The following is a 72,089-nucleotide window of genomic DNA, read 5'->3' as shown; positions in this document are numbered from 1 at the left end:
AACAAGACTGTTTTTTCAGGAGGGGTGGCCACCAGTGTGGCCGTTCACTGGTGAGGACCGCCCTTTTCATCACCTAGGACTGTAGTAAAACCTGTTAAGTTTTGTGTGGGGCCCTCTATAAATTGTATTGAGTAATTCCATGCCCAGTAGCCACCCTAACTTGAAGAAAGCAAAACTCGGAGAGCATTCTGTTGATTTGCCAAAGTCAGGAGGCTAGATTCTGGGCCAGAAGCGCTTAAGACTCCTGAGGGAGTGGCAAACAGAGCAAACCCTAGCTAGGGTGGGGGGAGAACACAGATCTCCACTAACACCTCTAGAGTCCAGGACCCTGCCACCTCTCAGGGCAGGGGTGGGGACAGACGGGCGTTGATGAGGCCCACCAGGTGTCTGGTAGGAGAGGGCCTTGAGGCAGAGACGGGTTCCGGACCCCTGTGCAAGGACAGTCAGATCCAGAAGGTACACTGGGGATGCAGCCCTCATTGGGAAGAAGAGAAAAGCAGGGAGAAAGTTTCCAGCACTGGACCCTTCTCCAGAACATTCTTTCAGCTCCAAGGGTTGTTGTGGGTAGCTCTGATAGGGCAAAAAGCCCACCTAATTGACGTCAGAAAATTAGTTCCCTATTCAAACTCCATCACTTACTATCTTTTAGACTTCAGCAAATTACTTGACTTCTCTGAGCTTCATTCCCTGTAAAGTTTTTATAACAACTAAATACAAAGGTATACAATATTAATAGGTAACATTTATGAAGCATTTCCTATAAGCCAAGCACAGTGCTAAGGAAATAAATATCCCAGGGTTCAGACGAGAAACAAAGGGAAGCACAGAGAGAAAGTACCTTGCCCAAGGCCACAAAGTTAAAACATAACAGATGCCAAATATGTATGTTGGTTATCATTTCAGAACAATGAGAATTTAGGTGACCACCAAAACACATGAATTTTTTTTAAAATGCTGTGGTAACACTTACTAGTTGTTTGTTGATAGAACACAAAGCTTATAAAAAGGTTCGCCCAGGACAATGACCATTGTGTGATTACGCCAGGAGATGGATTAAACTGGCAGGGGCACTTTGCTGCTGTTTGTTTTGTTTCGCTATTAGTGGCCACAGCCTCTGCGAGCACCTGGAAACCAATGTGGTATCCTCCCATAGCCACCTGTGACCAGCTCTGAGGCTGAGCAAATTGGAGGTGAGAATGGAACACATAGAGATGGCATGCGAACACCCAAGGGCTAAAGACAAATCTTAGAATAATATACCAGCCCTTTACCAAAAATAAATAAATAAAAAAGCCGTTTTCTGCTTTACAAAGGGAAGATTGGCAAGAATTCCAGGCTAGCTGCCCAAAATGGAAGGAGGAACTCTTCAAGCCAGTAAGGTTTCCATGTCCGCAAGTACCTGAGCGGAAGCCAGCAACCAGAGTTAGCAGTTCTGTGGCCGAGAATCCCCTGAGCTGAAATCATGCCTGGGTTCCGCAACCCCAGAGCAGAGGCCTCCTGAGCTTGCTTGAGCCACTCATTCTCAGAGAGCCTCACTTCGATCTCCAAGATGAAGGAAGGGGTGTGAAAAGAAGAGGGAGTTACCTTGAGGTTTCTTTCCGTTCCAAAATTCTGAGATTCTTATTCATGTCGAAGAAGCTACTTTGAACCTACTCTGGGGAAAATAACCAGAAGCCAAAACAATGCTCGCTGTGGGCCAAGCCCAATATTCCCAGCACTTCAGAGCATACACTTTTCGTCTCTTTTCACGGAGGCTTGAAAAGAAGACATTTCAAAATTTCTACATTTTTCTTTTCTCTTCGCCTTCTCCTTCTCCTGCTTCTTCTTCTTTGCCTTCATCACCACCATCTACGTACTTAGGGAGGGTGTTTGTTTAGTCTGTTAGTTTCTACAGAAAGCACCTTACACAAGTCTCGGCTCCCACTCGCCTAGTTGTGGGAAGTAAACCACGCGTCACAGAACGCCACGCACCCTCACCTATGGACTGGGGCTGCGGAAAACGTGCCCACAAACAAAGCCCTGCCCCACACCACTCCAAAAGGCACCCACCAACAGCTCCAAGCTAAGGGGGTCTTGAAGCATGAAACACTATGTTCATATCATGTGACCCTACCTCCAACTCATCTAGCTACAGAAGCCTGACCTAAGAGCAGCCATTCTATGAGTTGGCCTAACACAGAAGTCAGGTCCTGCAAAGGCAGTGGGAATAAATGGGAATAAATGGAACCACTCAGGTTCTCTGTCCTGAAATCTGAGGGAGGAGGAGAGAGAGAGAAAGAGAGAGAGAGAGAGAGATCCATGGGATCCATAAGTTGGAAGGTGGGAAGGAAGCAGAACTGAGAGACATTCAGCAGAAACCTAGGGCAGCAGAAGCCACAGGCAGGAGAAATGAAGGGTTGGCCAGAGCTAAGATAAGCCTAGAGCACCAGAAAGTAGAAACAGAGAAGCAAACCAAAGAGAAGATGAGCCACTTAACAGTGTAGTGACATGAACAGGAGAAAGTCAGAAAATTCCTGCCACTCTTAGGCAACAAGATAGTCCACTTCCCACAGCGCTTTTGATCCTACATGACCTCCCGCTCCCGCCATCCAATCTCCATGGAGATTTGGCTCTGTAATTTCCCACATGGCATGGTACAGATTCCAGACTACACGTATCCTTCAGTGAATGACTCTCCATTTCTTCATTGTAACCTGAGTTGGTCTCTTTCTTATCATTAAAAATGCCTAATAAATATCAAATGCCACATGGACTTGGTAGCTGAACAATAATTTCCAATCTGTTCATGGCTCAACCAACATTGATGTTTCTGTTCTGGAAAGTTCCAGGGTTACTCTTTCATTTCTATTGAATTGATGACTTGGTTGATTTTAAAATGCTCTAAACCTTTTGGCTCCATAATGGCCTTATACCATCTCTAATATACTTCTCACACGGTCTCTAGCCACCCATAACTAAAAGCACTGACGCTGGTACTTCAGCTACCACCTTACACTTACATCTTCTCAGACAGATTTTTCCAAGTACTTTTCCAAGGGAGCTCAAGTATGTTATCTCTTTTGAACCTTGCAATAATAATATCTATTTGTACAGTGCTCTACAATGTACACACGTCCACATCAGTAATCTTATATGATTAGATCCACTTAACAACTCTGTGAGTGTAATACTCTCATTTTCCAGGTGAGGAAACTGAGATTCAAGGATGGCAAAGAACACATTGAAGTTCACACAACACAGAGTGGTTTCTGCTGGGGTTTAGGGCCTCTGCACAGTGTTAAAATGCTGTGTGGTCTGTTTTTTCCACCATGGACACACAGGAGCTAGTCTTCGAGGTGCCCACATGGCTTTACAAGTGCCTGGTTCCTTGTCTGTTTATGAAGTCAAATGCCCCTTAGGTTTCCAATGCACCATCCCATGTAGCTGTGATCTGCCCGCATGGCCCGCCTGCCACTGCTGCAGCAACTCTCAAAGGACGGCTGTTTGGCAGGGACACTCACCTTCCCTTCCACAGGAGCACGTGCACTGTAATCCATCGATCATATCAACTTAGCTCATAGACCTGTTTCTTCCTAGTCACCTCATTCATGTATGTGTCTCATAACTCAGGCTACCTGAGGAAGAGCCCTAACACAAAGGCCTTTAAAAAAACAATAATAACAGGACATTGATACCTTCGGAGTAGGCAATCAAACCAGCTTGCTCTAAATACATTGTACCATTTCAGCTTGTGGGACAGAATGTTGAGATCACTTTGTTTTAAGAGAGAGAGACTCAAACTATAAATTTTTATTCATTTTTATCTATAATAAAGGCAGCTGCTTTAATGATAGCACATGGCACTCACTGTTTTATCATTTCTTAAATCAGACCATGACAGTCCCCCCTTCCTGTCATTTGAACACCAAGGGAGTTTAGATATTGTTTGTCCCGGGAGCACACAGACGGCTGATACAGTGTCTAATGGCAAGTCCGGTGATTAGAGCAGCACTGTGCATGTAATAAAGTAAACAATATGCGAAGCAGCATGAGCTGGATTCTGGAGCACTCCTCCGCAGTGTCTGAACTACTGCCGAGAGAGGCATTTACATAAAAGTCAGCAAATCCATGGCACACAGGCTCCATCCTCTCAATCAGGGCTCTCTCGCTGATGCCAGACACAGACTTAGATTCTTGAAAACATAGTGTTCTAGGTGCCTATTTAGCAATAGATCAGGCCTGATTACAAGATGAATCCTACTTGCCATTTAAAATTTAGATGATTCCTAGCAAACAAGACTGCCCAGGATTGATCTTGGTCCCACAACTATTGGGTCCACCTACGTGGTTTCACTATAGGTGAACTCCATGGCCAGCACTGTGAAGGTGGTAACTCAAAATGTGTCCATCCCCCTATAGATTAAATAAATGTGCGCTGTAAGGCTTACGCCCTGTTCAAATTGGAAACTCCACTTAGAGCTATTCAAGTGCCACACTCCAATTATATAAGACTGTGATTTCCCCCAGCATATTATGTGGTTCACATCTCTGTGCTTTTATATACCCTGTTCCCTGTGCTTGGAATGTCCTTTCCTTGGCAAGTGACTAATAGACTCTGCCTGATCTTTCAGGACCTCAAGATCAAGTATTACCATCAACCATAATTCACCTCTAGATAAAAACCATGGAGAAACATGCACCAGGAAAAACACACAAATGTTCGTAGCAGGGGTGAACAGCCAGTGGGAATGGGTCAATTGTGGTATATTCACACAATGGGATACTGCATAAAAATCAGTACACCACAGACACACTTAACATTCCTGAAGCTTATAAAGAAACTGGAATGAATGAAGCAAAGGCGCAAAATAATATATACTTTATGACTTTTTTCATATGAAGCTCCAAAGAGGCAAAACTGAACTGCAGTGTTTAGGGCTATAGATGTGGTCAAACAATAAAAAAAAAGGACAGCCGTGGTCACCGTGAAAGCCAGAATGGAAAGTGCCCTGAGGGTGGGGGAGAGGCAGACGGGGGCAAGCAGCGTGAGTGCTTCTGGGGCACTAACGGTGCTTCATTTATTGGCGTGGATTATTCTCCCTTGTACTGTTTTGTTTATATTTGATGCACTTTTCTGTATGTATGCTGTATTGAATGATTTTTAAAGAAAACATGAGTATGAAATTGTGCAAACAGAGACTCATGGTTAAGCAATGGCATTGAAAATGCAAGACGTCATCTTCCTGACTAGAGGGTCCACTTTAATGGAAGAAGGACCCCTCATGCAGTCACTCATTAGCAGAGAAGCTTCCTGCATCAATGTACAACCTACCGCTTTAGTGGAAGGGTGAAAAAATATATATCCTTCCTCTGGTATACCATTGACTACTGGCGCATAAAATACATGTTTATGGAAAAAATTGATTTATTATTTTTTGGAGGACCCTAAAGTCTTTCTTAGTCTGGAGCAGAGCCTTCAGAAATGTGGTTCACAGTGTCCACGTTTTCCCTACTGGGGTCACCACTTCCACAGAAGCAAATTTTAAAGCTGTTTTTGGAAGCCATCCTTGGCTGGCATGACGACTGTATATAGTTGTTGTAGTTGTTGTTGTTGTTGTTGTTGTTGTTTAAATCAGAAGGAATTCATAAGCTTCCTAGAAGTTGGGAGGCAAAGAGGTGCATCAAGGGTAATTACATTCTACCTACTCCAGCCCCCTGTGGCTTCAATTGGACAGGGTCCCCTTCTTTGTTTTCCACCCTGAAATGGCATGCACCACTGCTCTATGTATCAAACAGCTGTCGGGCCCCTCTGCAGGCGGCGGCTTCTTGAGACTGTGGGAAATGAGACTGATATCCCTGGCAGCCCAGCACCTCCGCTCTAGAGTCTACAATACACCCCAGTGCACAGGTAGGAATTACATGCTTAGAGCTTGAGATTTGCTTTTGGCTGCTTATATCACAAGCACCAGAGAGCAGCATTTTATGGGGAAGCTCATGTTCTCAGAGGTGGGGTGGAAGGAATATCTAATCAGCTGAGTGGCTTGAAATTTTGCCCATGAGCCAAGGAACCTGAACCAAAGCAGATGGCAGGGGAGGTGTGAGGCAGTACCAGGACTATTCTGCAATCCTGATGAAAAATCTCACCACACAGCCAAGTGCGCTGCTCTGGTTGGAGCTGGCAGGATGCCTGCAATAAGGGAGGGGTGCTGAAAGTAGGGGCAGTGGGGTGAAGTTTTTTTGTTTTGTCTAATTTCTGAGAGATTTTACTTAAGTTATTAGATGTAATGTGAAACTGAGGACAAGGATTTTGGAAAAAGAGAAAGGAATCTGCTGGAAAAACAGAGGTACAATGGGTTATACAGAGAAAAAGAGGGTCAAAGAGACACAGAAAACAACGAAAAACAGAGATGGAGGAGATGCTCGAAGTACAGAGAGGCTGAAAGAGACAGAAGGAGACAGTGGGCAGGACCTTTCCTTCCCTTCATTCATTGTTTGACTGGTGGGTGTGCCGCACTTGAACCCAGTTAACCACTGCGATGAACTGCACGCTTGTTGCCCATAGCCTTGTTCTCATTTGTCCTAACTGTTCATGGGCTGTAAATGTGGCCTTTCTAAAGGAACCAGGTTTGATGTGGATTTGTGTTCACTTCTGTTAATATAATAATAATATAATATAATATATAACATAGAATAAAATAATAATGCAGGGAGATAGGTTAGCTGCCTTCTGCCAGGGACTCACTGACTGCACTGGACTGGACCAGTCTGACTGGACAGAGGCACCGCCCTGACTGTGTGCAAAATCTAGGCTTTCATCATCCAGTGAAGGAGGGCATGTACAGCAGGAGCAGAAAGAGCTCCGGCTATTCTTTGGTGAAGAGTTGGGTCCTAGGGGACTCTTCCAGGTGATGAGCAGCTTCAGCTGGAAATAACTAAACAGCTTTAAAGGAAGGGCTGAGGAGGAGGGGAGCCAATGAGCTCCAAGCAGCGAAAGACAACATAATTAATTCCCAGCCCGTCTCATCAATAGTATAACAGGGCTGCCCAAACCAACCCAGAGCTTCCTCCCCAGCTAGGATTAAAGTTAAATTCAGTGTCAGAAGGCCATTAGAAAGAAAGCCCTGCACAGGACAATGAACTTCACAGAAAAAGGGTGGCCGACCACTCCTTCCTGCACAGTTGGACGAGTGGGTGGATTCTGAGGTATGACTGCTAGACTGTCTGAACCAGACTGAAGGAAGTCTGAGTCTGGGCCCTTTGGGAAACAAAATGATGGAAATATCTGCCCAGTGCCTGGAGAAGCTATCTGTTTTGACTACTGCAGCTGCTATTGTCCTTAAGGTTGGAGCCCACAGGGCTGTGAAAAACCAGCGCCTTGAACCTAGAGCAAGTTTTCTCTCCTTCAGGTGACAGGGGAGTCCTGTGTGCTCGGCCCCCACGTGCCACCGTGCATGATCCGTGCTCAGGACAGGGACACCTATGATCAGTGGCCTCTCCCACCTGTTTCACACCCAGAGAAGGTCATTTTTTAATATCACCTCCTCTCTTCAACAAAATTATTTTCATCCAAATCTTGAAATAAAATTTAAAAATAACATGGCCAGCAAAGGCGGTTAAAATTTCACAAGCAGTGAAAATTTTTCTATATCATACTTTGTGTGTATAATCTTGCTGGAAGGAATGAAGGAAGGAAGAAAGGAAAGGTTAGTTTTATCTACATAAAAAGAAAAAGCCCTATTTATTCAAAAGTCTTATATCGACCTTACAGTGTGAACTTTGATCTTTTCTTTACAACATGCTATAAATATTATTTCATGTAAAGAATTGTCCAGTCATTTCTAAGTAAATTTTAATGAGATCAAAATGTCTGCAAAAATGACATGTCAGATAACTATTAAATGATACAAGCCTGGTAATATTTTATTTACCAGATTTACTCTTGACTTTTAAACAAATAATTAGCTTTTTACATATATTGTTCACATTCAGTAAAATACTTTATGTATGAACTAAAATTTGCACCACAAAAATACTATACCGCACAGGTTTACAGAGTTTCAAATCATAAACACTGAAGTGTTCACACAGAATGACAGAAATGAGGTCACTCAGATTGTGTTTATCTTTTGCAGTCATCGTTTGCCTCAGACCTGGAGTTTAAATGCAGGAGCACGCAGCACGAGGGGACTGGAGAAACGACTACACGTGATGCACGCCCAGACGAACCCAAACCGTACGAGCTGATGCTTGCGTGACATAAAAGCATGTAAGTTATTCCCACACAACCAGGAATTCTCTAAATTAGCTTCCATATAAAATATAATTCTTGTTAAAGGATAAATAATAAAAATAATAAAATGTAATTCTTATTAAAGGATAAATAATAAAAGCATGCTGCTTTGAAGCTTGCTTACAGCATTAAAGCTCAACAATAACCACACTATTGTTAAAATTTAGATCATTCAAAATTTTTTTCAAGGAAGAAATTTTATCATTACATTATTTAGAATCATGATGACAGTGAAAATCAAATCACATTTTAGTCAGTTTCATAACTCTTTTTAAATTCTTTACAGACTTGTGCCCTCTTTTGCTGGCATTGGGAGGCCCTCTCCCACTACCTTGCCCGCACGATGCCTCCACCTGCTGTTCCCTGCCCGCAGCCGCAGCTCCGGGATGGGCAGCACAGGGCACCTCCAGTTATGCCTGACCAGAGTGAGAACGAGGAAAGGTACAGGGCAAAATCCACATTTATTCAGGCGCTGCTCTGTGTCAAGCCCTCTACCAAGCATTTTCATTTACAATTGCTCTTTCATTTTTCCCAACAACTCTTCACAGGAGAGGTTACAACCCCAATATTTGGAAATGAGGAAAAGCGGACTACAAGATGTTAAGTGGTTTACCCAATGGCCCACTGCTTATAAGTGCAGAATGCAGATTAAAACTCAGATAAGGCTAACAACAAGGCTCAGGCTGCCTCCTGAGGATGAGCGCCTGCAGATCCTGTGGCCTTCCCGGGAGATGGCACAGAACTCCCTGGCTCTGTATGAATGCTCAGAAGACACACTGTAGGACCTACCGCTCTGACTAGTACAAACTCACTTCTCGGGGGCTCGTTCCTGAATTCAAGTAGGTCACTCAGTGCTCATCATTGCAGCACTCATCCTGTGTCAACAAAGGGCTTCCATTTAACACAAGGAGGTAGAGAAAGATTGTCAGAGGGTTGCTGGCCTGCCTGCCTTCTTCCTTCCTTCCTTCCTTCCTTCCTTCCTTCCTTCCTTCCTTCCTTCTTTTCCTCTTATTCTCTCTTTCTTTTTTTTAAATTACTTTCTTGCTGAAGCTATCAGATTAAGTTCCAGAGACTTTCTCATTTGGGACTTTGCGTATTACACATAGCTCCAAAGGGCCGATGAATCCTTTTTATTTCCTCTTTATTGCTAAAGCTTAAGAGGAACATCTTATGTCTCTCTTCCTCCTGCTACATTAAAAATATAATAATCTAGCTCTCCATATGTCTAGAGTTTGGCTGAGGTCTTGCTTATTGACTACTACTAATTAGTATTCATTTATAACTGGTATAATATTTTCCCTACAGGGTGCCCATTGCAACTTCCAGAATCAAGCCATGTGGATTTGGATCACACAATAAGTGTAAGATTTGGCAAAAATAAACCTGTAATCATGGTCTTTGTTCTCCTTCCTACTCCTGGGAAGAGCTATTGTGTCTCCATCCATTGTCCAGATAGAACCTGATCTCAGACCACTATGGGAAGAGTTCCTCCCCACTCACCAACAGGGCATGAAGGCCTAGTGGGAGCTGAGGCACACAGCTAAGGTACACAGAGCCCGGGACACCACACAGCCTTCCTTGAGCTTCATCTTCTCTGGGGACATGCCCTTGAGAGCCTTCATAGCAATAGGAGAGGTGAGTGAGGAAGGCAAAGCAAATGAGTGCTTCCTCTCCATCCATAGCTAGCAGAGAGACAGTGTTGTACCATTGTTTTCATCTTTCCTAGTTTATCTATTCAAAACACAATGGAGGACAAATATTTGTATTGAGTAACAAATACGTACCCACCAGGATTACATTCGGCTGTGTATAGCAGTAGCCCAAACAAGTGCCTTGATAACATTCAACTTTATTTTCCCCCACATGAAAGGAGTCCTGAAGTGAGCAGCCCAGGGCTGTAATGGCAGTTCCACCGTCATCAGGAACACAGACACTTTTAATCTCTCTTCTCCTTCAGACTTAGCACATAGCTCACATCTTCAAGGGCACCCCATGGTCTAAGATAGCTGTTGGAATGGCAGCCATCATCTTTACTTTCTGAGAGAGGAAAAGGAGGTAGAGGAAGAGTAAAAATGGACCTCTCCCAGCTGAGGCAGCATTCTTGAAGATTTCTAGAAACCCAACCAACAGCCCCTACTTACAGCAGACCAGGAAATCTATCTCTGTACCTAGGCATATCACTACCCAGGATAAAATCAGAGCTCTGCTAGTGATGAACAGGAGAGGCGCAATACTGAGTAGGCATCCAGAGTCTCTGCTACAAGCCAGGTGCCAGCCCCAGAGCGTAGGACTTGTGAACCTGCAGAAAGAACACACCTACAAAGAAGTGCTCCTGGTAGCTAACTGGGCTAAAATTTTTAACAAACAGAGCCAGCAGCCACTTCTACAGAGGGGCATCTCACTGCACTTCAAGGAGAAGCCTGCACTGAACTGCCTGCCTCTGTACTGAACTGCCTGCCCTCACTGTGTTTCTGCCATTTGAGTCAGCCCTTGCACAGGAGTTTCTGGAATCCTATTTTAGTCAACAGGACTGAGGCTTTCCCCAGCCAATTGGAGCTATGCAGCTATAGCCCCATCAACCTCTTCACCGACCAATCAGAGCAGCTCCATTCTGACCAATCAGTATAGTGCCCTTTGGACCAACCAAACTGCAAAGATTTAGAGTCCTCATTTGCATGAGGACAGACCATTCAGGGACCAGAGACAGGACTTCTGTCTATATAAGCCAGCTCCTCTCTGGCTCTGGGAGCACATTCTCCCTTTCCACTGAAGACTGCATTTCCCTGGCTGAGCTAAAACACCAAAGGTGTCTCTTCAGAGCAGACCAAAGCAGACAAGTGCAGGACAGAGCAGAATGGCACAGAATGGAGGAGATCTGAGCAGAGCGGAGCAATGAGGAGTGAAACAGATCTGTCTAGTTGGAGAGGGGCCTGGCTCCAGGGCCGCCTGGCCCTAGGACTGCCTCACAGCTGAGCTGTTTTGCACTAAATAAAGTTTCTTTCTTCACTGTACCCCACATTGGGGATTCCTGTTCACGTTCATGAATGGCACCAACACCCATTGGTTGACAGACTTTATATATATATTACCCTGCTTCTGCCTCAAAACACCTCTACAAGACTTATGCCATTAGAACAAGAAAGTCTAAGTGATTGTCAATTCAACAACCCAATTTTATTTTAACTAACATTTGAATAGATCTTCAGCATTTATAGAACTTCTCCCAAATATTGTTTATTTCTCAAAAAAGACAATACCCTCCTTGAAGTAAAGAGCTTTTTCCAGAAGAGGAAACAGAATGGTTTAAGTGATTGGTTCAATGTCACACAGCTAATCAGAAGTATAACAGGTACCAGTGTGCAGATCTCCTGATATTAGACCCATATTTTTTGTCTTTCTTAAAAGAATAAAAAAAAGAATTTAAAGATACAGAAACGTTTACAAAATATTACAAATATCTAGCTATGACTCAGAATTAACAAATAATGATTTTTTATCTTTTTGCTTCAGAATATTTTTGTCTTTTAGAGTAAAAAAAATGCCAATCACATTCCCCTTTTCTCCCAGAGATAATCAGTGTCATTAATTTGGGGGGGTATTCTCCTGGTCCATATATCTCTTTTAATCTCTCATATGCATCCATAAACATGTTGCTGTTTTTGCAGCTTTTTTTTCACTCAACATGTTTTTGAATTATATCCAGGTTAATACACATAATTCATTTATTATCATTGCAATGTGATATTTTATTAAATAAATATCCAGTACATTTTATTTCTTCATTTCCATTTTCCTACTATTTATGAATAAGAGGATGTGTGCTAAGAGCTTTTTATGTATTAACTCCCTTAATCTTCAAAACAAATCTGTAAGGAAGGGATTGTTACGATCCTGTTATATATAATGAGGAAACTACAGCAAGAGAGAAGTAGGAATTTGTTTAAGTTTTTATATCTGGTAAGCAATAGAATTCAACCCCAGAGGAGCTGAATCCAGAACCCCTACCCTTGACTTCTATCCATTGCAAATTGTCCCTATGACCCTTACCTTCAGCCCCCATCTCTTGTCATCTGTCCTGTAAAAGTTTTTCATTCAATATGTTTATATTTACAAACCTTTTCCTTTATGAGAAGCATGTTTTTCCACTTTAATAAAAGCCTTCATATCACACTTTAGTTAGTGAAAAAATTCTATATTTTCTTCTAATTGTTTTTTAATTTTGTTTCCTATGTTTATTCTTGCATGTGGCATGAGGAAGGAGACCACCTGAATTTTTTGGTACTTGGAAATTGTTCCAGCATTATTAAGTTAATAAGTTATCTTTTCCCTACTGATTTTTTTAGTGCCACTTCTAGCGTATATGACAAAGTTCCATATATGTACTGATTTGTTTCTCAGTCTTCTATGCTATTTCACTGGTCTATTTTTCTAGTCTCAGTTTTCTTTCTGCTTGATTATCTCGCTTAACAATAATAGCCTAATACACTCTATCTACTTATATAATTCCTACCGTCCTGATGCTGAACACAAGCCTCAAAGTTTAGTAAGTGCTAGACAGTTCTTCAGGAAGATGGGCTGTAAGGCATGTGGTCTCTTTGGCTTCCATGCTGGAGACGCCACTTTCACAGCTGAGGGATCTAGGTGTTGGGAGTGTGGGCCTCTGAAGTAGAAGCAAGAACAAGTTCTAAAGGTAGTGAGTGGGAAGGAATGAATCTGGGGTTCTGTATCCACAGAGATACCCCCACTGCCAACAGCCATTCTCTAACATCTTCCATGTAAATCTCAACGACAGCACATCATTCATAATCATTGTTCTTATTAATGTAGGTTGACCAAATACTGCAAGTTTTGGTAACACACATATATAAAGATGACTGAAAAAAATTTTCAGTTCCAGAGCTTAAAGATGAGACTATTTTATTTTTCATTTTTTATCCTTACCCAAGGACATTTTTTTCATTGCTTTTGGAGAGGAAGGGAGAGAGAGGAAGGGAGAGAGAGGGAGAGGTATAAAGAGAGAGAGAGAAGGTGGGGGGAGAGAGAAAGAGAGACATTGATTGGCTGCCTAAGTATGCACCTTGACCAAGAATCAAACCCATGACTTTTGACCCACAGGATGACACTCACACCAACTGAACCACGTCTGCCAGGGTCAAACACAATTTTAAAATCACATTGCTTTTTATAATTGACTATGTCCACACTACATAATGATCTGCAGTGTATAGTATTTTATAGGGCTCAGCTCTCTGTATATACTTATGGTCTAGCAGGGGTGTCCAACCTGCGGTACACAGGCTGCATGCGGCCCAGGGTGGCTATGAATATAGCCCAACACAAAATCATAAATTTACTTAAACATTTATGATTTTTTTTTTTTGCTCATCAGTTTTCATTAGTGTTTGCGTATTTAATTGGTGGCCCAAGACAACTCTCCTTCCAGTGTGGCCTAGAGATGCCAAAAGGTTGGTAGAGTCTAGCTTGGGAAAAGTCCAGTTACACACGCTATAGGCAGAGACTGTGAAGCAGGCAACACCCAGAAGTAAAGAAGGCTAGAAAAGAAACAGACGCCTCACAGCAATCCTGAGTTTGGCTATAGCAGTCTCTCTTCTCGGCCCAAGAAAGGAGACCCAGGTTAGAGGCAGGGGGTGGGGAGGACAGGGCCGGTCCAGGAACTGGTATTTCATGAAGCCAAGCTTGTGACCATTACCCCCACCCAACTGTCATGGTTAGGAACATGAGCCATGGTCTTATTGCTATTAAGAAGGATATCATAGGCAAGCCTGACCAAAAAAATTTTTTTAACTCAAAACCAGCTGTATTTTTCATATTCTATAAATCATAAAGTAACCGATCTGTAGAATTTTAAAGCTCCAGCAAAAAGATGCCTGCATGGCAACTTTGAGAACATGCCACAGTCCATCAGAAGATTGCTTTCAATATTGGAAGGTATTTTTTGACAGATAATTTGATTTTCCTGAGCTGATAGCAGGTGGGGGTAGGGAAGTGAGAAGGAGCAATTTCTGAAGTCATGCAAACTTTCTGATTCTGCTGGTGAGGTTGCGTAAGAAATGGCAAGATGCTAACTGCTCAAAGCCAGCATTAAATTATATTTTCTGGTCATACTCCCTCTCCCAACCTCCACCCCTGTCTTTTCCCAAAGGAAATTTTACAGAAGTGAACAAAGATTATTTTTAATTATCCAAGAAAATTTGAAGATATTTCTGACCCATAGCTTCTAACCTTTATAATGAATATGTCATATTGCTCAGATTAAATCTGAATTAAAAGGCAATCAGCTATACACCTATGGACTCTTACCTTTAAAATTTTTTTTCTCTTCTGTCTTAGAGCTGACATGAATTTTCTGATCTTCACCAAATATAAGAATTGCTTTTTAAAAGGAGAATAATCCAGGCTACCCATTTGTTCAAAGCAAGAAGTTGAACAGAGAATGAAATGAGAACCCCACCTCTTTCTTACAACCATAGTGGACCCTCCCTGTGACATTGTTTGCTAGGTCGCCGTCTGGGAACATGTTTTAGATAAAGCTGTGTTTTAACAAGATTCTCTTGCTTCACTCAGTAATAAACCACTCTGGATGGGGTCCAAGACTAAAATGCCATGCATTGTATTATGCATAATAGTGGGTCATGTTTATGCAAGGTCCCGGTGCAATTGTTCATAAATTTTTATTTCTTTTTATTCTGTTTCTTAACATACAGACTTGACTGGCATGCTTATATCAATTGCTCTGCTTTTCTTGCTTTGTTGTGGTTGCATGTTTTAATGAGAACTCTTTTCCTTGAAACACATCCAGCTCCATGCCAGCTCTATGGGATGTATAGATTTTCCTCCTGGAATATAATACAAGAGCTTGGATTGAACTGGCAACAAATACATTTGCTAAGTGAGACTTTCCTCAAATGTCACTCATTCATTCAACAAATATTTACTGAGCACCTCTTAGGCTCCAGGCTTGTGCTTGTCTGTGAATATGGTCACGATGAATCAATCAGTCAGCTGCCCAGGGTCCCCGCCTGTGTGGTGGGTGCAGTCCAACGGAGGAGACAGTGACAAGCACTGCACTAAGTGGAGGTAGAGAAAAATAGAATACCCTGACAGAGAACAGCACAGTGCAGAGGGCTGCTACATAGGCAGAATGGCCAAGGAAGACCTCTTAGAAGTGGGGCATTTAAGCCGAGCCCTAAAAGACTAAGAGAGCCCCACCATCCAAAGGGAGAGGAAGAGTGTGAGCAGAAGAACAGCAGATGGGAAGGTCCTGCAGTGTGTTTAGACCAACTCCTGTCACCCTCCCTGCCCATCTACCCCCTCGCCATTCATATGGCAAGTCCAGTCCCTTTGCCCTAAGAACCCCATCTGCCCAGCCAGCATGCATGGTGCTGTCTCTTCTATGGTCTCCTCCAGCATTTCATCTGTCTCCCATAACCTACTACTTAACCATATGCTGGGTCCTATTGTCCTCAGATGGTTCCTGTGGTTAAACTTGTCTGCCCAACAAGTTTTATAAACCCACTGAGGACAGAGGGCTTACGCCCCTTGTGCCCCACACCATGTCTGCCACAGCGCTGGAGCGGAACTGACGTGGGCTGCGTTGAAATGAACTGAAGGCGTTAGGCCTGGCGGGGCAGGTGAACAGTCGTGGCTAAGCTGCTTTTCTATCTGCATCTGCTCACATTAGACGAAATGCAAATAGATAGGCCCCATCTCTCTCTGTTCTATTTAGCATTTATATGACACCTTTCAGCACAGAAAAATGAGTAAGTGGAACCAGAAGTGGTTGTTCCATGTGCTCATCCCCCAGTCGGGCTACAGCCAGGCATCTGGTCCCCACCTGCCCCCCACACGCCCCTCCTCCCCACAGGGGCAGGCTGCAGGCACCACTGCCTTGCTTTCAGCAGAGTTCTTCCCACTGAGACGCACACTGTTGAAAGAATGCATTGTCTGCGCTAAAGGGAGAATGCGGGTAGCACATTACAAATCGGAGCTGTTAAGTGATAAATGAGCAATGAAAAGCGTCCTGACATCATTAAGGTGTTCCTGAACATGCTCTCTGCTCGGCCTCACCCGCGTGCAACCACGTGAATACAGAATGGTTTGTAGGGTGACCAAAGCCTCGCTTAGAGTCACCAGATTGGGTCATTTCAACCCTATAGAGTTTTTCTAGATTCTGTCAGTTGGAAACAGGCATTTTATAGAAACTGTTATACTCACATCTCTGTAAACTTTCTGAAAGAGTAGGGCTCTCGTCAACCACATGAAAATGAACTTGCCTTTTCATTGCTCAGAGTGTTCTCAGAGTATGAAGCAGTCCCAGAGCACTTCCTCCTGACCCAGGTTCTGGAAACCTTCCCTGAGATCCTCCAGAGTACGCACACCTGGACAGCCCCTCCGTAGACCCCACGCCACATCCTCCGCATCATCCTGTCCCTGCCAGGACCCAGCACTGAGGGAGAATCCTGGACCGACCGCCTGCTGGGTGACAGAGCATTTTATCTGACATTTACGAGATGAAATTTGTCAGGGCCAGAAAGGGCATCCCTTTAAAATCCTTTAAAGAGCATCATAACCCTTGGAATGCTGCTGGGGTGGGGGGGATGCTCTGATCTATAATGCTATAGAATCTAAGTTTCAAGAGAAGAACTTGGATGTCGGTCAACAAAAGCAATGGGGGAATGGGTTTATTTCCTCACAGCTAAATCATGACTAATTTGCTTGTAAGGATCCCATGGTCATTGGGGTAAAAGAAAGTACATAATTCCACGATGACATATTGTGACAATATGGAGTGGTGGGGGAAGGTCCTTCTTCCATCTCCCACTATCTGTGTGACTTTGGGCAAGTCACTTAGCATTTTGGCTTCCCTACCTGTAAACCAAGGGGAAATAATGGCAACTATTACATGAAACATGATGAGGACCCAACGGCAGCAAAAGTTATGTGCTCTGGCACATAGAAGTGGGGGAGCAAATATTGACCGCTTATTGCAGGCCTACTTAACATGTCATACACTGAATTATGTGTTTTTATTTAGCTCTACAACAACTCTCTCAGGGAAAAGTCTGTATTTATGATCACTCTACTATTCTGCTCACCTTGTTTTCCTATGAGAAATATTTTCATGTCAGTGGCTATTCCTGTCTGCAATTTCCCCTTGAAAAATTGCTCCAGGATGGGTACTTCCTAAGGGGAAGCTTTCTCCATTAGCCAGACAGGAGGGGAAATGTAAGGGCAAGCCTTGACCCACCATTACCAAGAAATCAACTGTGGAAGTGAGTCATCTTTCTCTCGCCACTGGGCTGGACTTGGTGATTAATGAGAGACATTTAAGATTAATACCCTTTCTTGCTCAAGTTTTGAAAATTAAAGCTCTTGGAAATGTGAGCCCAGAGAATGAACAAAAAAGGAGGAAGTAGAACAATATTCTCTTTCTAATTGCTTGCTTTCAAAAACTCAATCTCCTTGTGCTAAAATGTAGAGAATCGGCTGTCCCTTGTCTATGTCACGTTGCTTTCCTTTTTTTCCTCCTCACCTCCGAAAGGACATTAGTTCCAGCCAACTGGTTATCATAGATCCTCAGCACAGTTTCCAAGTTACCCAGTGAGACAGTGGAACAATTGATTGTACTGGCACAGGCCAACAGTGGGAGATAAGGAACAGCATGTGGGCCCAAACAGCTACTGTTGCTGTGTTTTTATCAAAGCATGAGTGCACAGGTTTGCTGGCCTGAGGCCTTGAGATTCCTGGGAAAGAAAAGATACTTCAGCTAGAGTCTTATCGAGGCCATGCTTCTCAGGACTTGGTCCTATCCTTGCTACCTTAGCAGAGCCGCCATCATCTCATCTTGAGATGGGCTCCAAAACCCAACCACCAAGAGCACCTTCTGGCCCCAAATGCCAACACCAGAGTTAGGCCACCTAAGTGATCATGGATGACCTTTATGGAGCACTTTCCACAGTGGTAATAGTGCTTCTCAGTCTTCCATTTAAATTTACACAGAGGCATTTAAAAAGGGACTTCTGTTTTCTGATTTATGAAGGAGAAGGCATCTGAAGATGAGAGATGTCGAGAACCTCACCTACAATAGCACAGCTGGTAAGCATCCGGGACAGCATCTGAGCTCCAGTTCTCTGTCTTAGACCCTTAACACATAGCTTGAGAATTAGGAAAGAGAATAGGGAAGCACAGGAATTTGGGGGGGGGGGGAGTGGAGAAGAAGGCGTGATGCAAGACCTAAACTTAAGATTATGTACTGCCTTGACATCTGCAAAAAATATGGAGGTCCTCAACTGGCAAACCACAAGTTCCCTCCCCCCTCTGCTCCCATGAACAAGGTCCTGTAGCCAGATAATCTTCTCTATCAACAAGGAGTTGTCTAAAACTCCCACGGCCTTTACACGTGAGGGGCAATGGAGAAAGTTATTCTTAGAGGCTTTTCAAGCAAACAGGAATCAACAAACATACTGTAAAACTGGAGCCGAGTCTACTGGGTGTACTGTTTGAACAAGAACTCACATTTATTGAGTGTTTACTATGTGGCAGACACTGTTATGAGCATTACATGCGTTAACTCATTTCGTTCTCACCACAACCCTTTGAAGTAGATACAAGTATCACCCTAACTTTGCAGATGAGGAAATGGAAGCATGGACAGATTCATCCATTCACTCAACATTCAGAAATTCTGTGTAGCTGGCCTGGGGAAAGGGCCCAGACATTTTCTGAGCACCCCCAGTGGGGTCTCGCGTGCTCCCAGGGTGAAGAACTACTTGACTGAGATGGAGCGATGATCCCGTAGTCCTCTAACCAATCACATAATGCCTCGTACAGCAAACTGTTCCCTACACGTGTGTTCTGTCTCCAATTAGATTGTAAACTCCCAGAAGTGAAAAGGTTGAACAGGAATGAAGTCTTAGAATAACTAGGAATCCATGCCTTCAGGACCAACAGCACCACCGGGCACATGTACCCACAGTAGGCGCTCGACACACTGAAGGCTCCAGACTCGGACTGTGAGCAGTGACTGAACACTGCTCACACTCAAGGAGCGCTTACATCAGTTCTTTTGTTTATTCTACGAGGTCGGGATTGCCATTATTGTTCTCATTTCACAGATGAGGAAACACAGGCACAAAGAGGCTGGGGACACACAACTTGTACCCGGCAGAGCTTTAAGTCATAGTCGGGCTCCAGAGCATGCTTGAGTCCATCATGCTATAATAGAAGGCTGGAGGAGGGAGGGGTGCAAGGAAGGGAGGCAAGGAGAAACCATACACAGGAAGGCAGCGAATGCCAAGTAAAACTGAGGGTCTTATGTCTGATTAAACTTAGCTGTAAATCATAGCTCAAGAAATCATCTCTGTTTCTCCATGTCCCCCACCCCCACCCCAGAGACCCGGACTTCCCCCCATAACAAGAAATCCCTGAGGCAGTGGGAGACAGTGACCTGGACCAGACTGAAGATCACAAGGCCCGGACCTCTGCAGGCTCAAGATAACATCTTGACCTAAGTTGTGTTTCAGCTCCTGAGCCCTAAGGTAGGAGGCCCCCATGAAACCGGATAGAGGTACACTGGAACAGACCTCAGAACTGTCCTTAAGACCTGAGGAAATGATTTATGACCCTGACCCTACCTCAGACCAATCAGCTCCCAGCACAACCCCAAACCCCTACCCATGATGCCTTGTGATTTTGCCCTACATAATCTGTAACCTACCTGCCATCAACGAGGTTGGGCTCTTGAGCATCAGCTCCCCGTTCTCCTGGGTGGTCCCATTCATTAATAAAATAGCCAATATTTCTCAACTGCAATTAGTGTTTCGTGTTTGGCTCTGCTAGTGCCAAGCGGGCGAACACTTTCTGTTCTATAACACCGTTGTGTTAGTTTGCTAGGACTACCATAACAAAGTAGCCTAGACCGGGGGCTTAAACAATGGAAATGTATTGCCTAGAAGTCCAAGATGAAGGTGCCAGCAAGGTCAGTTTCTTCTGAGGCTGAGGAAGAACCCACTCCAGACCCCTCACCCAGCCTCTGGCAGTTTGCTGGCAATCTTTGTCATTCCTCAGCATATAGGAGCATTGCCCTGATCTCTGCCTTTATCTTCCACATCAAATCCTCCTTGTATACGGGTCTGCCTCCAAATTTCCCCTTTTTATAAGAACACAGCTGTTAGGACTTCAACATGTGAAGGGTGGGCCCTATTCAACCCATAACAAAAGTTAAGGGCCACACGGCATGCAGGTTAATAAGCCGAAGTTCCACAGGACTGAGAAAGCAATGACTCCCCCAGACTTGAGCCTTGGAGTCACCTGGAGACCAGCTCTGGGACATTCAGATGAGAGTGAGTCAAAGGGCAGCAGAGGCCAGGCTGGGCGAGGCCAGGCCGGGCTGCCTCCGGCACAGAGAATGAGTGGTCAAGGACTGGTCCCCACCTTTTCCTGGCAAGGCCTCAGCCCCTGGATTGCACAACCCTCTTGTCAATGGAAACCAAAAAGCTTTAAAAACACACACACAAAAACAAACAACAACAAAAACCACAACACAAAAAAGAATAATCTTATGTTGTCTGTGAAAAGCCTCAGAAAATGTCAACAAGTGCTGAGTCAGGAAATTCTCCCCTAATAGCTTTTGTTGGAAACGCTTAACATTTCAGCTTTATCTCTTCTTTTTTTTTTTCAGACAGCTCCTCAGAGGTATTCAAATGCAACAATACCATCATTCAGGCCTTTTGGCTCTCAGAGGACTCCTTGGAGCCATGGCCAACATACACCCTCCCAGAATCACAGCTGCTTGCTTACACACTCTGGGGAGCTGATTTCCTCCAGCCCTGCTGAGCTGGGGGAGAGGAGGACACTGCATCTGATATACCAGTGCCCTCTTGCCAACTGGCTACCAAAAAGAGCAGACCCTGGGTAGGGACTGCTGAGCAGACATACCCCAAAAGCTGAGGTCTCATCTCTGGCAGTGTCCAAGAAATACTAAGGGGCCTCCATAATGAACCTTTCTATGCCACCCTGTGACTCAGGGCAAGAGTTCGGCAACAGAAGGACCACGGCTTTCCTCCTTTAGCTTTCCTCAGACCTCAGTCCTCCACCATGGCCCCGGGCTGCTCTGACATCACCACTTCTCCATGACAGTTGCTACCCTGTGGTTCTGAGATTCCTGAGCACCTCCACTGTTCCTTCTTTGCAGCATCTCACCTACGTGGGGCAGCCACGTTCTTCTGAACCAAACAGCAAAAAGAGACAGAGGGGATGTGGTGGAGGAGAGTAGGCAAGAAATGAGTGCCCAAAGGAAATAGAAGTAATGCGATTTGATGTGGCGTAAGCTGACTGCTGGTCTAATTCAGATGTGCCTTTCCTTAATGAAACACCATCCTTCTGGCCAGACAAGTGAGGAGGCATCTTTTAATGCAGAGTAATAAATAGCAAGGAAAATAGAGGCACATTCCCTTCTCACCATGCTGAGCTCCAACCAAAGGCACAGCCTACTCCCAAAAGGCGATTCACAGACTTCCAGGTTGGCATCCACTGTGCCTTAGTCGGCAGTCCATCCTTCTCAGTAACTTGGGTGGAATCAATGAGCCCATTGTGCTCAAGCCTAAGCTGAGAAACAGTATGTACAGAGCAAGAAGAGCCAGTGCCAGAGGTAATCTTTGGCCACACAATCGTCATGCTAGAATAAATAATGCATCATTATACATTGATTAGGAAATGGCATATTAATTGTCCATACACTGTGAGGTCATCATCCTCGGACGTGAGCATTAAAAGAAGCCGGCAACTTTTGCCCTTTTCAGCATGACCATAAAACTTCAGTGAAGACACAGCAGAAAGGGTTAGGCTCACCATCCAGACTGAGGATGGAGAGCACGGTGCAAAACTGACGGAGCTGCTGCAGGCAAAGCTGTGGAGACTGGGTCACGGGCGTTGCTCCTGCAACACGGCGCGTTTTCACGTTTCTCAGCTTGAACCATGTTCCTTGCCTGGGAGAGAAAGGGCAGGGCAGTAAGTGTGTGTTGGGCACCTGCTCACATGCACATCTCGCTGACTCTAATCCTCCTATCTCCGCAAGTAGGTAGCATCATTCTCATCTTGCAGGTGACATGAAGACAGGGCCGGGGACTCACACTCAAGGCCCAGTTATCTAGCAACATCCATGTCCTTGCAAAAGGGTGTTCGAGTCAGATTCAAGGCCAAGGAACACTATTTTGGTGTGAAGTTGCTGTGAGCATGGAATCTTTGGCAGCATAACCAGGTTACTGAACTTAGGATGCAAAAGAAAGCCCGTTCCTCTTTCCCTGATCACGAACTCTATGTGATCTCCTTCCCCATCCTCACAACACCCCGGGTTCACTCTACAGCTTTCTGGGCAGCTTCCACCTGTAAGAACAAGTCTCATTTGGGTACTTATTTTTAATACCTGAATTTTTCAGGTATTAAAAAGTCTTGCCCAAGTCAAAACTTCTCTCTGCTTCCATATCGAAGCTTTCTGCCTCCCGTAGCTGCACACTGACTCCACTTGGGTTGTGAGCGGAGACGGATGTGGGAATGTTCTTACCCGTCTCTCCTCCTCCCCATTTCTGGGCCTTTCTGGTCACAGCAGGATTGCAGGAACTACAAGGTGCTCCGGGTTTGTGCTTAGAGGTGCTCTTAGCAGCAATCCCTTGACTTTGGACAATCTCTGTGTTGCAGCACTCAGATGCTACTTCTAAGGACCCACACAAGAGACCTCTCTATACACTTCTGTGATATGGTTGGAAAACACTCTGGCAGACCTTTTGGGAACACCCACAGCTCTGCTCCTGCCCCTAGGTTCCCCTCTTACCCCTTTACACTCACAGGAAGTCCTCCTGCTCAAGGTCCCCTGCAGGCACTGAGGCATCCACTTGGCCCATATGAAGCTCACACAGGCTTGCCACACCACATGGTAGGGAAGCCAGCTGCCCACAGACATCTTGTCTCCTCGCCCTGCTCTGCTGGGTTGTTCCAGCTAGGCTCCTGACTTCAGAGTACTCCAGGCAAGCTCCAGGCTTTCAGTTCACATCTGAACCCTCACCCCAACTTTCAGGGAGAAGGGTAGACCTCTCTCAAGGCATGGAGTGAGGCTCTGCTCTTCTGTAGCTCAACCAGAGAGCAAGAGTCAAGCTTTCCTTCTTGTATGCACCCCCATGTCCATGAGTGGCACGCCCACCCCTAACTCAGCAGGACCCGGGGCAATAGTCCAAGTAGAGAGGCCTATATACCAAATATCCAAATACTTTAAAGTCACAAATCTAGCTCACTAGTAGTACTGTTAAATAAAATACCACTGACAAATATACCTTCATGATGGCCTGGAAGGTCGGTTTCAAATAGAATTCTCAGTCTCCTTGGAATTTGAACCTGAGAGAGACAGTCCTCCCATCCCGAGCCCCTGCCTCTGACTGACAGACTGCTCTGCTTCTCTTCCTGCCCTCACCTCCATTCCACAGCAGAAGTGCCTCGGGCATGCACATGTGGCCACCCAGGCTGCGTATGCAGGATTGGCCCACATCCACCCAAGACTGCTGCCCCTGGCCACACGCAGGTGCAGGTCTGAGTGCAGTTCACCTTGGGATAATGGACCGCAGCAGGCCCTGGAAGGCATCCTGAGAGACCTGGACACCTGGAATGTGGTGGGGAAGGGAGCCCCATGAGGACCTGTCCCCTAATGCCACAGATTACCCGCTCCACAGGCAGGAATACGCTGAAGGGGTTCCTGAGAGGGTCTCTCTAAAACAGAGGTCAGGGCAGGGACCCAACTTTAGGAGAGTTCTGATGAGTGTTTTTTGACTTTTGCTGACTTGAGAGTGCAGCGTGGGAAAGAAAGGGGAAAACGTTACCACCCTGACTTTAGCTCACCACTCACGACACCCCTTTCCATGAATCTGTACCTTCAGCTTATACAGACTTTCCAGGATGGTGCAGGTAGAGGGCAAAAAGCCAGTCTGGCCACCTCCTGATACACCCTGAAGGGGGCTGCTCAGCAGCTCCTCAGCTGCTTTCATCAGACTATGGACACAACCTTTCCCACTGTCCTCAGTTTGGGAGCTTTAGCCACAATTCTGAGACATCCCATTCTGTCAGGTTACAGAAAGGGTACAGACACATCATACTAATGTGACACAGATATTCAGTTAAGCGGGAGTATTTTACATGCCCACATTTTAACACTATGTGAGGGAGGGAGAGGGAGAGAGTAAGGTTCACATCTGGGCAGCTTTAAAACCAGGCTCTATTCTGTGACAGGAATAAATTTACGGAAACATGTCTGCAGTTTCTTCTTGGTGTCTGCAGGAAGGAGACACCAAGTCCCTGCTAAGGGAAACTCCACAAAGACTTTGTCAGAGAGGTTGGCTGTTTCCTTCAACTTAAAGGGTGTGGTGCTGCCCCGAGCCCCCAGTCAGGAGGCCGCTGCCCTGTGATCACAGCAGCACTAACGCTGGGCGAGCAGCAGCTACTGTGCCCACCCTGGAGGGCCCGCACTTCCTCTTAGGAGAAGCGGGGTGTAAGGAAGCACCATGACACCTGTCCAGGCCCCAGCTTCTGTGGCCTGCGCTCACCACAGCTGGGACCACCTGGCCTGCCACCATTGGCTGACTCCACCCTGCTCTGGTCTCTGACCAAGAGGGAGTTAAGGACTTGTGTATAATCCTAGGCACACAGAAGGGCGTAGAGAAAACAGGACTAATCTGGAATCAGAGGCCCTGGATTTAAGTTCTGATCCAGCTACTTATTAGGTGTAAGATTTTTAGATGTCAGTGAATTTTCTGGGCTTCCTCTGGAAATTGGAGGTATGAAGAATATCCATTTACCTACCTCAGTGGGAAGTTGAATGACCTAATAGTATCATTGTGAAACTATAAATTCTGAATTATTAGTGGTACATGACCAGGCTTAGAGAAGGAGTATCACGGTCTTTCTGTCTGGTTTCATAACAGGTCTGGAACCATGGCTTTGCCTCCACTGTCAGACTGAGTACCACCACCACCACCACCATTCTGAGGAGAGAGGTCAATAACAACAGCAATAGGAGCAACAGTCTGACACTTGTTTGTTGAGCATTCCTATGAGCTGGGCACCATGCTGAGTGCCCAGACTCTTGGCCTCCCTCAATCCTCACCACCCCACCAGGACCGCGATCACACCTAGGGTTTTCTGTTCTCATCTCCCAGCCTGAAACACGGGCCACGGGAGCCTGGATTTTGGCCTGTTAACACATTCCATCTCCCATTGGGATACCCTGCTCCCCACTGTGGCACCTCCTCAATGTCAGCCAACTGCACTTTGAGTTTTCACCTACTCGAAAGATGCCTCTGCCATGTTATTCATGCTGGGTAGGATTTTTCAAGCATAAGCCTCAGAATTTGACCCTGGGTCACCATGCCTCTGCAGCCCAGGAGTCCACAACTGCCCCCAGCGAGCTCAGCACCCTCTGGTCCTGAGTGTTGGGGTCCATGTTTCCTCTCTCTGGATGCTTATGCCCTAGACTTAGAAATCATACAGCGTCACTTCTGCCATAGTCTCAAGCCTCCAGAGAGAGGAAACACGGACCCCACCACTCTATGAAAGGAGCATTAAAGTTATGGTGCAAAACAGTCATGTAGGATGGGAGATTATTGCAGCCATCTTTGGAGAGTACAATCTGCCTCATCTACTGAAGAGGAGGGTATGCTGGGAAATAAGGCAGACTTAGATCCCAGGGGCTGCAAGAGCCTTTGGCCCAATGTCCCCACCCCGCCGCCTGGGGTGAGCTTATTTGTTCACTGTCTTCTTATGAGGGCCGTGGTTTCCCATTCGCTCATTAGTTTCTCACTGAAACCCTAGCCCTGGCATTTGAAAATGCAGGTGTCCTCTCCTGGCCGCTGGCCACCACTCCCAGCCGGGCCCTGTTCCTGATGTTTGCCGCACTGACCACAGTGGACACGCTGTCATCCTAATCCACACCTGGCAAACACTACTGAGAGGGCCCACTGTCGTTCCCCCTGGGCCCCCCCAATGCCCTCCCACAATATCCATTCTATCCCCAATTGAGTTCAAGCTCCCTCGATGGCCTTGCAGTGGGCTCTTGTGTCACTGGGGCCTTTTGGGATGGCCAAGTCCTTTCAGCTGTGACTTCCTGATAGCTTAGCCTTGTACTGGTCTTGGCTCTCTTGTACCTTCCAAGGCAACGTGGAACTATTTATTCAACCCATTTGCATCACTGCATTTATGACACCCCATGTGCGTCTCACCAAAGAAGCCAGGCCAACCTCAAGGCCAACCTCGATATCATGAGATTTAGGCAGGACACTTTAAGGAAGGGGCCAAGATAGGACTCCACTCTGGTTTTGGCTAGCAGTGCAAACTGTGGGCCAGTCACTTAACCTCTGAATTCTTGTGATACAGGGATAAGAAATTTGCTGTGCCTGCTTGGCAGGCTTATCCTCAAAACAAGGCGTGTTACATGAAATGATTGGAGCAGACTGTAGTATGTAACATGTAATAATAACTATTATTATTACAACTGTCCTAACACTGCTTCCGCATTCTCTTCCCCTGCCTACAGGGTCAGCCAAATATGCCCTCCCCTCTTGGCCGCCCTGCTCAAAGCCCGAGCAGTCATCGGTTCCCTTTCCTCCTTTGCGTCCCTGCAGAGAGAGGTGGGCGTAGTGAATGCCATGCCCCCCCCCCCCCCGCCCACACACTCACAGGTGTGCTGTGGGCAGTCGCAGCCTCTGTTGGACGCCTTACTAATGCCAACCGAGAATGGAATGATCCAAGGGGTGGGCCCCATGACCATCTCACACACACGGTCACCACCAAGCTGTGCTCCTTGTGAGCACTGAGGTCTACCGCAGGTCCTCCCACCACCAGCCGGGGGCCTCCCCATGTCCACCTCCATCCTGCCTCCGGGGGTACAGGTGGGAGAGAAGCCCATGAAGACAGGCCAAGGCTCCAGCGCAACCATGACTATATATAGTCAAGGGAGCAGAGCCTTGGACAAGCCCCGCCTTCCTCCCACGAGGTTCCTATGGGTCACACCTGGGACAGATTCCTAGGGACTCTGCATTTTCCATCTGTGTGAACAATGCCTGGCAGGAAGGAAACCTTTCAAAGATTCTATCATGATGCTTCTGGGCTGCAGGCTTTTTGCCTTATCCTCTGCTTTCCCACACAAGAAAAAAGGATGCTGGCCCAGCTCTGAAGGTCTGGCCTGGTTGTGAAGCAAAGAGGCTTATTCTTAACTGCAGACTTGCCAATCGTGCTGGAGGGGGCCAAGGGAAAGGCTGATAGAACTATCTCTCTTTCAAGAAAATCCAGAGGCACAAACAGGCAGAAGATTCGACTGGGCAGCTGAGCTGCCAGAGATGGGATGACAGCGGGAAAACCACCTCCCAGGCCACTGTGAATCAAGGTTTTTAAAACTTTGATAGTCTTTTATCTTTCCTCCTCAAAGTAGCTTCAAGGAGAGAAAGAGCAAGTGACAGTTTCATCTCTCTCTCTTTGCCAATCGTTATTCCCTCCTACCGCACCAGACCCCCTCCCACCTCCTCCATCCACCCCCGCCTCCCACCCCCAGCCTAGCGAAGCCATCTGGTGTGGACAGGGCTGAGCAGTGGTTCATGACAAGCAGCTGGAGCACCGGACACACAACCGACACTCCGTGAATGAAAAGAACCCTGGGAGGAGTTTTTTAAACTGGAGCCATTTGGCTGACTATTGGGCAGTGGTGGGTGGGCTGGGTGGAAGGAGCAGGGGGAGAGAGAAAAAAACAGAGAGAGATCCAAAACAAGTGACTAAGCCTAGAAGAGTGGAAAGGGAGTGCATTTCACAGAAAAGGCCCAAAGCACACAGGAGACAGTGAAGAGCCTGTCCTCACAGGGAAGAGAGAGTGGAAGGAAAAAAAGGAGGAAAGAATGAAAGAGGTGATGGAAGGAAAAAGTGCAAAAAATCGGGGAAGAAAGAAGACAAGCAAGAGGCTTGGAATGAGAGGTGTTCCAAAGAGATAGGACATTAGGAGAAGCAGGAGGAGAGGAAGGGAGCAATCTCCAAATTAGACATGGGCTGGGCCCGAGACATGTTTTTACAATATTTAAGTTTAAAACTAAAAACCCATCTCTGTCCAAAACACTGAATCACATGTTGACCAAGTTCCTCATGTGACCCCAAAACAGAGCCGCCAGCTGGCACAACCCCGAGAATGAGCGTCTCCTTCAATTTTGCCCCTGGATGCCGCTCTCACCCCACCCGTGTCCTGGCCCTGCCACAAATCTCCCGGCTCTCAGCCCTGTCTGCACATTAAATTTCCAGGAAACGTGTTAAAATCACCTCTGCCAGAGCCCTGCTGAGGCCTTTGTCCAGGGACAGAGGCAGGGTTTGAGAGTACATCAGTGTGATTCCCCTGTCTGGCCAGTTTTAAATATCTGCTATAACATACTGTAAGGTACAGTTGACCCCTGAACAATGTGGAGGGGCTAGGGGTATAACCCCTACACAGTCAAAAATGTGAGTATTAATTTTGACTCCCCCAAAACTTAGTTGTCCCTCAGTATCTTAGTTCCAGGACCCCACACAGATACCAAAACCCGCAGATGCTTATGTCCCTTCTATAAAATGGTCTAAATCCATGCGTACAGCTGGCCCTCCTCATCCCTGGACTCCCAACCAGGATGGAAGATAGGACAGGAATTTATTGATTAAAAAAATCCATGTATAAGCGAACCTGCACAGTTCCAACCCATGTAGTTCAAGGGTAGCAGGGGCTTTCTGGCCTTCATGAATAATATTGTTTCTAAAGGAAAATGCATTTAGACTTTAACCCCAGATGTCAGGCTACAACCAGCCCCCACACCCAGTACCCCGCCACCCATGCGCTACAAGGCTTACTCAGCCGGGGAAGGGGAGGGACCAAGAAGCTGGTGGGGCTTTCCCCGCCTGGGTCTCCACGTAGGAAACCTTTCATAACATGAGTGTTTACAAGCCAGGGGGTTTTATTCAAGTTTGGTTAAAGCTAAAAAGAAAGGGGGAAAAATCTGTCGACAATGAATAACAGAGGGATGGGAGCTTTATAAGAAATGGCAGAACCTTCAAGTTAATAAATAAAGAAGACACATGCCTGGAAACGAAGTGGAAATGTGGCTTAACAATTCCATACTAGGAACTCTGCGGAGCCAAGACGTCAGGGAAACTGGTTTTCAGAGCTGTGTGAACTTGTGTCAGAGCTGCCAGACAAAACGAGCTCATTCCAATCACACAAATACAGCCATTTCTCCTGGGCAGAGAGGAAGAGGAGGATGGGGCATAAGCATTCAATTCTGCCACCTGTGGGGCCCTAGAAGGGATTTCACAAGAACCTCTAGCACCCCACCCACATGCCGGCAACGGAAGGATTAGGTCCCTGTCACACTTCCTGCGGATCCTCCTCGATGATACGCACAAGGAAAGCAGGATGCTGCTTGTGAAAAACACCCAGGGAGAGAAAGTTGGCACCAGCACAAAGTTTCGTGAAATCCTTGAAGCCAACAAGACAGAACAGAACAAGCCAGAGGGTACAGCCAAAAACCTGTTATTTCTTTACCTCTTCCAGTATCGCACAATAAAAAGTTAATCAAACCATTGAATTACACAAGCAACAACTTAGCTAGGATTACACAAATGGAGTCAGTGTCCGGTGACAAAGCAGGCTTCCCTGCATTCCCCTCCAAAGAGACTCCTCGGTCAGCAAATGGGGCCCCAGTGCCCAGGCTGCTGAGCCCCTGTGCCTGCCCAAAAGGGAACCTCAGCCTGCCCGTGGGTGGGTTTCTCCCGCTGTGAGAGTGGCCGTTTCATAGCAGACAGCGGGTGTGGGAGATGGGAGCAGAGGCCTGCACGTCAGTCTGCTTCTCTCCTACTCCTGTGGGAACAGACCAGCACACTGTTGGACCTAGGTTAGCTGAGTTTCTTTGTGAGTCAGGTTCTTCAGTTGCCAGGATTGGAGACCTTCCCAAGCTACCCCAGGATGAAGGGTTAATATAGGGGAACAGGGGGAGCAAGGAAGGAGGTAGCCCAGCCAGTGGACAATTAGAACATGACCCAGGGTACAAAGTAGCTCCAGCAACCTGGGGGGTGGGGGGAACGCCGCTCCAGGGGTCTGGTCTTCTTGTCCATCCCAGTTAGGGCTGCTGCTCCCATCATGGTAACTCAGTCACTCTCCACTCAGCTTCTGCAGCTTCTGCTAAGTACGACCTTGTTCCGTACCACCTTGTTCCGTACCACGTGGCATCTACTGACTCACGGCTTCTCTTCCTCATGGCACCTGATCACTTGTCCCCTCTCTATGCACTCCTCGGCTTCTGTACAACTCTGGAATCTTACATTCAAAGAGTGACTCTAAGACCCTGGAGGGGCTGATTAGGTCAATTGGTTGCTACCTGGTCTGAAGCTTTATTATTGGGCAGATATCTCACTGCAGTCAGGCACCATCCTCTGGTCCAAACTACTACGGCCAGGGAGGAAGTGGCACTGTGCAAAGTAAGGCAGCTTTGTCAGATGGGGGCCATGGCCAGGCAGAACACCTTGTTCAGGAAAATCCTCAGCCTCCCTGCTCCTCAACTTCCCTTTCATGAATGTTCGATGTGAGTGCCCCTGGGCAACGTGTTCAAGCTGGCATAAGCCGAGCAAACCAGGAGAGTGATACACTACCATAAAGGAGCGGGCCCATAACAGTCTGATACCAGACAGCAATGATTCTGGTTCAGGTACTATGTAGAGTCGGCAACCACTGTGGGGAGGTTGAGTCAGGTGCAAGGGGAAGAAAAATGGTTTTTACGAGTAATAGCTAACAGGTAACAAGTGCTGGCTCTGGGTCAGGCTCTGTGCTCAGCACTCAACTACTATCCCGGGGGACATCCTGCCATCACGACTGGGCAGTGGGGCACACGGTTGCTGATGACTCCAAAGCATCCCAGCCCCTTCTCCTTTATCCCCTACTAGCTGCAGAAGCTGTAAAACACTGCCTACTTCCCTCACAGATAAGGACCTGTGACTCTGTTCTGGCCAATGAAATATAAGAAGAAATCATCTGAGAGCTTTGGGGAAAGTTTTTCCTTTTTGGAGAAAAGGAAGAAGCAGTCCTAAAACATCGACCTTCTCCCTACACATACATTTTTTAAATTCTGCTATCATCTCTCATTTCCAGCCCTACTTCCTACTACAAAGGAAGACACTATATGAAGAGACCACAGATGACCCATAAGATGAGGCAACAAATCCGAAGATGAAAATTAAAGAAGGTTTAGTTGTCAAAAAGAAGCTGGGTCCCTAGTAAGACTGTTGAGCGGCTGAATCAACAGCAGCTGCATATCTCAGACTAACACAGGAGGGATTATTACCATTCCCATCTTACAGATACAGAAACTGAGGGGCAGAGTGAGTAGGAGCAACAGTCTAAGTGCTCAGTTACAAAAGGGTTTAGTCAGAGACCTAACTGTCCTAAACTCCCCTCTCCGGTCAGAAGAAATCTTAGAATTGGCAAGTCTATACTTGCCAGGACTCTTAAGGACTCTGTGGCCCAATTCCTTTTGATTAATTGATAAGTGGTTGACTGCTTGGTCCAGGTGCTATTGGCTCCACCCTCCTCAAGTATTAGGACTGGATGCTGACTCCCCATGAGGAAGTCATATGCTTTATGCTTTCTGGTACCCCATGCTTCCTCTCCTGGGGAAAACAGGAGGCTATGAATCCCGCACAGCCCCGCGGTGGCTTCTACGTTGCCAGAGTTCAAGATTTATCATCTTGACTCATTCTGGACCTCTGATGCCACAGAAACCAAGACAGAAGTAAAGACAATTAGCATTGTATGTCAGAAAGTTATCATGTTGACCACGGTACACTTCAGTGTATTTAGAGGATATTAAGCCAAGATATTTTATACCAGAAAATGTTACCTGAGAAGGACCATTATTAGTGGCTTTTGCAATATTCACTCTGGAAGCCTGCAGCACTGTCCCTTAGGGAGAACAGTATTGCAAGGAAAAGCAATGGCAGACGCCGTCCCTAAGGCAATTTCTATTATTAAGCTGCTCAAAAAAGAAAAAAAAACCTAAATAAAACAAACAAAGCTCTCCAATTTCCTATGGATCTCAAGAAAACAAAGAGGTCTGTTTCCACATAAATTTGCCATCTTTCCAAACGGTATGGGGCATAATGGAGATACTGGTTTTGAAAATCTAGCTCTAAGATCATTTTACACTGCACTCTGGCCACTTTTTAAGCATCTCTTCATTCTCCCAAAAAACTGCCATCATCTTATGATTGAAGCTCTTCTGGAGATTCAGCTGAACTTGTCTGTTCACACTATCCAGCTGTTCGGTGCCTGTGGTTCTTACTAATGGTCGTTACATTTGATCATTCCCTCATTGCCCCTAAACTTTCTGGCAGTGCTCAAGAAAAACGTAGACTGCAACTGGTACTGAGAGCCTTGCAAATTTAGCAAAGTTGATGTCTTATGTTTGAAATAATATGGGACCAAGGTAGGAAATCAGAAGAATCATGTGTTCATTTATTCCACCGACCTTTACTGAGTGCTTACTGTGTGTCGAGCTCTATTCTTAGCACTCTGGATGCATAACGCCTCAAATGTACGCACTAAGCACTAATATCATACTCATGTTACTGGTCAGGACACCGAGGCTGAGCAAGATAGACTAACTTACAACCTACAGAGAAAGAGAGCAGGCAGTATGTGCACACATATGCACACACAAATTCCAACAAACAAGAATATATTAATTAAATGAACCAGATGTTAAGGTTTAGCTAAAGAAGAGAATTGCATTCAGGCCTCACAAAGATGATTGCATTTTAATGGGGGAGATGAAAGATGGATAAGATTGCAGAAGAGAAAGGAAGAAAGGAAGGAAGGAAAGCAGGAAGGTAGGAAGGAAGGGAGGAAGGGAGGGAGGGAAGAAGGGAGGGAGAGAGGAAGGGAGGAAGGAAGGAGGGAAGGAAGGAAAAGAAAGAAGTGCCATGAGGAAAAATAAGTTAGTAAAGGTGTAGAGGCAGGAAAATATAGAAAACATTTGGAAATGGTGACCCATTCAGTTAAGTAAGAGCAAAGGGCACAGGTATAAAGGTGTTAGGACTGGGCATGGGTCATGGAGGACCTAGGCAATGACATAGGCAAGAAACATGGCAAAAACTCTAGCGATTAATAAATGGGGGAGCATCATTCTGCAAAGCGACAGGTTGCCAATTTGATTCCCGGTCAGGGCACATACCTAGGGTGATAACTGGGGGAATGAATGCAGTGTCAACAATGATCCTGATACTGATTGCCATCAACATACATTCAGGCAGGTTCAGTGTCTGGAAGGAAATGGTGAGTAAAAAATAATAACGTGGCCCTGGTCAGCATTGCTCTGTGGGTTGGGCACCATCCTGCAAAGCAAAAGGTCACCAGTTTGATTCCCAGTCAGGGCACATGCTTGGGCTGCAGGTCCAGTCCCCCACTGAGGCATGTGCAAGAGGCAACCAATTGATGTTTCTCTCCCTCTCTTTCTCTCTCCCTTCCCCTCTCTCAGAAATAAATAAATAAAATCTTTAAAAAAATAATGTGACAGACTTCTGTTTTAAAAGAAGTCCCTGCCTCGACTTCTCCCAATTTTCCACTAAGCACTCATATGACTACACATTTTTTAAAAATTAAAACTCAAAAATAGCACAAAAATGAGAACTGAATTACCAAAATATGGGAAGAATGGAAAGCGATTCATGGAGACAGTGAGCTGTTGAGCTGATTCGGGGAGACAGCCTGGCTGTTGTTGCTGTCCTGCAGCAGAGAAGCCCACACGTGACAGAGAGAGTGAGGTGGCTCCTGGTCCCTCTGTCTGCCCTCTCGAAAAGGCCCAGGTCAACGCCAGACAAAAAAGTGGATAACTGTCCTCCAATTAACGAATGTTTCTAAGGCATCAGAGCAAAAGGACAATCATCTGTTCTCCAGCTTGCCCTCTCCCACTATTCCCACCCTGTCCAAATTCTCTATCACGTCTGTGGACTGAAAACAATGAGCAGGAAGTTGAGATTCTTTTGCATCCTGGGGGGGGCAGGTCACAACCCTCACATTGAAGCTATCTTAGCAAGAAAAAAAGATTAAGGAATCTAACAGTTGTGCATGCTGGAGTTGTAAAATTTCATGAAATCCCTCAGTTTCAAAGTGTCAGAGAATCAAGCAGTGGGGTGAGAAGATTCCACGTCTGTACAACAGTCACAAAATCTGCCTGCTGGCAAACCTTGAATCCACAGGGAACCTGTCTAATCTAAGGATTAGTAAACAATAAACTAAATACAAGCCCTGTGAAAAAGTGCCAAAGCTCAAAAGAAGGGAAACAATATCCTAAAGATCAAGAAGATGAACACACCTTTGAAAATGATTTACTATGGAAAATCAGGGAAAATACTATGAAATGTTTTGGTACCTTCACTAGGGTCTAAGAATATATGGGCTCTCTGAAACAGGAGCAAAACGCCAGAAAGCTGAACTGAAAGAACATGATGGGATGCAAAGATAACATGACGAATTCGAGGACAGAAGCCCAGATTAGCAGGCTGCTAGGTGAGACGGGGAGGCTGAATCTACAATAGAGAAATGGAGTCATCACTGAAGACAGTCGAGTAGATAATGGGAAATCAAATTAGTAAGCAGCTGAATAAACTTGAAAATCTCTCCCAGAATACAGGGGAGCAGAGAGCGGACAAAAACATGGGTTTTTTTTTAATTTAAATAAAGTTTTCTAAGATAAAAAGTAATAGATGATATATATAGAAGACAGAGGAAGGAAATTCGATCTACAAATTATATGTGTGACCAAAGACAAGACCAGCACACAGTAGGACCAAAGCAGTGAGCACAAGTGTAATTTGGTTGCCATGGCTATGAACTTCTGATATGGAAAATCTGCATAATCTCTTTGTGTTTTGGGTCTGTGTCTCTAAAATGGGGAGTTTTTATGAATAGTAAAGGAGATTTTATATGCAATGTGCTCGGCCTCAACATGGAACATGGTAAATGCTAAATAACATCAGTTGTTTATTATTAGTCTATAAATAGCTCATACAAATTGATAAACAAATTAAATGGGTAAATAGATAAATAATGGAAAGCCTAAAGAGTTAATTCATGAAATAAGAATTATGAACAGCATACAAACATGAAAAATATTGACCTTATTAGGAATTAAAGAAACCCAAATTAGAACAATGAACTACAACTTTTCTAAGAACAGATTACTATAGATTATTTATTCTTTAAATGATAATGCTCTGCTTTGAGAAGAAAGTGCTGGAAGAGGCTCTGTCTACCTCATGGGTAGAACTGTAAGTGGCTTCAACCTTTTAGCTGATATGTGTAGATCTAGAGGATGAAGGGGTTATATTCTTGCTAAGGATTAAATGCTTGTGTCCCCTCCAAATTAGTATGTTTGAAGCCCTAATCCCCAGTGTGACTGTATTTGGAGATAGGGCTTGTGAGGAAATAAGGGTTAAGTGAGATCATAAGGAAGGGGCCCTAACCCAGCAGAGCTGGTGCCCTTATAAGAAGAGGAAGAGACGCCAGAGTTCTCTCTGCCAAGTGAGGACACAGCAGGCAGACAGCTCTCTCAAGGAAATGAAATCAGCCAACTCCTTGATCTAGCACTGCCAGCCCCTAGAACTGTGAGAAAATGAATTGCTGTCGTTTAAGCCACTCAATCTATGGTATTTTGTCACGGCAGCCCAAAGAAACAATACAATTCTTTAAGCAGAATTCTCATCCATAGGAGTCTATCCTAAAGGAGTAATCAGTGAGATTGACAAGAATTTCTGGATGTGTCCTAAACCATTAACGAAGTTAAAAACAATCTAAATGGCTAACAATAGTAGAATCTTTAGGAAAATGTAAAATATGTACAATAGAGTATTGTGCGACTATTAAAACCAGATTATAAAGCTTTTTTTAATGTTGGCAAATAATTATTTATATAATATTAATATAAAAGAGAGAAAATGATATAAATCAATATGATCCTCATTTTGTTAAATTATGTAATTATTAAGTATATAAGCATAGAAAAAAAGAATGAAAAGATATACAGTAGTCTCCATATCCACAGGGGATATATTCCAAAATCCTCAGTGGATGCCAGAAACCACAGATAATACCAAACCCCTGTATATACTACGTTTCTTCCTACACATACATGCCTTTTCACTTAAGGGAAACTGTTCATGGTTTCTCTTTGGCATATCTGAATTGCCAGCATCACTATTCTTACACTTTGGGGCCATTGTTAAGTAAAATAAGGGTTATTTGAAGACAAGCACTTCGAAATTGTGACGGTCAACCTGACAACCAAGATGGCTGATGAGTGACTAATGGGTGGGGAGAGTGTACGTGGTGGAGATGCTGCACAAAAGGATGGTTCACATTCCAGTCAGGACGGAGCATGGTAGAGCAAAATCATACCACATTTCTCAGAATGCCATGCAATTTAAAACTTAAAAACTGTTTGTTTCTGGAATTTTCCATTTAATGTTTTCTGACTGCAGTTGACCTTGGGTAACTAAAACTGGGGAAAACAAAATAGTGGATAAGGGGGGATCACTATATACCAAATATATTACCAGGAAGATTATCTCTGATTGTGGAATTGCAAGTAAGAATTTTTTCTTTATTTTTTGAGATGTTCTGAGTCTCCAACAATCATCCTGAATTATTTTTACAATCATAAACAATTAAATTATTTCAAAAACAAGGAGTGTGAACACTATTTGTGCCACTAGCTTAGAACAGAGGTTAATGAGAGCTCATTTCTTCATACCATGCTCACTTTCTTCCTGTAAAATTCTCCAGATACTATAATTGAACTGTATGCACAAAAAAATGAAAGCTATAAAGAAATGGACACTAACGATGCCGGCACTGTTACTTTGTTAGTAACTCCTAAATTATCTTTTATCCACGATCCCAAAACACAGGTGCATGATTTCCACTTAAGGGTTCTGTGGTTAGGCCTAACAAAATTCTTGCTTTTCTCTTTAAGATATAAGAGTCCAAAATTATATCAGGCTCTTTGAAATTTCAAATATTGGGAAAAGTAATCTAAGTAAACATGAGTATGTTCTTTAAAAAATATGCCATAAGGACACCGACGTGGAAAATATTTTGTGAAAGAGAAGAAACTTGCTCTGCATTGTTGCAAAGGACAGGACTGGAATCAGAGGTAGAGGCTAGGGGAAGGAAGACTTTGACACAAAACAAGACTCCCCAGCAGTTACCATTCCCTTGCAAAGTAGAGAGCACCCCATCACCAATAACGTAAGCAGCAAACAGAAGACCACTTGCTTGAGAGGAGGCAAGAGCTGAAAAGTAACTTCTGTGTTAAATTTTAACCAAACTAAAATATGGACTGGATAATCTTTAAGGCAAAATAACCATATAACTTATGGTCCAAACTGAGCACTTTTGAGAGAAAAGAGGCAATATTAATAACTAATAGGGGCATCCTAGTTAAACTGAAATTTGTGGTCATCCTTCTCTTGGGTCTCTTCTAAGTCTTAAGCACTAAAATTGCACATTCATAAACCTTGAGTCTTTCATCCATGCTTCAAGGGCTAAACTTTTCCAGTGCCTGCGTTTTATTGGCTTAGCGGATTATTGTAATGGTCAGACTTTCTAACATGTAACAACCTGTCTCTGAATGGCTGGGGGTGGGGATGTGGGTAGACATGCTGAATTTCCCCAATAATTGGACCTTGGAGAAAAGAAAGGAGTAAGCAGAGTTAATTGGAAGCCTACAAGGCATATGGCGCTGGCAACCCCAGAATTATTTTGAGCTGCAGTTAGCATACCTAGGTGATTACTACTTGGATATTTCAGTGCTTCCTAAGTGTGGCTGGAATGTGTGGCTCTGATTTGTTTTCCAGCTGGAAATGTTACAGAAGCAGGAAGATTTCTGCTTTTGTGTGTCTTGTCGTATCTTGCCTCTGCCTGGCAGAGGCTCTAGTCTGACAGTCATGTACATCACTTCCGCTGTGCTCTGGGTTCAACAAAGAAATTCAGAATGAGCTTTGGCAACATCCACAGAATCTCCTCAGCAACAGACAAGCCCACCCACAAGCTGATTCCACGTGGTTTTGTCATCTCTCGTGACTACAGTGTCATCGGGAAGGAGTGAGAGAGACAAGATAAAAGGTAGGCTTTTATAAACACCCATTGATGTGATACGAATTTATTTTATTATATTTTATTTTATGTATGTTTTATTGATTAAGCTATTATGGTTGTCCCAATTTTTCCCCCCTTGCTTCCCTCCACCTCGGTACCCATCTTCCCTCCAGCAATCCCCCTACCCAGTTCATGCCCATGGGTCATACATGTAAGTTCTTTGGCTTTTCCATTTCCTATGCGATTCTTAACATCCCTGTCTATTTTGTTCCTACTGTTTATGCTTCAAAAATACAAAATGTTTCATGAATTCACGTGTCGTCCTTGCGCAGGGAACATGTTAATCTTCTCTGTATCTTTCCAATTTTAGTGTTTGTGCCACCGAAGCGAGCACCATGTGATATGATTTTAAAGGTTCCTGCCTCTTCTGAATATCTCCCCATTGACCTATCAAAAGTTTTGGGTTGCCTAGAAGTTTGTTTGGTTTTTTCTGTAAGATGGCACTAGTAGTGCTTAGCTGTCTTTAACTTCATTCAAAACAATTGTGTTAGACTATATTGTGACAGCTGTCATATCAGCGTGCTTTTTTTTTTTAAAGCGTATCAAAATTGATGAATTTTTTTTGGCCATTTTGATATTAAAGATGGTAGAAAATATGCAACATTTTTGGCATATTGTGCTTTATTATTTCAAGAAAGGTAAAAATGCAACCGAAATGCTAAATAAGATTTGTATAGTGCATGGAGAAGGTGCTGTGACTCACTGTCTCAAAAGTGGTTTGTGAAGTTTCGCACTGGAGATTTCTCACTGGATGATGATGCTCTACGGGCAGGTAGACCAGTTGAAGTTGATAGTGATCAAATTGAGACATTGATTGAGAACAATCAACGTTATACCACGTGGAAGATGGCCAACATACTCAAAATATCCAAATCAATAAAGTTACTGATGAAAATGAAAAACGTGTTTTTATTTTATGTAAAAAACTAAATGGACTTTTTGGCCAAGGCACCATATTCCTATAATTTCCCTGTGGGAATGCATTTCAGTGTTTTATACTAGAAACAAGACAGGACACTATTAGTTACAAATCATGTTTACATTCCTGAAGACAGACTGTAAACTCTCCCAAGGCAGAAATTCTTTCTATCTTTTTGTGTGTCCTCAGAGCTCGGCAAAGTGTAGGCGTTCAATGCACTTGAGGGGGAAATGGTGGTGATGTGGTAGTGATGACAGTAATCATTATAATGGCTCCTTTTTAAAGGGAAATTATTGTTTATCATAAGCAGAAAGAGAAAGCATGTCACGAGGAGGAGTCAGGTGAATTTTGAGAAGAAAATATGTCCAATGATGGTGCAGAGATGCTATCAAAGGTAGCCCAAGCTGTGGCTGCACGGCAGATAATAGTGCGTAGGTAAAAGGTACAGAGCCTATGGCGGAGTGGGAAAAGACGTAGAAAGTGAAGAAGAAGCCTTTGAAATGGAGATTGAGCAGATCTTAGATAAGTCACGCCTGGTTAGAAATTTTCCCTGACGCGGAGAACCAGGGCACATTTCTAAAAGCCAAGAGGAAGAGCTCTTTCCAGAGAGGCTGATATGTCAATTCACTAGTGACCGACTTAAACTGCAAAGAAACCATATATGTCCTTGGACATTCTTACTGAACTCTGGCGACTGGAAGACAGGGAAAAATAAAATGTGCTAGTTGTCTAAAAACTAATGATGGTCTCTTCTACTCTTTGCAGCTTCACAAAAACTAGCACATCGTTTTGGTGGTTGTAGCATTAAATCCAGCTTCAAGCTCCTCACAGCAGTCAGAAGCAGAAAAATCTACCCTATTTTTTATAGGTATGCAAAACTGAGATGTTCCACAGTCACCCTTTTAAATCAGCTCACCTCTGAAGCTTTCAGAATTTCAGGCAATACACCAGCAACAAAGAAAGTTCCTAGAATAAAGCCTAACTATCAGTAGAGGAGCAGAGCCCATCCCTGAACCTTACCTGGAGCTGAGCTGGAACGGAGAAGACAGCAATAACCAGGCAGCTTCTGAACGGAGCGCTACGGCAGGTGCATGCTGCAAGGCCAGAAATGCACTTCCCGGATGCCTGGAAGCACAGCTTCAAGCAACTCAAAGTAGTCAGCTACCTCTGGAACCTGAGTGCCACTGGCAGACTAGTGAGGCTCCAGAAATAGGTCATGTGCAGGCTCCTTCTCAGCAAAGGCTGTGGATTATCCAGAAAGTCCAACAGGCAAAGTAGGAATGACAGATGTCATTGCAACAGATGCTATTCTGACAAACTAAAAACCACCAACGCCATGTGAGTGTCTAATTAAGAAAGCTCAAGGTACCTCCTACTTCAACCACAGATGGAACCATCTTCATGAAGGACACCACTAGTTAATGACCATCATTCAATTAAATGTTGACTTCTTAGGCAGAAAGAACTCTGTATTAGGGGTCAAGAGACTCTGATCTAGTTCCTACATTGCCACCAATTTACCTTATGACCTTGGACAAGTTCATCTACATGGCCACAACAATAAAATAAACATACCTTCTCTTCTGGCTCCAATTAAGTCTTGCTCACTGGAGTATAGAACTTCTATAAGAATTTGGAAACTAGAAGATGGAATGCCAATGTAAAGTATTGTTATAATTAATGTGAAGGCAATTTTGTAGAATAAAAACTAAACTAAATAATGGTGTCATAAGCTCAAAGATGCAAAACAGAAAATCCTTGGTAACGTTTCCAGACAAAAAAAAAAAAAGCTCCAAATCCTTTGTGTTCTAAACAATGCCTGTTGCCATGGAAAGAGCCTACTGATTTGTCTTCAAAAAGCCTACTGATCAGTTGATCAGGCAGTGTGGCTGGAACGGATGAGTCCCTTCGCTCTGAGATTTCCATCCCTCCTGCCCCTCCCCAGTGCTCGAAACAGAAGTGGGCGAGTGTAACTGCTGGTAGATGAACAGACAGTTAGGAGAAGTGCCGGATCCTGGTGGTCAGCTACCACCCTCTCACCCCGACCACGCCCGGAATCAGAAATTTCTGTAACTGGTATGGTAAAGTCATGTCAAGACATCAAAGTGTTTTTTTAATACAGTATTGTGTTCCTGTACTCTTCCACATTTTTACTCATAATGTATTCCCCTTGCAGAATCAAGTAGTGGAGAAACAAATGTATAAACATGCGTGCCTCCACGGCTCAAAATAAAGCAGTTCCACGAAGCCATGTGGGCAGCATGCATTTCAGCACAGACGGGGTGGTGAGAGAAAGGCCTTAGAAGAACTGGAGAATGCAAAGACCAGCTGCTCCAAGATATCCATTTGTTGGCATGATTTGCACTGAGTCCCTGGCACAAACATTTTATCTCTAAAAGTTCCCTTGGTTATCACTTCAGGCTTTATTATCCGTTTATAAGCTCAGGATTCATATCACATAAAACTAGACTTTGCAAATTTGAAACTAACCAATATCATTTTCAAAAGCTCTCTGAAAAATAAAATGGATTGTGCAGGAAATTTTAGTAAATGGAAAATATTGCATATACAGAGTCTGAGGCAATCCAGGACATTTTAAACTAGAAAGCAGATGGAATAAGAGCAATATAAATTAGTGTAACTGTATTTTGCCAACTGCAAAGTGACTCTAATTCCAAACAGAATTCTCCCCAACTTGTTGATTGCATGTATATTTGTTTTTAATTACTTCTGGGTAGAATTTGGTGAAATGTTTGGAGTTAGAATCATAGAATCTAAAGCTCCAGAGAACACCAAATCTTGCCAAACCACCCATGGAGTATCAAACTAAGGAAACAAACACATAAAATACAAGCAAGGTGTTTACACTGGAAAGCAATATCCATGCATATGTTATATAAGCCAATTAACAAACACTATACGTGTGGCCGTTTGGAAGAAATGACCTGGCCCACGGAGAGAAAGTCTATTAACTGCTGAACACAGCGTCACCACTGCACGAGCGGTCCTTCCTGGCCTTGGCCCTCACAACTTGACCTGTGCCTTGGATGTCTTTGCAGTTTCCCAATGGAAGAGTCTTTGGCTTCTGATTGTCAAAGTCAGAACTGGTCTTCATCCTGACTCAGTCCACTCTACACCATCAAGTCAGTCTCAGAAGGTTTAAGCAAATGACCCTGACTGGAGTAAATCAACTCAGTCATACTAGAGCAAATTTATGAAAGGGCAGGGAGAGGGTGACACAGATTTTTCACTGCAGTGTAAACTACAGTAAAGAAGCAGATAATCTGATTACTTCTTAGAGAAGTAATCTCCATATTCTCCATATTCCTGCCAAGAGCTCAGGCTTTGAGCCACTTTCTTGGGCTGGATATGAGTAAAGATAGGATTTGACCAGCAGGCTATTGTCAACCAAGGCAGCCTCAGAGGACTAGTGCTGCAGCAAAGTCCTGCAGATGATTCCCCAGTCCACTCACCAGCAGGACTCCTGTTTGGACATGGAATCTTGCTCAGTGTCCTAGTCCAGACTGGCTGTGGTTGGCAAAGCCTGCGTTTTTAATGACAAGCCACCTTAGAGTAAGGATGACGAGAACGGAATGAAGATTCCCCTGCATCTGCAGTTTCTCTTCTCAACCACATCGTGGAGGGAGCACAGAACTGCATGTTCACAACCCGTGGAGAGGCAGGACAAGGTGTTTGCTGCATTCTTACTTTTTCTTTGACATACAAGACCTCTACACTCTTTTATCTCTGCCATAAGGACATCTTCGTACCCCCTGCCCAGTGTCAGATCTGGCACCGGATGCTACTATCAGTAGAAAGGCTCAGGGTAGAATCAGCATCTGGAAATATGTTAATTTTGCATGAAAGTAGAAGATGATAGCAGAAATTACAGAGACTAAAAATGAGAGACATCTGTTCATTATAGAACTTAACACGCAGCAACAGCATAAAGCAGCATGGGTGAGGAGGCGGGTATAAGGAACTACAGGAGTGACCAGGGAAGGCGCTCTCCATCCCAGACTCAAAGAGGGTAGGCGCCACCAGAAGGAACTGAGAGAGGCAAACCAGGGAAATGAAACCGACTCACAAACTCAAATATTGAAGGACCTGCAACCTGATATCACAGGGGGAGTGAGAGGGATCAAAATTCCCAGTCCCAGCAGAGCAAAACTTTAGTCCTCATTCATCTTTGGAGAGCTCTGAAACAGGACAGAAGGACTAATCACTTGGAATCCCAGCCATGAAGAATGGAAAGGCAGCACTTCCAATACAATATCTGTATGCAGGCACTCAGTTCCCTGCCAAGTAAAGGCAAAGATGTGAACGCATTTCCACTCATACACCAAAATAATGTACTGGGGCAATTTCTGAATCTCCTTGAGGACTCACTCTCAACACAATGGCCATAGTTTGCCATGGGCCTGTGCCCTTCACAGTCCACTAGCCTCCCTACAGTTGCTTTTGGAATCAGGGCAGTTCAGTCCACCACAGGAACTTCTGGGAAGCTGGCCAAGATTATTGCCACCATGACAAACCTGTACACTTAAGGAAAGGAGCCATGAGGGTAACTATTACTCTAGAAATAAATGGTAGCATAACATGAGGCCTAAACCCAGTACTGAAGATTTGTAAACTACACGTTCTGCAAAGTTTCTGGGGGAGAAAAGTGGGTGGGATTGTACACAGCAAACATAACAACGCTCACGTACCTTGGAGGACAGTTGAGAGAAAGGGCTGATAAAAATTACTACGAATCACTACACACACATAAAGTGCTGAATAATAAACACTAATACTTTAATCCCACATTGCTTGTTCTGTAGGCTTGATGCTTAAGAAAAAGTGGAGCTGAAAGAGTAAGAGAAGCAAACTTCATATTCTGTCATTTTCTAGGTTTAAGCAAAAACAAAAAAAAGACAGAAAAGAAAAGAAGGGAAAAGAAAAGAAAAGAAAAAAGAACACCCCAAGAAGTCCATTTTTTAAATTGCTGCTTATGTAACAGGAGCCTGAGAACTACCCCAGAATTTAATTGAAGGAAAAGTAACTGTAGGGGAATTGCTTGGAGAGCAGCCAGAAGGGTTTTAACAGCTGGAAGTTGAAAAGTGATTAATTTTGACAGCAATAAAAGCCTCATGTTCATACATAATTATGCTTAGATTTGTGGGCTGCTGGAATTCTTTTTCTATGCACTATTAACCTTATACTGTCCAAAATGGAATTTGTACGGTTTAAATGAGTCTTTATTTTTAAGTTGAACAGTAATTTGCTTTCAGTGGTTTTGACTCATCTTGAGACAATGAAGACAGGGGAGAAAGTATAGAATAACTGGTAAGTTCAAATCCTCTTCTGAGTATCCTTAGAACTTAGTGGAAATAAAGTTATCTCATTTCACCCTATGCAGGCACAATAACCAAAAAAGGTGTGTGTGTGTGGGGGGGGGGGTAATGGTTCAGGGAAAAGGCATGTGAAGCAAAGAAAAATGATACTGAATAGTGGTCTGTTGTCAGCTATGCAATTCAGCTACATTCCTAGCAATAGGCAATAAAGACAAATCTGTAGTGAATACTATGATGCTACACTCAGAATACTGCATACACTAAGAAACTGATGAATTAAACTAAATTCTAGAACTGGCAGTGTTACTAATTTGCTATAAAAGCTTGGACAAGTCACTTAATTTCTTCATGATTTCTCTGTTCCCCACATAGGAAGAGAGGGGCGGAGTAGATAATTGAGAAGATCTAAAATCTAATTGTATGAAATCACCCTCTCTAGGATTAGTCACATTCTGAATTTTCTTCCTTAGTCACCTTTACTATCCTTGTGCCAACCAGTCTGACTAGATAAAGTGAAACTTTGCTAATACAAGTTCAAATTAATTGGAAATAATTAATATTTAATAATAATAACTATAACAATTATAGCAGTTTCCAAGCCCTGATTCTAAGAACTTTATAAATTATTATAAGTTAATCCCCACAATTACTCTATCTGGTAGGTCCTATAGTTCTATTACTACTATTATCCCATTTTACGAAACTGAGACCATGAAGAGGTTACATGACTTCCCAGAGTCTACAGTCACCTAGAAAAAAAGCAAAGATCTGGGATCTCTAATGTCCTATTGTTCCTAAGCAAATACATAGTATTGTAGAATGAAGAATAATGAGCCCAACTCAAAAAAAAAACTGAATTTAGTTTTAGCTCTTCAATTTTCTCAGTTACCTGGGACAATCCACCAATTTCTCCATTCTGATTTCCTTAATTGTAAAGTGCAGAAGTTCTCCAAATTGAAGGTACTCAGGTATGGTGCTGGGCCCAGTAGCATCAACCTCACCTGGGAACCTGTAAGCAATGCAAGTTTTTTATTTTTATTTTTTATTCTTATGCATTGAATTTCTTTGGATGGCATTAGTTAATAAATTATATAGGTTCCAGGTGTACAATTCTATAATACATCACCTTTATATTGTGTTATGTGCTCACCACCCCAAGTCAAGTCTCCTTCCCTCACCTGGTATCCCCTTTAGACTCCCTTCTACCTCCCTCCAATCCCTTTTCCGTCTGGTAATCACCATACTGTTATCTGCATCTATGAGGTTTTTTTCAATCCCTTCACCTTTTTCACCCAGCCCCCAATGCCTCTCCCCTCTGATAGCTGTCAGCCTGTTCTCTATCTCTGAGTCTGTTTCTATTTTGTTTGTTCGTTTATGTTGTCCATTATATTACACATTTGAGTAAAATCATATGGTACTTGTCTTTCTCTGACTGGCTTAATTCACTTAGCAAAATACCCTCTAGTTCCACCTGTTGAGAAGGGTAAGATTTCCTTCTTTTTACAACTGAGTAGTATTCCACTGTGTAAAGGTAGCAGAGTTTTTTTATCCACTTATCTTGAGCTCCATCCCAGACCTATGGAATCGGAAACTCCAGGCACTCATCTGTGTTCAACAAGCCCTCCAAGCAGTTCAGGTAGATGCTAACATTTGAGAACAACAGTCAAAGTGATCACTAAATTACCTTTTGATCCTCGCATATAGTAATTTTATCTACTAATGCCTGGTTCAGGTAACTGGATTTCAAACGGAGGTGGTTTTAGCATATTTAAATTCTTCTCCCCTGATTCATCAGACACTGGGACCCCATTGCCAGAGGACAGGATACTTAATGTTTGCTCGCTAGAATGATTGTTTTCTTAGACATCATCAGAGCATTACAGAATTACAAGGCAGAAGGGAGTTTTGAATCTAAACAGAATGATGTCATTGTGAATGTTTTGTTACCTAGGGCAAAAGTACAAAATTGAAGCCTAGAGTCAGAGCCTCAGCATAATCTGGGTTCTTTTTTTTATTGTTATTCTATTGCAGTTGCTCCAGTCTCCCTCTTTGGCCTCTTCTGCCCATCCCACCCCCCCACTCCCACAGTCCATTCCCACACTGTTGTCCACATCCATGGGTCATTCACACATGTTCTTTAACTAGTCCCTTCCCCTTCTTTCCACAATTATCCATTCACTCCTCTGGTCACTGTCACTCTGTTCCATGTTTCCATGCCAATTTTGTTCATTAGTTAATTTTGTTCGTTAGATTCCCCTTATAGGTGAGATCATATGGTATTTGTATTTCATGGAATGGCTTGTTTCACTTAGCATAATATTCTCCAGTTTCATCCATGCTATTGCAAAAGATAGGAGTTCCTTCTTTCTTTCTGCTGTGTAGTATTCCATTGTATAAATGTACCACAGTTTTTTGATCTGTTCATCTACTGATGGGCACTTAGGTTGTTTCCAGCACTTGACTTTTGTAAATAGCACTGCTATGAACATAGGGGTGTATAAGTTCTTTTGAATTAGTGATTTGGGATACTTAGGGTATAATTCCCAGCAGTGGAATCACTGAGTCAAAAGGCAGTTTCATTTTTATTTTTTTTGAGGAAATTTCATACTGTTTTCCATAGTGGCTGCACCAGTCTGCATTCCCACCAAGAGTGCACTAGAGTTCCCTTTTCTCTGCATCCTCACCAGCACTTGTTTATAGATTAATGATGACCATTCTGACAGGTGTGAGGTGATATCTCATTGTGGTTTCAATTTGCATCTCTCTGTTGGCTAGTGATGTTGAGCATCCTTTCATATGTCTATGGGCCATCTGTATGTCCGCCTTGGAGAAGTGTCTATTCAGGTTCTTTGCCCATTTTTTAAATTGGATTGTTTGTCTTCCTAGCGTTGAATCATGTAAGTTCTTTATATATTTTGGAGCTCAATCCCTTGTCTGATGTATCATTGGCAAATTTGTTCTCCCATACAGGCAGTTCCCTTTCATTTTGGCGGTGGTTTCTTCAGCCACGCAAAAGCTTTTTACTTTGATATAGACCCATGTGTTTATTTTTTCCTTCGTTTCCCTTGCCCAGGGAGACATATCAGCAAAAACATTCCTACGTGGGATATCTGAAATTTTACTGCCTATGCTTTCCTCTAGGACTTTTATGGCATCACAACTTATATAGTATTTTGTCCATTTTGAGCTTTTTCTGGTATATGGTGTAAGTTGGTGGTCTAGTTTCATTGTTTTGCATGTAGCAGTTCTCCCAACACCATTTATTGAAGAGGCTATTTTTACTTCATTGTGTGCTCATGCCCCCTTTGTCAAATATTAATTGACCATAGAGACATGGTCTTCATTTCTGGGCTCTTTATTCTGTTCCATTGATCTACGTCTCTGTTCTTATGCCAGTACCAGAGTGTTTTGATTACAGTGGCCTTGTAGTATAGTTTGATATCAGGTATTGTGATCCCTCCTACTTTGTTTTTCTTTCTCAAGATTGCTGAGGCTATTTGGGGTCTTTTTGTTTCCATATAAATTTTGAAGTGTTTGTTCTAGATCTGTGAAATATACCATCAATATTTTAATATAAATATATTTTAATAGAAATAAAAATATTTTAATAGAAATTGTGTTGAATCTATAGACTGCTTTGGGTACTATGGATATTTTAATAATGTTAATTCTCCCAATCCATGGACACAGTGTGTGCTTCCATTTATTTGTATCTTCTTCAATTTCTTTCTTCAGTTTTATATGGTTTTCTGAGTAGAGATATTTTACCTCCTTGGTTAAATGTATACCTAGGTACTTTATTTTTCTTGCTGCTATAGTAAATAGGATTTTTTCCTATTCTCTGTTTCTGATATTTCATTGTTGGTGTAAAAAAAGCCTTCGATTTCTGAATCCTTGTTTTTGCCTGAAGCAAATGACACCCAAGCAGATTAGCAGCCTGGGAGTTGGCCATGGTTGCTCCCATATTCCCAACTATGCCAAAATCCAGACCTACCTTTCTCTTCTGAGTCAAGAAGGAGGCAACCCCAGAGAGAATGTTGGATTTATTTCTTAATACTCCATTACCATAGAGTTATTTGGCAGAAAAGTGCAACTCACTTGGAGTTGAAAGCCAGGATGCCCCACAAGAGACAATTCCAAGTGCACTCACGAGCACCGAGTTTAAATGTATCTTTGCCTTGTTCTCCTCAAGTAGCCATCTGCTCATCAGAAATGGCAGGGGAAGACCTCTGAGTTTTTTTGTCAGCCATGATATAAATGTCCAATGTGTCATGCTCAATAAATCCACCTCTAAAAGTAGAACATTGTATGACTTCATGCCCTTATGTACAAGACTATAACCAGCAAGACAGCAAGCCTGGTGTCTGTGCTTCCTTTGTATTTCTCATGATACCTCATTAACATAAGTTGTTTGTTGATTAATCTTTTTATAAGAATACAACCATAAGAAACATATAGGCACAAATGCAAACTCTTTCAGAGTTAGAAAAAGTTCTGGAAAAAAAATAGAAATTTAGGAAGGAATAATATATATTGAGAAAAAAGGTTGCCACATAAAGAAACATGAACTTGCCCTGGCTGGTATGGCTCAGTGGCTGAGTGCTGGCCTGTGAATCAAGGGGTCATCAGTTCAATTCCCAGTCTAGTGCACATGCCTGGGCTGCAGGTGAGGTCCCTGATAGGGGGTGCATAAGAGGCAACCACACATTAATGTTTCTCTCCCTCTATCTCTCCCTCCCTTCCCTTCTGTCCAAAAATAAAATCTTTGCAAAAAATCATTAAGAAAAAGAAAGAAACATGAACTTGTTTAGAACTACAGTAACAAGGCAGGCAGGCTCCACTCTTTAGGGTGGAGTAAGCCTAAGACTTACATGTGGAATAACTCTGCTCTTTTGTTTTATGAGAATGGAAAATCCCAAACATTTATTTTAGGCTATCTCAGAGGCTAACAATTTTATATTTGGCCATAATAAATATGATAAGGATTGAAAAATTTTACAAGCCATTTCCCAATCCAAGTTTACTTAAAATGATATAATTTCAATTTATCATAGAGATTTTACATTCTTTTATTATAATCTAGGTACAATTTTATAACTTTGGACACCTGTATATTGCTGTGACCCCGTAAAGGAGTCAAGCTGAATTTTGATATTTCTTCTGGACTACACAGCACAATCCATGAAGTAGGTACTACTATTATCTCTATCTCACAGATAGAGAAACTGAGGCACAGAAAGGTTATCCCAGCCAAAGTTATAAAACTAGAACATGAAAGAAGTTAGATTTGAGTCCAGGCAATGTGGCTCCAGAATTCATGGTCTTGTATAATGAAGCCACTCTTGTTTATTTACACCACGTACCACTTAGGAATGCTTTTGGTGGCATAACCAAAAAAACCCACTCATCACCTCCCAATTACAGGGAAGTCAAAGGGGGAAGAGAAAAATGTCTTCTTGAGTGACTTTGTCTTCCCATTTGGGAAACTGAGCTTACTTCTGTAGGCTTCCCCTTATATCTCACTAGCCCAAACAAGATCACATGCCATCCTTTAACCAACCAAAGGTCAAGCAGAATAAGGTGATCGTGACTGGTTTTGACTAATCATGATTCATATTTTGGGACTGGGATATGGCCTGAAACAATGGGTCTTACCTAGCTCCTGAATAAATTGGACTTTCTTCAGTTTGGAAGAAGAATAGGCAGGAAGGGGGATGAATATAGGGTGACAATAAGCAATGCCCACCAAATTCTCCTACTTCAGAGTTTACGTTGCTCCTCCTTGTTCAATACCCAGGGTTTTGGAACTGTGGGAGGGCAGTGTGCTAGGAAGTGAGAATAAAGATAAAAGAAAATCTCTGTATAATTGGCACTCATTTAAATCTTTGTTTAAGAGAATCAATCTCTTAGCCAAATTCCAGATAAAGAGGTGAAAGAATTTATATCATATATAGCTGAGTTGGTAAGTGTCTGTCAAGAGAATCCAAGAGGCCTTATGTTCGCTATGAGTACACAGCAGGAAAGAAAGAACACACCCCAAGGTACCATCCTCAGACTATAAAATGACAAACAGGATAAGACTGATGTATGTGTGTAAAAATAGACTAGCATGTGTATTCAATATTTTGGAGGCATTTGGCACACAGAGTTGGTTTTTACCCATACATAATTACAGTATAATCTGAATGTCTCCAAGGCTCACCTGGCACTGGGTATCGATAGGATCAGGCAAGAGCAATGACTCAGACTTCACTGGCACCTGCCCTTAAAAGTCCCCTGAAAACACCCCCGCTCTACATTTGTGGTGGTTCCCATGGGGCTCTCACAAGTGCATACGGACAAGTCCAGTCGCTTGGGCTGCCCCCTGCTCAGATTACCAATCCTGGGACTTCCACAGTGCTGCGTATCAGCCTGAGGAGGGAAGCAGCTCTCTTTCCTCTCCTCCCTTCCCTTGCCTCCACTGTTAGAAAAATCTGGAAGCAGTGGTGCTGGGAAATTCTCTCTGTCTAGAGCCCAAACCTGTGTTCAAAGGGCTGGGCTGGGCACAGATTCAAGTGATAGTGACTGTGATAAACTCACTATCTCTTCCCTTCCCCAATAGTTACAGTTTGCTATTGCATCAAATCATCTTGTCTGGCTCTTTCTTCCCTCAGGACAATTAACTGATCATCTGTTCTAGAAACTTATTCTTAGGAAATATGCAGACCCATGGCCAAAAACATGCATAAGAAATCATTTACGGACCTCTTTATAATGACTTAGAAAATCTTAAATTTTATCTGTAGGAAACTGGTTTAATTATGGCACATTCATTTTGAAGAGTAATATGCATCCATTTAAAATGACAAGGTGGATCTACATTTATTAACATGGGGAGATATCCATGATATATTGTTGAAGTGGGAAAAATATGACCTCATTTTTGTAAAAATATAAACAGGTGCTTGCGTGAATGTATTTGCATTTTTGTGTACACACACACAATGAAAATAGGAGTTATCTCTGGATGCAAGATAAGGGTGTTTTTACTGTCATCTTTACATCTTTCCACACAGCACAATTGCTTTTACAAGAAGCATGAGTTGCTTCCACAATCATAAAAAGATAAAGAAATATTCATTTTGAAAAATAATTATTTTAATAAAATAGCCTTTAGCAATGGATGTATTCATTAGGGTGAAAGTGTGGACAGATATAAAATCTCCATTTAGTGAGATTGTTTAATAAAAGGAAGGTCTGAATATTTGCTGGTTAACATGGAAGAAATTGCTGGATAATGTGGAAGAAAATGAACCTTGACAGAAAGATGATTAGAACCTGCATCTCTGGAAAAATACTGTGATAGTGGCCAGCAGTAGAGTACCCCCAACCTTGCTGCTCCTGGAAGCCTGAGAAATCGAGATTTCTGAAAGGCAAAAAAGGCATGTAGAGTAAAGCAAGCACATGAGCTGCTGTATTTTGTGGTTGCCTCTTTTTATGGGTTGCTTGTTTGTTTGTTTGTTTGTTTGTTTTGTAGAAAGAGGAGAAGGGAGGTGGGAGAGAGAGGTAGAGAAACATCAATCAGTTGCCTCTCATACACATCTCCTCCAGGGGGCTGGTCCACAACCCAGGCTTGTGCCCTGACTGGGAATGGAACTGGCGAATTTTTGGTTTGTAGGACAACACCCAATCCACTGAGCCACACCAGCCGGGGCCTGGTTGGCTCTTTTAGCTTTGCTTCCTTTTCCCAATTGGTTGCTTATCTTTTTCTAATTGATTTGTAAAATTCAAAGCTTAAGGACACTTTGACATTTATGTTACAAATTCTTTGTCTATTTGTTTGCGTTTGGAGTACTTGGTGGAATTTGTTAGCACAGAAGAGTTCTAACTGGTTGTGTGATCAACTGTAAGAACTCTTCCTTTTAGGGTCCTCGGCTTTGGTGTCATACTTAGAAATGCCTTTTCTAACACCAAGGACAACAAAATTCTATTTAAGCTATAAATATTCACCTTTTACAATTAAATATCAATGAATCAAAGTTTGTTTGTGTGTGTGGCATGTATGAGGTAGTGATATTAAATAGTCTGTCCCCATTTATTGGTCACTTTCCCCAATACTTTTGTTGACTATCCAGCCTTTCCCCAGTAATCAGAAATAAACCTTTATGATGTACCAAAACGAAACAAATGCACACAATACACACACATGTCCTTGGGTCTGTTTTTCTGTGAAATCAGCTGTCTACCTCTTCCTGAATTAATAACACATAATTACAATGATTAGAGATTTAAGATATGCTTTATTTTAGGATAAGACAGTCTCCCTCATTACTCTTTTTTTTAATCTCTTAGCTGCTCTTAAGTCATCATACTTCTCAGTAATTTAGACTTTTGTCAATTCTAAACAAAACTCCATTAAGGCTTTTATCAGAATGACGTTAAATTTGTAGAGAAAAAGAATTTAATATTTTCCACGGGAGCATTCTTTTCAATCCCCATCAAGATTTTATAGATTTCTTCATATTATTCCTGGGTGTTTCTTGGCAAACTTATGAAAAGTTGATTTTCTTTGTTCTCTCCTCCCCCCACCTACCTCCGGAGTCTGGTCACCTGCATGGAATCTCCTTATCAGATTTACAGTTGTAGGACAGGTTTCTGTCTACAGCTCCCAGGCAAAGTTCCACTTCCCACAGACTGTACTCCTGTCTTCTTGAAGTGGCACCTTCCTCTGACCTCCACTATCTGGTTTCTGGTTTCAGAGTCCGTGTACAGTCATTCTAATTCCCAGCGCACTGCTCCCAGGGTGCTATTTCTCACACAATGCTTACTTCATAGAGACAGTAACTAACATTACTTTTCTGTGTGACTTTTCTTTTGCTGTACAAATTACCACAAACTTAGCAACCTAAAACAACACATATTTGTTATCTCACAGTTTCCATGGGTCAGGAGTCTAGGGACAACCTCCGTGGGTCCCCTGCTCACAAGGCTGCCAGCAGGGTGTTGCTGGGCTGCAGTTCTTTCTGGATCTCAGGTCCTCTAACAAACTCACAAAGTAGTTGGCAGAATTTGTTCCTTGTAGCTAGAGGACTGAGTGTCCCACCTTCTTGCTGACTGTCACCTGGGCGCTGTGCCGCAGTTCCTTGCAAACAACCCCCTCTCAGGCCCTCTCACACACAGGACTTCCTTCTTCAAGACCAGCAGGGGACTCTTTCCTGCTGAAATATAATCACACGGGTGACATCTATCACCTTTGCCATTTTCCGTTGGCTAGAAGCCAGTCACATGTAGCACCTGGACTCAAAAGGACCGGGACTTTTCCAGGGTTTGACTCTCTGAAATCCCCTTAGGGTGTATCTGCCACACTCACAGGTCTTCGACCATTGCCAGCACCGCACTGCTTCCCGGTCACTTCTTTTCAGAGATCTGGGGTGTTGGCCTAAATATGACAAGATGGAAGCCTGAGTGGGGACCAGAGGCAGAGGGACAGGTGGTGGTAGGAGGCAGGAGAGGGAGAAACAGAAAGGGAGGCACTCTCACCCCTTACAGCACCAAAGTTTTCTGTTTGCCACAGGCTCTAGGTCTTCAAATCACAAAAGCAAAGCAGGGGTATGACACAAGCTGAAAGCTACAATGGTTAGTCTTGGTTCTCTCCATCTGCCTCATAATTATTGTCTGTTCTTTCATCATTCTGGAATTAGGTGATGAGTTCCTTTTCAGTGTCATTGTAAATTTTACCTTTTGTTTTTTATGTCTTTGGATATATGTTAGTAAGAAGTTAGGGAAAACTGAGAGTTTCATGATGCTTTGAACCAGAAACCTCAACCAAACCAATTTCCAGCAAGCTTCTACTTTGTCTTCTTGAGATGCTCCTGCTGACTGGTTTCTGGGGTTTGTTTGTTTGTTCGTGCAAGGTTAAGGTTGAATGCAACACAGTGGATAAGAATTTTCTTGGGTCCATTGTGAAACCTCGGAGAAACCAAAGAGATGGCTAGTCTGAGCCTCAGGAGGCACATCTGAATGACAGCTGGTCATGCCATCCTCATGTAACCAGTGAAGTAGGTACCATCACACCACTTTATGGAAGAGGAAGCAGAGCCTTCAACTAGACAAATAACTTGCCCAATGTCACACAATCTGTAAGTGACAGAGCTTGGATTCAAATCACACTTTGCCTGACTCCAAAGCACTTTCTGTCATGTCATGTTCGCAGGGTATAGAACTGTCTCCTGAAATGTTTAGAGGCATTTAGTAATAATAGGCGACAAGTTTTTCCATTCCTAATTCAGTCTACAATCTCACAACCATAACATAGTAATAAACCACAACTTTATGCCGTTGGGAGGGGTTTTCGTTATGATGATAATGGACAACAATCTCATCGCTGTGGTTATACCACACCACAAATTTTAAAACCTTAATAGTCCACCTTCGAGATGTCTGCTAGTCAGACAGAGCAGCTCTCAGACTTGGGCTCGCTATTCTGCCACACACCTGTGTCACATCTCCCTGAAGCAAGACCACACTAAACAGGAGCATAAGCAAGTCATAGTTAGGCCCCCACTTGGGTTCCTGTCAGGTAAGTCTGTAGGGGGCAGTGTGGCTGAATGGGAAGTAAAAAGTTGTGTTTGGGACAGTTGGACTGTAAGAGACATGCACTAGATATAAGTCTTAAGTAACAAATGATAAATAAACCAGCATGCCCCCAGCTGGAAGTATAGACGGCCCAGGTCCCCACAACCACGTGTAGCTCCTGCTGACCAGAAACCCATTCCCTGAGCCCCACATCTGCTGCTAACTAGGTGAGAGGAATCACTGAAACCAACCCCAGCACATTCCTAAGTGTTTATCAATCATCAAAGGTCAATTCCTCAGGCATAGTCACCTTATTATAATGGCCCAAGATTTAGGCCCACCTTGGGGCCATTCCCCGCAGCAATCTTGGGCAAATCACAAAATCCTGCCAATTATCCATATCTCTGGTACTGTAGTTTTCAAATGTGACCCCCTGGCCAGCAGTATCAGTGTCATCTAGGAATTTCTTAGAAATGCAAATTCTTGGGCTTCACCTGAGACCTCTATGTACTCAGAAACTCTGGGGATGAAACCCGGCAATGTTTTAACAGCCCCCCTGGTAATTCTGGTGCACACTGATGCGAGAACCACTGCCCCAGTGCCTCCTGGAGCTGTGAGAATTAGATAACACCACATTCTCTTCTGCTGCCCAGTGTGCTTCTGCAACACGAGTTGCCCCATCAGTGACTGGTAATAGAGGAATGCTGTCAGTGTAATGTGAAAATTGCACGTTAGACTGCAAGTAATTGCACATTAAGATTTCACATTGCGATGTGAAAATTGCACATTGATTTTTATCATATCATGGGTGGGTTTCCCTAAGCAAGAGCAGCAAGAGTAGTAGGAGTGGAACGATGATCTTCAATGGAAATCAGAAAGGCCTGAGGCCCAGCTGCTGCATCACCCACAGGAAACCTTTTGCTGTATTCCAGAGATTTTAAAATGAGCACCTGTATCCAAGACTACCTCCCCCAGTAGGTGCACCCCAGCTTGGTGAGCTCTCAGCTTGTGTGAGTGAGGCTGCCCTGCCTCCTGTGCCCACCCTGACAATGGCCCCACTGACTCAGAGGGCCATTTCCACCCCTGCCAGCCCCAGTCTGATTAAAGAGTTACCAGCTTCTCATCTCTATTGCTTTTAGCATTTTAATACCCCCTATGCAGCTTCTAAACACTCAGCTGCAGCCACAGTGCTCCAAGCGATCTCCCCAGGGAACAGTGATTGTCTTGGTTGATCAGAGTTGCATGAGATTTGAATGGTCTACTTTGGCCCTAATTTCCCCATATATCCTATTATTTTTTATACCAAGTTTTGCAGATGGCAAGATTTTCTGGGAAGTGTTAGTTTGTATTACAGGGGGAAAAAATGCCTCTATATGTAAAGTCCCTTAATAATTCTTATTATTCTTCTATGTCTACCACACTTTGTCCTTGAAATGCTGACACAGAAGGAGCCAAGGAAACCCTACGGTGACAACCCCAATGCAAAGGAGCCCCATGAGAATGCCGATCATGGCAGGGTGAAGCTTTCACCCTCTCTGGCCAACATTTTTAACAACATTCATTTGGAGCAATTCCCTCTCCTTTCTTTCCATTTTTGTTTTCCCAGTTTGAGCTTTTTCTAAGAATGGGGCTCTTTTATCCACTTCTGTGTACTTAAATCCTTAATTACTTTCAATCTTTTCCTCTGAGACTTTAGAAGACCCGGCACTAATTCTTAGAGAGACACAGCCAAGTGGGGAGTAATTATCTCAGCCATAATTCTCAGATGTTTACAGAGTATGGCACTCGGACCTGAAATCTCCCATCACCTTTGCTGGCAGGGACCAGTTCAGCCTTCTCCTCTGACAAGAATGGGAATTGAGGTCTGGCTCAGGGTCTAACAGCAAGAGGATCTGGCCCTGAAAGCCAGCCAGGTGTCCTAGCTCCTAATCCAGGATTCTGTCTCTTAATGTTTACCCTGCAGTCATACTCTGCCTTATGAGGTCACTTCTAAATTGTTTCCTTAAACATGGGGTCACTGGTCAAAACTGGTGGTCTGTAGGTCAACTGCAGCCCACAGACATGTTTTGTTTGTCCAGGCAATATCTTAAAAATTGGAAAATTTCACATTAAAAAATATTTCTAGCTTCACTTGAAAATTCAAAACATCTGGCAGTATGGAGCTAAGACCCCCACATGGCAGCAATCAGTGGGGCTGAAGAGCACCTTCCCTTTTCAGCCAGAACAAGCTCATTCAACGTTGCCACAGGTTCAACCCTCCCTTCCGTTTTAGAGACACACGTGCACCTATCCACACATCAGCACACACATTCTACATGAGTCTGCTAGGGCTGCCCTAACAAAGTACCACCGACTGGGTGGCTTAAACAACACAAATTTATGTTCTCAGAGTTCTGGAGGCTGGAAGTCCAAGATCAAGGCATCAGCAGGGTTGGTTTCTTCTAAGTCCTCTGTCTTTGGATACTAGTCTTTGGGTTAGGTCCCACATGACTTCATATTAACTCAGTTTCCTCTATAAAGATCTCACCTTCAAATACAGTCACATTCTGAGGTACTAGGGGTTAGTATTTCAATATGAATTTGGGAGGGAGCACAACCCAAACCATAACACATTTCTTCCCTCTTTTCATACTATCTGCTTAACTCCCACAGTGTTTGAATCTGCAATTGTGATGAGCAGTGGCAAGCTCTGGTTTGCTTTTTAACTTTTCAGAGTTTGTATCAATTAGACAGCCCCTAAATAAAGTGTCTTCATAATGAAATCCATAAAGTACACTCCAGGAGACATAAAATTTTAAGGACATAAAGAACCTCAGTGATTATCTATGCCAGGGGTTTTCAAAACATTTGAAGTCACAGAACCTTCCAACAACACTAGTTAACAAGGAACTAACATATAATATAGCCAAGCTTCATTCCTGAGTAGGAATGACAGCTAGAACCAAGACAGCTCCTAAGGGAGCTCCAGAAGATGCTAAGCCTCCCTGTCTAAAACATGATTTGAAAACTGTTGATCTAAGTCAAATTCTCAGTTAATGTATGGGAAACCTAAGGCTCCTCCACATGCCCGAGGCCACAGAGAGCTGAGTACCAAGTAGGACCAGATCCCAGGTCTCCTGATTTCCACGGTTCCTTCTCTCTGAGTAGTTCCAAAAGGTCATGGCATTTGACCATTGGAATAATATCAATAGGACAGACAAATCCTGATATTTTCTTGGTGGAAGGATCAGCCTGGAGCCCAGGTCTAGGAGTCCGGAAACGCAGGTTCTAAGTGAGCTTTGCCAGCGCTGATGGCACAACCCTAAGGACCAAGGGCTGGGGCCCTCTGCTCTTCTTCATGTGTAGCACCACAGGGCTGGACTCCACGGGCCCTGATGTCCCTTCTATGTCAAAATATTAGAACTCCCGAATGTTACCTTTACAATAATTCTGCTCATCTTTACTTTCCATCTATTGATACAAAAGGGCTTCATGATAACTTCTCTGTTTTTAAGATTTCATTTATTTATTTTAGAGAGAGGAGAAGGTAGGGAGAAAGAGAGGGTGAGAAACATCAATGTGTGAGAAAAATATCAATCGGTTGCCTCTTGCATGCACCCAAACTGGGAACCAGGACTGAAATCCAGGCATGTGCCCTGACCAGGAATCAAACCAGTGACCCCTCGCTTTATGGGATGACACCCAACCAACTGAACCATGCCAGTCGGGGCGTTCATGATAACTTCTTGCCCCAGAGGCACCTGATCCCAGTAATAGTCAGGCTCACCCTTTCCACATGTAGAGCCCTACTACCACTGGGAGGGGTCCTCAGATCATGTCTGCTGGCTACAAGGTCACCTCAATATCTACATCCCAGCTTGCTATACTAGAAAAGAAAAAAAACAAAAATGAAAGAGACATTCCACAGAAGAGGTAGCACCATGTGACTCACTCTTCTCAGTGATGTGAAGCAAGCAGTCAGCACTCCTGGGAAAGTGGAAGCAGGAGGGTGGGAAAAATTGCTGTGCTCCTTGGGAATGGTAATTACAGATCTCCAAAGTAGAAGTGGCAGGAATTTGTCCTTCAACCAACATTCCAGTGATGACAAACTTATTACTTCATGAGGTTGCAAATTCTCAAGTCATTAGTATCTCATTTCAAGCCAAGACTTAGGACCCCAAATATCCAAACTTTGGTAACCACCCACACCCATGTGCTCTTTCCCTTCTCAGGCTTACAGCAGGACTACATTTCCAGGCTCCCTGCAGTTAGCTGTAGCCAGAGAGTTCTGGCCAGTGGAATGTGGACCAGGAGTTCTGCACCTCTTTCAGGCCTGACCCGTGAGAATCTCCCACATGTAATCCTGGCTCCTTCGTCATCTACCAGCAGAATGGAAAAGACTCTAGAGACACAGAGGAGGGCAAGTCCTATGTCCTTGACCGACTGCATGGAGCATGGTCACACCCCCACCCACATCCTCACTGGTTGTGATGCGGGCAAGAAATACATTTTTATTCTGTTTAGTCTCTGGGACTTGGGAGTTATCCACTTCAGCAGCTAGCATTATTTACCTTAATACATGCATCCGTTGAGGTATGAGACAAGCATACTCCTTGCCCACTTGCCAGACCATGAAATATTTGAGGATTTCCACCTAATGGTGACAGGATGACAATTCTATCTTCTCCCTTAATAATTTCCTCCTTTTGACACTCCCTGATTCATGCAACTCCACATGCTACCCTAAACACAGTGGCACAGGACAGGGGCTGGCATGGAAGAACTCACTGAGAGTTTTTTTCTGGAAGATATCTCCAAAAATGTAAGTTTTAGATCAGAGAGGATTCCCAATGTAATCAGCATTTTTGGGATAAATATCATCAGTGACAGAAGTTTGAGAGGACTAGAGCTACTCCACCCCCAAGCTGAAAAAACTTTCCACAAGCCCAAACAGCTTTTCCCAGCCAGAGTTCCATGGTAGAATTAAGCCTCTGTTCCCTAAGAGATCCATTGTATCTAATGCATTAACTTTTCTCCTACACATCTAGAGTGATACTCGTTATTTCTCATCCTTGGGGGAATTCTAAAGATTGTTTCTGTGTGCCATGATTTAGAGGAGCCACTCCAATTAGGAAAGGCTGGTTGGAGGGAAGGAGAGAAGAGTAAGGAGAGTGAAGGCATTGAGGAATCCTAGAGAGCAAAGAGAAAGGTTCCAGGAAAGGAGCCTGGGCTTGCTGAGCGGGGAAGGCCCTGGGCAGCAGCAGGAGCCAGTGGAGGAGGGGCAGCATGACAAGTTGCAAGCAACTTCACAGAGATCCTGGCCCTCCGAGGCTCTTTGTGAGGCACCCCTCCTGCTGGCAGAAAGGGGGTTCTCCAAGCTATAACCTTCAGGGATCAATAAATGGTTAAGGATTCTCGGGGGCAATGCACATCTCTGTGAATACTTATGACTACAACTCAAGGGCTTCCTAAAATTCCCACGCCTTTTCCATTCACTGTCAGGCCAGGTATTCAGAAGACCTAAAATGAGTAAAGGAGGTACTGTCCAGTCAATGCCACCTACCTGCGAGGGTTTGAGAATAAACAGCTCTTCCCCAGGCTGTTTTTTTTTTTTCTCAGAGTTGACAGAAAACTTCTCCAAGACACTAGCACAGCACTTCTTCAAGGGCAAAAATCAGCCTTTGGACCTCCTAGAAGATCTTGCTGCATGGACCACCAGGGGACTCCAGACAGGATGTGGTTTTTCCCTCCTTTTATGTTTTGTCAGAGGAGTCTCCTTCCTCGATGTAATCAGATTCCGGAACTTCACCCAAACAGCAATTCTGCACTAGGGGTCCTGAGAAGAGGAATCCTGCCGTAGACACCGGAGGTGGGGCATCGATAGCTGAGGGGCGGGCTGGCCAATACCCTGTTGGAAGGAAGTGAACGTTTAGTGAGCAGATGAAAAATAATGAAGTAAATTTTTCTTTTTTTCTCCAGTAGAAGCAGATATTTAAGAACTATAATGTGTTAAATGTGGGAATTACAGTAATCTTTAATAAAGTATGCACAGCACTCATAAAATACATAATTACATGTATAACTTGAGAAAGATTGGTGTGTTGTCTTTAGCCTGGGGCTTTGCATTTTAAGTGGGATGTGGGAAAACAGAATCAACCCAAGTTATCTAAAGCCCTTGAGGGAAGATTAAAGAAGTTGAGATGGTTTTATTCCCTGATGAGAAAGCTAAGGGAGGGCTGAATAGCTGTTTTGAAATATCTTAAAAGGTTAGTCCCAGGACACAGGCCTGCTAACACACCCTTCCCCAGCTCAGAGCAGATGAATTCAAGCTCTGGCTGAGAGCTGTTGTCTTAAGTGGAAAGTAGAGTCATAGGGTCTCCCATCCACAGGAGCTTTCTCCCGGGATCCCCACATGGGTTGCCCATTTCACTATCTTTCCAATCTGTTCATATGTCAGCATCACCACTGACTCCCCAAACCATTCTACCCAACCGATCCCAGGGCCCTGCCGAGCCCAGAGCCTCGCTAGCCTGCTCTTCTGTCCTCCTGCCTCTGCCCACACGGGATCTTCTTTACTTCTTTTTTTTTTTTTTTGGTTCTTTTTTTTTTTCTTTTATTTATTTATTTCTTTTTCTTCTTCTTCTTGCTAGTAGCTTTGCAACTACTTTCTAACAGGACTCCCTGCCTCCTGTAGCTTCCCCATCCTCACCCACCAGCCCCTTTTCCACACTGCCCCAAAGCTCCCATCCAAAACACAAATCTAATGTTATCTATCACTCACCAGCTTAAACATGGACAGTGGACTTTCTGCAGGTTTAGAGATTTTCAAAGTACATTGTATTTTTAAAATATCTGCCTTGGCTCCTTTTTGCATCCAACCTCCTGAGCATTGTTCCTTTACAACCTGTCCTATGCCCACTCTCCCCTCAGCTGCTCTGCACACATCAGACACTCACCGTCCCCTGAACATCCACGTGCTGCCCTGCCTCTCTCCTTGCTAATCTCTATGACTGGAGAGCCATTCCTGTCTCCTCACATGTGGCAAAATCAGGATAACCTTCTGCGGCCCAGGTCAAAAATCATCTTCTCTCTTAGGCCTTCCCAAACCTACAGGAAACTCATCACTTTCTCCTGTGGTCCCACATCGCTTGGTTCTGACATGGCACTTGTCACATACTTATTCATGTACATTTTTGTCTGTCTCACTAGACTGTCAACTTCTTAAAAGTAAAAGCTATATCTAATTTATTTGGGTGTTTCCTCTACTACTTAACACTGTATCTAGTATATTATAAACATTTGATCATTGTTTGTTGAATGAAAGGATAAGCTCCCAGTTCGAAGGTTGCCTTTCTAGTTTACCTGACATGTTGAACCTGTCAGGGAGCTGAGTGTTCAGCTTGGAGCAAGAGTCAGGACCCCAGGAGCAGGTAAATAGGAAGTGAGCTACAACTGCTGTGCATAGTTTTACATCCTAGTGTCTGGATCAGAGCTGGCAGTTTCTGCCCTGTCTATTCCTATGTGTCATAACTGGAGCAGAACTCCTAATCAGCCAGTCTGGCCACACCACAGACACATGGACTGGCAGGAAGGGGCTGCCTGGTTCTTTCCAGGTTCCTATGGATACAGTGCCACCATTGATCCGCTGGGATTCACTGCGTGGGCAGCTGCCACTTCTGGACTGTAAATACACAATGAACAGGCAGGTGGAGGAGGAAGGGAATAGAATAGAAAGTAGGGGGAGGGCAAGAAAGAATTGAGAGAGAGCATATGGGCACAAGTATGGAGGGAGGAGGGTTTGGTATTTGTTCCTGCAGAAGATAGAATGTATTTGATAGCTTCTTGAAAGCCAACATTGGTTTTTGAAGTTCCTTTTGCTAAATATAAAATGTGAAAATCACCAGTAGAAGATTGCCTTCTTTTCTGCAGAGAGGACAAAGCTCCTGAATATATTTTGATCAGAAATTTCTAGGCACATCCTTCACGAACACAATTAGCCCATCATCCTGACGTGTGCTTAATTAAAAAGCAAAATTAAGCAGCCAATCTGTAAAAATGTAATAAGGTAGTTTTTTGCTCCCTGTTGGTCATTTTATTGACAAACGTGGGCACTTATGCATGTAGTGTTAATAGTTATTTTATATGGCTGGGTCTTTAACGTTTATAAAGAAATGTTCCTTAGAGCTTCACAACAACCCAGGGAGATTCACAAACTGGATATTACCATCCCGTTTCCTGACGAAGACTCTGAGGCATTGATTAGACAGCCCACTGCCCCAGAGCTACTCAGTTACACAGTGGAGGCAGGCTCAACATTCACACCCAGGACTTGTTTCCAAGACCGGTGCTCTGGTCCCCACATCCACCACCTCATATCAGGCCTGGCCACCCGCTCAGCCGCAGGCTGCTTCTCAGTTGGAGCCTAAGAGATAAAGAAAGAGGAAATGGCTGATTTGGATAGGAGTGGGCAGTTGACAATGTTTTTCTAGTACCCTGGTTTTTTTTTTAAACCCCTCATCAAAGTAAATAAATGCCTGTGCAAAAATCAAACCACTGGCTTACGACTTTTTTTAATCATCATTTTCTCTGAATATATAAATCTGGCTCTCTTGCCAGATACAGACTGTGGAATGTGGTTCCCTAACTGGATCAGTCTCCAAACTCGAGGTTGTGGTTTCTGTCCCCCAGGGGGTCTGCACGCTCAGTTCTGGGTGGCGGTCCACCATCCGTTGGCCTCCCATCTGCAGGAGCCACAGGAAGCCCCTGGTTGCAATGGGATGTCTCCTTTTTAACCAAGTTTTATCACTTTCTCTAACATCTGTTTTTGTGAGTATAGTTGTGGGGGTACATTATGTTTCTGGGACTTTACAGTTTATGAAGAGCTTTACTGTTCACACACCCTACCGCCTACTCCCTCTCAGCCACAGGGGCCCCTCCCTGGCCACAGGCTAGTGGGGCAGACATCACTATTTTAATTTTAGAGATTAAGACATGGAGCCTGGAAAGGTTAGCCAATGTGCCCATTTCACACAACTAGAAAGTGTTGAACCAGGAACTGCTAACTCCTAAACTCTAAACCCAAATCCAGCGCTCTTGCCAGTGTGCCTATGATTTCGTTGCCCTCTCCTGTACCCACCACAAAAACTGATAAGACAGGGAAAATCCATCACCACTGGACTCAGTGTTCATGCTGGACTGGTCTTTTCTGGACCTCCCATAAGAGAATAGAAGTTCTTAAACCATGAACAGGTGGTGAATCCTTTGCAGCTGAATGTTCTTTTCCTCAGAGAAAATCCTAGTTTTCCTCAGATTCTCAAAAAAGTATAAGAGAGGTTAAAAATCACTGCTCTGTTCTGTAAGCTCATCACACCTGGTATCCCCGATGCCTACCACAGTGCCTTTTGCACAAAAAGTGCCGGCTGGATGGATGGCTACTTGGAGGGCTCTGTGTTTTCCTGTCAAGCTCTAATTCCACGATTGACTGAACTATTATGCAAACTGAGTGATGCACTAGATAGGACCCAATTAATGAGGTAGAATTTTAGGGAGAAATATTTAAAATGGAGGAAAAAAAAATCTTGACTCTCAAAGCTATTAAATGTGATGTAACTGATTCACAGTCTACATTATTCTTCCAGTCTTCCCATCTATCCATTCTATCACCAAGCCAAAAAGGGGATTCACATAACACCAAATTCAGCAGAGCATATGAAGAAATTATATAGCACGGGCTCCATCCCTGACTGGCTGTACATCTTACATGTAATGGCTATTTCCCTGTCAGAATTATAAATCTACATACACACACACACAAAAAAACCTAACTTTAGATGGAGCATATCAGAAAGTCACAGCTCTACAAAATGCAACCTTTTCTTGACAAATACTGAATAGCTAGGTTATATACGCACATTGTGGTTTTAGAGATTGTCCAAACCATGGGGTGATTCAAGACTTCAGTCCTCACTCCTGAGTGCTGGACTGATTTCAAGAAGGTAATTAAAGTCAGTGGTACCTGGCATATGAAACCAAACACCCATCCTCTGCTCTCTGGGCTTGGTAGATCAAAGAGAATAAACTTGTCATAAACCAAGATAAAGGGCCACCAGGGAGTGACAAAGCCCTCTCGGGTTTAAACGTTGTCAGAACGGTCAATGTAGACACAGGAGTGGTAAATACGCCAATCTCCCCCCCCCAAAACTAGACTGAACAGCCTGGAAGGAATACTGGCCAGGCCTTTCAACATGCTGGCAAGGGCCAACCCCCAACAGCCTGGAAAAGAACGAGAACAGGAACAATGTGCTGGGGAACGGTGCTCATCTGTCCTGCCAGCACTGCACCTCGCCAGGGCCAGAATCTGTCATTGGATATTTTCATGCAGCTATCAATAAGCTGTACATGAAAACTACCTGGAAGCGGAATCTGACTCCAGGATTTGGTGTTAAACACCAGAGGATATAAAGTATCCTGCCAAGGACAAACTTTTACAACCCTACATTCCACTGCTAGTGATATGTATTCTTTTCCTTGTCAGATTAGAAAGAGGCAGTAGGGTACAATCAATGGATTGAATATCGAATCAAAAGTCCTAAAGTCTGGTATGCTTTTCAACTGGTGAACAAAAGACATCTGAGGATTCAGGATGTCAATTCAACTTGTTTCTTATAGCATTATGATAAGAAGAAGGGGAATTCTTTGTAGTTTATCTCATTCCTACATTATCTTATCTTCACAACTCTGCAAAGTAAGCAGAACTGGTATTATGGTTCTGAGTATCTAATGTGAAGTTGAAGATCAGAGACTTTGAGTAGCTTGCTCAGGTTCACATAGCAATTTCTAGATCTAGGTCCCATGTTCTGTGAGTTCAAGTCCAGAGTTCTCTCCAACATAGTCTTTCCCTGGCAGATTATAAGGGCTCTACCCTCTCTTTTACTGCTACTCAAATGGTCCCTTATACTGGCCAATGGTCGTATAAATGAAACTCCTTTATAAAGAGGGCTTTTTGCAATTTGATAGATAAACCCGTTGACTAGATCCAAAAGGGTACTTATTTGGTGTTGAATTCTGTTCTCTGTATGATGATCTAGAGTAAGTTTTATTTTTAGTAGTGTAATTACATAATATATCACATTGATTATCAATGTGTTACTTTATGCCTTTAAAACAATTATCCAGTCTAGTCTAGTCTATGGACTTTAAAAAATTATTAAACATTGGAAAGGCATTTTTTAAGGAAGAGCTTGCAATATTGATTAGGTGCCTACCAAGCCCTGTCTAGGACATTAAGAAGACAAAAGTGGTCAAGATGATGTCCCTTCTATAAGGAGCTTGAAAATGAAAGAGGAAGTCAAATAAGAACAGGTCAATGAATATGTCACATAAAGAACTACTCTGGGGCAAGGGCAGCACAGAGTACAAGCACAGAGAAAGGACACTCAGTCCAGTGTTGGAGGTCAGAGAAGGCTTCCAAGAGCAATAACTTCAATGCCAATTATTTGGGAGAATAGAATTTTGCAAAACTTTTCTAGCCTCATCTGTAACTCTAGGGCCACTGAGGAACCCTGACCAACATCCAAGCATACCATGCCCTTCTCCACTTCTTTGCTTTCCCCACACCATTCCCTTCGCCAGAACACCTTTTTCTAATGAATTAATTCTAATATCCTCTTTTCTGTCTTTCATGGCTCAGCTTTTGCATCTTTTGGGAAGTCTTTTTTATCTTATTTTTAAGAAAGAGAACTGAAACTAACTTGAAAACATTAAAAACACACGATTAAGTTCTATTACATTTCCCTTGATCTTTCAGAAACCTTAAGTCCCTCAGCTATATTTAGTCATTAAAACATCACTATGTCCATACCGTACAATACGAGTGTTACTGGGGAAGCCCAGATGGGCGAGGGGAAATCATGGCCATTTCTAAATTCTTTTAAGACTGTGTTATTACAGTATCTTGGTCTTCAGCCAAAGCCAGAGGAGCAAGAGACCAGGTTTGCTCTTTCTCTTTGTCCCACGGGATCACTGCTGGACTATTGAGCTAGTCTGAAGGGTAACTAACCACCATCTGGGTACTTGGTCAGCTGGTAGGAAATTGGGGTAAAAATATGTCAACATTACATTGCAGAAGATCTCAGTGTTTTCACTCTAGAATTATATACTGGTTCTTTTGGACATCAGCAAATCTTTACAAATGGGACCAAAACAACTTTCTTTGAAAATACCAAGAATGAGACAATATTCATATTACAGAGTTTTGCAAACTCTCCGGATATCCTAACAATAAGTTACAGATGTTTAATCCTAAATTAAGAAGCTAAATATAATGTAGACTCCACAAATGGTAATTTTCTATAATTTGGGGAAAATATTTGGTAGCTCAATTCCCACTAGAAATGGTTGGCAATGGTTCTGCTCTGTTAAACATCTCTGTCAGCCTTTCTTATGGACAGAATCATCCAGAGAACAGCAATGGCTTTATTTTAAAAATGGAATTAATTTAAAAACTTGAATTCCAATTTCACTCTGGACATGTGGGTGTTATTTTATAACAGGGGCAAGTATTAGGAATCAAGGGACATATATTTATATCTGTGTTAATTTATTAATTCTATTTTCTGGATTTTCATATTTTGTATTAACTCGCTTTCTTTTATTTTGAAAAGAAATTTCATCAGTTTTCCTGTGTCATGCCATTTTATCTCTTTATTTTTGCTTGCAATAAGATATCAGCCTCATATTGGCAGAGCAACTTACTACAATGATTCTTTGTTCCAAAAAAAAATGCATGAATAGTACATTATTAAAATGGAGAAGGAAGTGTGTTTCACTTCATTTGTTATTTACTTAGTGAATATTGTCACGGTACCAGGTGCTTTATAAAACACAAATAAAGTGAAGTAATCATGCAGCACACTTGGGTCTTGCATTTGATATGAGGCTCTCTGAGTACTTACCAAACACTGACTCAACAATCAGCTCTCTTCAGGTAGGATGCAAGTGTTGCTTTAAATACCCAGTTGGCTTTATGGAACCTGCACGCCACCAAGCACTACCCAGACTGCCTTGTTTGGACAGTCTGTGAGGACTGTGAGAGACGGTGAAACCCTCAGAGGCTTGTGAAGGGCTTGTGAAAGGTGGTAGGACGTTCTGAAGGAAAACGGGAAAAAAGGAGGCATAACAAATAGAAGAGAAACTGGGAAACAAGCTCCTGACAGACAACTTGCGTTCTAAGTTAAATGCATACTTAGTGGGTCAGAGTAAATGTTTTGCTGGTCTCAAACTTGGCTCTAATCTATGCCTGATACATATATGACATCTGAAGCTGTTGGGGGTTTTTTTCCCCTCTGCATAGGAGAAAATGTCTTTAATTTTTAAAAGATATTAATAGTCTGAATTATATTTTTTATATTTACAAAGTTGAAACCTGCTTCTTCCTAAATCATCATAACATAGAATTTGCCACCCACATCTTGATATGAAAATTAAAATCAGGAAAAAATCAATTCAGATGCCACCAAATTGTGAATGTGTAGGAAGATAAGCAGAAGTCAGTAGATTATGCTAGTGAGGTTTGTGATGCCCGAAGGGGGCCCTGCCTGTGATGAGGCAGACACCAAAGGCAGTGTGCAGCAACCATTCAGGGCGTCCCTGACATCAGAGACACACAGCCTCCTCTCTACGCCCTCATGGAGAGGGTCCTCGTCTCCCAATTACTATTTCAGAGCCAGGAACCACGGATCATGCTTTGCAGGGAGGTGTCAGCTTCTGCTGTCCACTCCTGGGCTGCAGAGCTCTCTGAGTCTGGGCTGGGGTCTTGGGCCTGAGGGAAGTCTGTTGCCTGGAAGCTGAGCCACCTCCTGAAACAAGACCACACTGTACCCACCACCAAAAGGTACACAGTCTGGGCTCTGCACAACCTGATAGAGTACCAGACAAAATTCTGCCTCAGGGAGGATGGAGGAGTGTGGAGGGCAGCTCATTCTGAGTGAGGAAGAAGCCAGGAATAGGGCTGCGGGAAAGGAACAAAGCCTTAGTATTCAAAGAGAGCCGTGGGAGGAGTGGGTGTGCATGGTCACTCCACCCCCACCCAGTCCCAGAGCCACAAGGCTAGCTCCTGGGGAGAGAGAACATGATGGCCCAGCTCTAAAACAGCTGTTTCAATAAATGCTTTAACTCAGTGGGGCCCATGGGTCATGCTGAGCACAGTGTAACACAAAAGGGACGTTAGCCTTCTCCCCCACTCTACCATATCAAGCATTGCCCAGCTCTGCACCCTAAGATGCACCTCTGGGAGAACAGAGCAGAGGAGCTGCAGTCCTAGGGGTCAACCTCTCCCTCAGGACCTCCGGAAGTACTTGAGGGAGAAATGAGAACATTATTAGAATGCTTATGAGAGCTGTTTGAGAAAATGGGGTATTTTGGGTTATGATTCAAATGACTTTATACTTCTGAACATTTATAACTTCCCCACATTTTCCATTTTTATTATTATCTGTTTCAAAACCAATAAATGACAAGGGATTACCCATCTGTCTTCAGAGAACTTGAGGAACAGGTGAGACCAAGGCCAGCCCTGCAAAGAGCGCAGAACAAAGGAATGGAGTGGGCTGCTGGTGGGATCAAGGGTAACAGGGCACAGTCTTAGGTCCTGAGTTAAGGAAAAAAGCAGGGTTTGCAGACTGAAAATCCCCCATAGGATTTGCTAAAGGGAAATAATAGTCATGTTTTAAACATGGCAGTAGGAGAGGGTGTTTTCAAATTTAACAGGATCTATTCTCCCATTCAACCAATGTGCTTATTTACAAAGAAATAATTCTTATCTATGTAGAATTTGGTCACTCAATAGATTTTTGTTAATTTCCTACATACAAATGCCCACTAATGCTCTTCCACAAGATGATCATTCCAAGTCCCTATAGGCCCTCAGCTGGCAACTCTTTATGGCCATTAATTGAGTTACTATGTAGGCTTTAAAGCAATAGAATCACACTTCTGCTATTGAGACCATTTTGGGGATTCAAACAGCTCTTCCAACCATCAAGACCAGTTAAAGAGGTGATACTGTGTTCTAAATGCAGACAGCAGAGGTTTTCCTGACAGATCAGGAAACAAGAGGGTCCACATGAAATAGAACCCACTAAAAGCAAAGGGACCTGCTGTGGCGTCTACCTAGGGGAACACTCAGTGGAAAGTGAAAACATACAGACTTGTTCTGTTCGGTTTTCCTCTAAGAACAATAATGTTCACGATGAGGGTACTGTTCATGCACCTTACCCTTCCTTCTAGCCTATGTCTCTAAAACCAGGGCTCTTCTGCTTGAGTTCTTTGCAGCGTCTGGGCAGTGTCTGGGATGGGTGTCGTCCTCTGTTGGAGAATGGGGACCCCCACGTGGCAGGAGCCACAGCAGGATGACCTCAGTTAAATGCACAAACTTCAACGTTAGAGAAATGATCAACTATTTTACAAATGGTTTATTTGCCAAACAAGATTTCTCTTTTCTTTCTACTCTTTTTCCTAGTTCACTGTTTGGGCCTCACTTCTCTTTTTATGATAGTCCTCCTTTCCATTGCACTGCCCTGGACCCACAGCAGCCTGCCCCCACCCTGACATGCAGAGAAGAGGAAGGAATGATGAGAGCCTTCAACCTGCATTCTTTACTCCTTGGCCAGCCTCTCTCTCTATCTTCTGTGTCTCTTGACTTCCTCCTAGGGAATAGAGTTTTATGCTTCCAAAGCATTTCCATATTTTTTTATCTCTGTCCAGAAGGTTAGCCTTTAGTGCCATGAATTTGGGGTTAGAAATTAACATGCTCATATTCACACATATTCAGAAATGCACAAAGAGCCCTGACTGGTGTGGCTCAGTAGGTTGAGAGTTGATCTGCAAACTGAAAGGTCACTGGTTTGATTCCAGGTCAGGTACACACCTAGGTTGCAAGCAAGGTCCCCAGTTGGGGGCATGTCTCAACTGATGTTTCTCTTGCACATCGATGTTTCTCTCCCTCTCTTTCTCCCTCCCTTCCCCTTCCTCTAAAAATAAATAAATAAAACATTGTTTTAAAAGAAATACACAAGGATATTATAGGTAGCGTGGCATATTTTTAAACCATTTTTTAAAAATCCTAGTTCTTCCACGATTATGTGATATATAACTTCTCTTGGCTTCTATCTCCCCAAATGATTTGTATAGCCTCAATGCAGAATTAGAGTAGGAAGTAAAAAATGAGACAAAAGATGAGACAAACTCCCAGTTATAAAATATATAAGTCATGGGGTTACGATGTACAGCATGGTGACTATAGGTAATACAGCATAGTTAAGAGTGTGTTGTATATTTGAAAGTTGCTAAGACACTAGATTTTTCTTAAAACTTCTCATTACAGGAAAAAAATATTGTGAGTATGTACGGTGATGGATGTTGCTAGACTTATTGTGGTAATCATTTTGCAACATAAACAAATATCGAATCATTATGCTCTACACCTGAAACTAACATGGCATATTTCAACTATATCTCAATTTTTTTTAATGTAGAACATGAACAAGATCTACTATGAGTAAAAAGGAACCTGGTGAGGATCCAAGAGGGACCCCTGAGGGTGGGATCTATAAAAACCTGATCGATAGCACTGGTTCATGTGGCTCAGTAGATTGAGTGCCAGCCTCTGAACAGAGAAGTCACTGGTTTGATTCCCAGTCAGGGCACATGCCTGCGTTGCAGCCCAGGTACTCAGCTGACGGCATGCAAGAGGCAACTGATCAATGTATCTCT

General features: G+C 43.5%; 1 non-coding gene across 1 annotated transcript; it reads right to left on the bottom strand.

Moving 5' to 3' along the window:
- Positions 1 to 38,758: 38,758 nt before the first annotated feature.
- LOC112307577 (U6 spliceosomal RNA) lies at positions 38,759 to 38,865 on the bottom strand. Its single transcript, XR_002975063.1, has one exon. It is a non-coding gene; the product is annotated as a U6 spliceosomal RNA (small nuclear RNA).
- Positions 38,866 to 72,089: the final 33,224 nt, after the last annotated feature.

The sequence above is a fragment of the Desmodus rotundus genome, chromosome 1 (assembly GCF_022682495.2).
Source record: "Desmodus rotundus isolate HL8 chromosome 1, HLdesRot8A.1, whole genome shotgun sequence".
NCBI classification, from domain to species: domain Eukaryota; kingdom Metazoa; phylum Chordata; class Mammalia; order Chiroptera; family Phyllostomidae; genus Desmodus; species Desmodus rotundus.
Note: the sequence above shows the minus strand (reverse complement) of the source record. Positions and strands in the feature narration are given on the sequence as shown.